Source organism: Bubalus bubalis, chromosome X (genome assembly GCF_019923935.1).
Source record: "Bubalus bubalis isolate 160015118507 breed Murrah chromosome X, NDDB_SH_1, whole genome shotgun sequence".
Lineage (NCBI taxonomy): Eukaryota > Metazoa > Chordata > Mammalia > Artiodactyla > Bovidae > Bubalus > Bubalus bubalis.
The window spans coordinates 43,011,960-43,084,048 of NC_059181.1; the positions used below are offsets into that span (position 1 = coordinate 43,011,960).

The following is a 72,089-nucleotide window of genomic DNA, read 5'->3' on the forward strand; positions in this document are numbered from 1 at the left end:
GAACAGTATGGAGGCTCCTTAAAAACTAAAAATAGAGCCACCATATGATCCAACAAGGGCTTCACAGGTGGCGCTAGTGGTAAAGAACCCATCTGCCAGTGCAGGAGACATAAGCTACACAGGTTCGATCCCTGGGTTGGGAAGATCCCCTGGAGGAGGACATGGTAACCCATTCCAGTATTCTTGCCTAGAGAATCCCATGGACAGAGGAGCCTGGTGGGTTATAGTCCATAGGGTCTCAAAAGGTCAGATACTACTGAAGTGACTTAGCATGCACGCACATTAGATCCAGCTATTCCACTCATGGGTATACAACTGGAGAAAATCATAAATGGAAAGTATGCATGCACCCCAAAGTTCATGGCAGCACTATTTACAATAGCCAGGACACAGAAGCAATGTAAATGGCCATCAACAGAGGAATGGATAAAGAAGATGTGGTACATATATGCAATGGAATATTACTCAACCATAAAAAGGGATGAAATAATGCCATTTGTAGGGACATGGATGGACCTAGAGACTGTCATACAGAGTGAAGTAAGTTAGACAGCTGCTGCTGCTGCTGCTGCTAAGTCGCTTCAGTTGTGTCTGACTCTGTGCGATCCCATAGACACCAGGCCACCAGGCTCCCCCGTCCCTGGGATTCTCCAGGCAAGAACATTGGAGTGGGTTGCCATTTCCTTCTCCATTGCGTGAAAGTGAAAAGTGAAAGTGAAGCCACTCAGTCGCATCCGACTCGTAGTGACCCCATGGACTGCAGCCTACCAGGCTCCTCCATCCATGGGATTTTCTAGGCAAGAGTACTGGAGTGGCTTGCCATTGCCTTCTCTGAAGTTAGACAGAGAAAGACAAATATCATATAATATCACTTAAATGTAGAATCTAGAAAAATGATACAGATGAATTTATTTGCAAAACAGAATTAGAGTCATAGATATAGAAAACAAACTTTTGGTTTATCATGGAGGGAAGGGGGTGGGATAAACAGGGAGATTGGGACTGACATATAAACACCACTGTGTATAAAACAGATGACTAATGAGAACCTACTGTATACCACTCAAGTAAGTGGAATTCTACTACTTGGTGCTCTGTGGTGACCTAAAGGGAAAGGAATCTTAAAAAGAGAGGATATATGTATATGTATAACTGATTCACTTTCCTGTACAGCAGAAACTAACACAACATTGTAAAGCAACTATACTTAAACAAAAATTAATAAAAAATTAGAAATATAGAGAATGGTCCCCCAAAAACCCTACAGCTGTAAAACCCCTATAGTTATTGACAGAAATTTACTTTTAAAATTATAAAAACAAATGGGCTCAATAGAAATAGCTAAAAGGAGAATGGTAAAAGTGAAAAAATATCAATAAAAATATGGAAATCCATTTCAAAGATGCCAGAGGCAAGATTTGGGTACTGAAAAATAATGGAAGTATGCAAACATATTACAGAACAACAAAGCTCTTGTCAGTTTCCTGACTCCTTATGGTAATTATCCTGAAAGGTCAGAGAAGAGTTCTCTTGACTATGCAAGCTAATTTAAGACAATAAATGCTGTATTAAAGGCAGTAGAGGGCGCTGGAGATCAATAGGTTTTTGTCAGCAGGTCCTGGATAGGGCAGAGTAGGCCACAGGAGCTCACCCCTCTGGACTCTTCCTCCCTCCCTGCCCAGGAAATCTGAAAAAAGCCTGGTGGATTTGCTTGCTAGCTTCATTTCTGCAGCCTTCAGTCCCCACCGTCCACCTCCTCTGGCAGTTGGGCCCCTTTCCTTTACACTTTGATGGCAAGTCTCTGACCAAGGTCACCAAAGATTTCCCAGAATGCCACTAAATCCTCTAGTCTTCACACAATCCTTGGCTGAAGGACGCACTGATGACTACCCCCGGGTCTTCACCAACTCCCACTTCCTCAACTCCTTCTTTCCTGATTTTGCCTCAGCATCTCTGACAGAAACCACTCAGATGTCTCCAGCAGGGCCTGTTTTCTACTTGCCCCTTAAATGTGGGTGGTTCTAGGGTCCCCTGAAAGGTTTGCTTGTTCTCATGGCTTCCACTGCCATATCTGTGCTGAATACTGCTATACCTGTGTCTGGTTTTGGCTTCCATCTTGCCCAGCCCAGCCAAGTGCTTCTAAGGATTTAGCACTCCACCTACTGCAGACTGTGCAGGGAAACTTACAAATAGCCCATTTTACCACCGCCTCCAGAATCTAAACACCTAACCTCATCTGCAAGTCACTTGTCCCTTCTTTCTCTATTCCTCCTCCCATTATGCCTTCATCTAACCCTTAGGAGATGACAGATGTCACCAATGGAAAAACAACCTTGGTCTTCAGATATGATCACATCTTTCTACTAGTAAATGTGAAGTGTTCACTCAGATGCTCCCTGTTCTGTGAGTACTACCTTGTCCAGCCAATTTCAAACCTCTTTCACTTCCCCACCAGCCTTCCCAAACCCCTTTACCTTGCTCTACTTTTTCTTTTTTCCATAATACTTACCACCTTCTGGCATACTGTACAATTAACTTATTGATTATATGCATTTTTGTCGTCTGTCTCCCAGCTAGAATGAAAGCTACAAAAAGGCAGAAATGTTTGTTTTATTCTCTGGTGTATCCCCAGTGCTTAGTGCTAAACGTTCAATAATTCATTTTTGCATGAATAAGTGAATAAAGCAATAACACAAGAGCAATTCACGAGGCATATGAGAATCAGAAAGAGATACAGGATGCAAATGAGTCCAGAGGATATGGTTCAAAATTCCATCCATTATAGTGTAATAAGCATTAGTAGGGTATTATTATGGGTTTCCCTGGTGGCTCCGAAGGAATCAACCTGCAATGAAGGAGACCCAGGTTTGATCCCTGGGTCCAGAAGAGGGTATTATCAGTGGCTATGCAAAAGAGAATAATCAGTGGGCCTAAAAATGGCCCCAGCTAATATATTATATATATATATATATATATATATAAAATATATACTTTCAAGTCAGAAATACTATGCTATATTGTATGTTTAGATCCTGAAATTTGTGTGGTTTGTTAAATCCCACATGTCAGGTAACATGGTAGACAAAAGCTGACCACAAGAAGGAGGCTTTCCCAATAGTCTCCTGCTTCACCTTAAGTGGGGTGTCCAGGGTATATTAGTCATGTTGTTTGTTTTTAATTTTCTGTATTTTATGATGCTTTGGCATCTTGGGACCTTGTGGACTTAGAGGAGGACTATTTCCTCCCCTGCTACTGCTACTAAGTCACTTCAGTCGTGTCCGACTCTGTGCAACCCCATAGACGGCAGCCCACCAGGCTCCATCCCTGGGATTCTCCAGGCAAGAACACTGGAGTGGGTTGCCATCTCCTTCTCCAATGCATGAAAGTGAAAAGTGAAAGTGAAGTCACTCAGTCGTGTCCGACTCTTAGCGACCCCATGAACTGCAGCCTACCAGGCTCCTCCATCCATGGGATTTTCCAGGCAAGAATACTGGAGTGAGGTGCCATTTCCTCCCCTAGGGTTAGTTAATTCCTAAAAATAGCAAACAACTTGCTGCAAACCAACCAATCCTAAGTCTATACCCTCCATCTACCTCCTTTTATCAGGATCCTGCCTCCCAAGACAATATCCCTCTGCCCTAAATCACTCCAGGGCTAGGTACCAGACAACCAGGGACCATCCTCATGGCCCAGAGCCTGTCAAAATTATTCACACTATTCAAGCCTGCTCTGTTTGCCTACTCTGCCTCACTCATTCCTTTTCACAAAAACTGCACTAAAGGCTCTTGCTTACATTTCCCCCTGACTCTTTTTGCCTCCTAACTGACTCTGGTGCTTCCCCATGTGGCCCTGAATTGTGTGGAGTGCTTCCTGATTCTAGGAATCTGTAAGAACTTATTCTTTCATGGCAGTCATTTCCATGTCTGTGTGTCTTACCATAATTTAATAAAAGAAATCCCAGGCATGTTTTAAAATACAGGGCCTTTGATGCTTCTGGTCAGACTTTTACAACCCAGAATTTCTGACTAAGAAACCTCAGCTAAACTGAACTGGCAAATGTATTCCATTTGCTTAACTGAGTAACACAAGGAAGGTATTAAAAACAAGAACACTTTGGGAACGTTCTGTTTGGACAAGTGTACTGACAAATGTTGAAGGCTTGTGTTGCTCCAAATGGGCTTCTCTTTTCTTTTTTTAAGATCTTTGAAACACTTAAGAGAATTTGATCCACTAAATGTTAGGAAAGTTTTTCACATTAGATTTGTAAATCTGCCTTTGTAGCTGTGAGAGAACCAAATGCATTAACTTTGTAAATATAGTTTGAAACACCTAAGATCATTCAATTAATTCAAGTTGAAACTGATGCTAAATACTGAGGAAATTTTGGGTTGTCAAATTTATGAAATAAGAGCATATTAATCAAATAACCAATTAAAGTGATGGGTTTTTTTTCTTACACAGAAATCACTTAGGTTATAAATATAGCTTATATGTTGAGCTTAAAAGCTGAAAAGTAATGGTTTTTATATTTATTATGTTGATAAATTAAATATTAAGACACAAGTAACTGTAAGACTATTTTTCTGTGCATGAAAGCTCTTTGCACAGAAAAGTCACTAACACTTAAAATTTTCCAAAGGCTTCACAAGGCACCTAAAATCAAGTCTAAAATCCTTAGCACAGTGCAAAGTACCAGAGGCAAGTCAGCCAGTGCATCCCTTTCCTTGTCATCCCTATGCTCCTTTACCCTCTGCCTCACTTCCCATACCCGGTCTCTGGGGCTGCCTATTGCTGGCTGTCAGCTTCCCTATCCCCATAGGTACTGGTGTCATCTTAACCTTCCTCTTCACCTGGCTCTTTTGTGCCCTTCCTTCAAGTCTCAGCTTGAATGTCTCTTCCAACCAAGCCCCCTCTGAAACAAACACGTATGGTATTCTGTATTTTGCAACTAAAATCCACATTAGAATTCCCACCTATGGGGACTTCCATGGAGGTCCAGTGGTTAAGACTCCAGCTTCCAATGCAGGCAGTGAGGGTCTGATCCCTGGTTGGTCAGGGAACTAAGATACCATGAGCTGTGCAGTGAGGCAAAAAATAAATAAATGAATAAGAATTCCCACCTGTGTGTTAATTTCTTTGTTCTCCCCTGGGCAGGAACAACTTCCCCAGAGTGGTACCATTTGGCCAGGTCCCTAATAGGTGTTTTTTAAAGCAATGAGCAAGTCTCTTGTCTTCTGAAATTCAACAAGAAGACCACAAGTGACCCTTCAGACCCCCAGGTCTAATCCCAACTACTGATGTTTGAGGCAAGACAATGCAAGCCCTCTGCCCCTCATATGACCACCCCCTCCCAATGTAATGTCCTCTCTGTCCAGTCTTTCATTTGAGTGCAACCTTTTGGCCAAATCCCTTCATCTATGAAAAATATGATGATTAGCATGATAATAATATTCTAAAGAAATGGAACTGGGCCAGTTGTATAGAAAACAAAGAGAACCTTGACTTCTACCTCACTCCATTCACACACACACAAAATTATTTTGGGGTGTATTATAAATTTAAAGGTAAAACCTAGAACTACAAAAGATTCCATAAGAAGGCCTAAGAGGATATTTTCACCACTTTGTAGCAGACAGATTTCATACACAGGACACAGAAAGCCTTAATCACAAAGGGTTGGGGTTGTAGAGTTTATTTAAATCTTTTATTCTGCCATACTGGTAAGCACAATAGGATATACTTGCCAAGCTGATATTTGAAAATTGATATTTGATACAGACCCTTTCACTTCCTAAAATCCAAAATCTTAAAAAGCTCATACTTGTTGGCATCACCAGAAATGTATCCTAGTGGATCCTGGAATCAGAGGGAAAAAATAGTTACAAAGCATACCATTCGAATAATTGCTGAAATTTGAGTATGGAGTGTATAATTTTACTCAACTTATGTAAAGTAGTGAAAGTGTTATTTCCTCAGTCATGTCTGACTCTTTGTGACCCTGTGGACTGTAGCCCACCAGGCTCCTCTGTCCATGGGATTTTCCAGGCAAGAATACTGGAGTGGGTTGCCATTCCCTTCTGCAGGAGATCTTCCCAACCCAGGGATCAAACCCAGGTATACCACATTGCAGGCAGATTCTTTATGTCTGAGCCACCAGGGAAGACCTGAGTTGTGTAAGAGAATGTCATTATTATGAAATTCATGATGAAATATTTAGGAATATAAGGATATTTACATGTCATTTACATTCAAATGAGTCAGGGGAAAACACATATGAGAAAGAGTGAGAAAGAGAGAGACAAGACAGAGATAGAGAGCAAGTGTGGCAAAATATTAACAACTGAGGAATCTAGATCAACAACATATGAGTGTTCTTTGTACTATTCTTGCAACTCTGGTAAGCTAGAGATTTTTTTTTAAACAAAAATATATCAAATTTATTTTAATATCTAGTTTCATTTTTAAATTAAAGCTATTGGACAGTTTTTTTGTAATTTAAAATTCATTTTCAGAGGTGAAGAAAGAATTAATAAGCTTTTAACTATTGATGACAACCAAAATTATTAACCATGCATTTTTAAAGCCATGTTAGAGTAAAAATTTCCAGTTATGCTACTTAATGAAGGAACTATCCTTTAACTCTTTATTTCTAATTATAGTCTCATTTTGACATAATGTACATCTTTTTCATCCAATCAATGCTATGCCAAACAAAAATTTTCCAAATGTTAAACCTTTCTTTACTATTTATAAAATATGACTTAACTGTTACTCTTTAAAAGTTCCTTAAAGGAAATTTGAAATTTTAATTTTCACCGTGAACCTGTTTGATCAAAAAGGTAAAGGATGTCACTACCACATTAATTAAAACAAAGAGTAGAATAAAAAGCAAAACTGGTATTTATATAATGACAAATTATCTGAAAAACATTTTAACTACTTCACATTTCTTCTTAGCACAAGTGAGAATAAATTGGTTCCAAGGTACTACAGGTTTGGCATTTTTACTACAAGCTTTAAATCATATTGTTACTATACTCAAATCATCTCTAAGAAAATGGTGGTGTTCACAAGTACAAAAATTATTATATCCAGTAAGTGGTGTTCTACACAGTCAAGATAATAAGAGAATTCTTTACAAAATTATATTTTGAAAAATGCAGAATGTTTGACAATTACCAGTATCACAAAAGCTAAAATGAGAAAAATACAGAAAATAGAAGTACTCATTAAATAATATTATTTTGCTTTGAGGAAGCCAGAAATGATTCTATTTGAGGAAATAAGTGATAATGATAAGAGATGTAATTAATACACCCTATCTCTTTTAAGCCAAAGCCTGCTTTTCACCTCAGGACAATTCTGATTTTTGCATTCTTAATCTCCTTTGTCCAGAGCAGGGCCCCATTTTAAGCCATTGTTTGAATAGAGTTCATAATCTAAAGCCATTTTCCTACACAGGATGTTTTCATTTTAGTATTAATACATAAGTTGCAAAAAGGCAAATGACTAAGTCAGTTACAAAGAATTTGTAGCATAATAAGAGCCAATTTATAGTAACTGTCAACCGACTTCTATACTGAAGCTGGAAAGTTGCTACAGTACAGGTGAGAACTAACATGATTCTTCCATATGCTCAGACTTTGTTTACTAAAAAATACCATCATAAGATCTGAAAAGAAACCTTACTGGGTCCTTCCAAAGCTGAATACTTTTCCAAACGATTTTCCTCTGGTTGCAGAGCCTGTTCATGCCTTCAATGTTTTTTTCAATCATTTAGCTTTTGCAATATTTTTTTGATATTTTTGTTTCTTCTTTTGCTCCTTTTCCCAATCATCTTAGCCAATTTCCAAGACAATATAGCACTTGCTAGAAACAATGACATTAAGGCCAAAATAACTGTGGAAAAGAAGTCATATGGGTCTTTTGAAGCCCATTCCACAACATACTCAGCCTAAGCCTTTATATCAACTCTTTGCAACTCCATGGACTATAACCCGCCAAGCTGTTCTGTCCATGGAATTCTCCAGGCAAGAATACTGGAGTGAGTTGCCACTTCCTACTCCAGGGGATCTTCCCAACCCAGGAATCAAACCTGAATCCCTTGCATCTCCTGGATTGGTAGGTGGATTCTTCACCACTAACACCACCTGGGATTATTAGCCAATCATAATTTCATATGATCCTTGGTTGGTTGTCTTCTTCTTTAGCTCTACCATGAACTCTGACTGAAGACTTAAATTCTATATACTCCAGGGTGGAAGCAGGAAGGCAGAAGCAGTGGCCTTCCCGAACCACCCATGGGCCAGTGCTCACCTGGATCCTACAGTTGTTGTTTTAATTTTAAGAACAACAACAACAAAAAAAAAGTTCTTGCTGAAACTGAGTTGAATCCTGTCTCCCAAAGATTTCCATCTCTTTGGATCTAATTCTGTCCCTTCTGTGATCTTTCTGGACAAACATGTTTTTCCACTATAATACCATTTCAGACATCAGAATGATGGTATCATGACTCTCCCAGGTTTTTCTCAGCAGATAATCTGGGTGGGAACTTCACCTCTTTCCTGATCTCTACCCTTCTTTGCTCCCTAGTTGTTCTTCCTCTTCCACTCAGGGCAGATATAAACACATGTACACCCACACAAACACACTCACAAGTGTATATATTAAGTGTGATGTCTTACTTTGGGAACCTCTGTCAGCTCCTGCATGTGCAGAGCTGTCCATGGGAATGCACAAGGAGTAATTTTCTTCCGTGCATAAAAATCTCAACAATGTCAAAGTCTTCTCAATGAGACTGTGACACAGCCTGTCACTCACTGCATTGGCAAAGAAAAACTAGAGAGCAAAGCATTGTCTCTTTTGGCAGGACTGTGAGACGAATGGAGTCTCAGGAACTCACAGTGTGTGGAAAAGAGAAGAAATAAGACATAAAAGCCCGCTGTAGAAAGGTTGCTATGGTGTGATGTGTTTCCCCCACCCCACCACTCTTTTCAGAGGCAGAAAAAAAATGAATGATGGTAGATTTCACCAATTCTTTCATAAGTGAAAGAATGAGGCTTTCCCGGAAGAAAACTGTCTCACAAAATAAATGGCTCCATTACACAAATCTGGTGACACAATCAGACATTAGGAACCAAGATAGCCACAAGTTCTACTCAGTGCACAAAGGCACAGATGGATCTGAATTCTGAGGATGTATATTCACATTTAAAGTATTGACTGATGGCATGGATTGCATGAGATCTACCAAGAGTGAAAAGTGAAAGCGAAATTGTTAGTCTATCAGTCGTGTCTGACTCTGTGACCACATGGACTGTAGCCCACCAGGCTCCTCTGTCCATGGAATTTCCCCAGGCAAGAATACTGGAGTGAGTAACCATTTCCTTCTCCAGGGAATTTTCCCAATCCGGGGATCAAGCTCAGGTCTCCTGCATTATAGGCAGATTCTTTACTGTCTGAGCCACCAGGGAAGCCCCAAGAACATGAGTGGCTAGCCATTCCCTTCTCCAGGGGAGCTTCCTGACCCACGAATGCAAACCTGGGTCTCCTGCATTGTAGGTGATTCTTTAATCTGAGCCACCTGGTAAGGTACATTTAGCATGACCAAAACCTAGCTATAGCAATGAACACCTGTGAAATGTATTTTTACCAAGATAGCTCCAAACCTGTTTGCTGGTGTGTTCCCAGGGCTTGGAACAGGAGGTTTGAAATATAGCTAGCTTCTCAAGGTCCTTTCTACCTCCTTGATGCTGAGCACAGAGTTCTTGCAGACTCCGTGTTAAAAGTAGAACATTAGCACCATCTAAAGGCTACATTCCAAATGTCTTGCCAGTGTAAATGTTGCCTGAAATAGTGTTTACTGTGGATTTTTTTGGGCTCCAAAATCACTGCAGATGGTGATTGCAGCCATGAAATTTAAAGACGCTTACTCCTCCTTGGAAGGAAAGTTATGACCAACCTAGATAGCATATTGAAAAGCAGAGACATTACTTTGCCAACAAAGGTCCGTCTAGTCAAGGCTATGGTTTTTCCAATGGTCTTGTATGGATGTGAGAGTTGGACTGTGAAGAAAGCTGAGCACTGAAGAATTGATGCTTTTGAACTGTGGCGTTGGAGAAGATTCTTGAGAATCCCCTGGACTGCAAGGAGTCCAACCAGTCCATCCTAAAGGAGATCAGTCCTGGGTGTTCATTGGAAGGACTGATGCTGAAGCTGAAACTCCAATACTTTGGCCACCTGATGCGAAGAGTTGACTCATTGGAAAAGACTCTGATGCTGGGAGGGATTGGGGGCAGGAGGAGAAGGGGACGACAGAGGATGAGATGGCTGGATGGCATCACCGACTCGATGGACATGAGTTTGAGTGAACTTCGGGAGTTGGTGATGGACAGGGAGGCCTGGCGTGCTGCGATTCATGGGGTTGCAAAGCGTCGGACACTACTGAGCGACTGAACTGAACTGAATGCTTTGGAGTATTGACGCTGAAAATTTTTGCCTACCAAGAATGAAGCAGTGGGCCAGTATCACATGCAATGTGTCTGAGATGGTTATATTTCTGGAGAGGTACATGTTATCTGTAGTGCTTGCCTGTTTGAAAGAGTAGGCCTTTTAAAAAAATTTTTTATAGAAATATTGATTTACAATGTTGTGTTTCAGGTGTACAACAAAGTGGTTCAGTTATACCTATATGTATAAACACATACATTAATTTTTTTTACATTCTCTTCCCTTATAGGTTATTATAAGATATTGAGTAGAGTTCTCCATGCTAAACAGTAGGTCTTTGTTGTTTATCTATTTTATATATAGCAGTGTGTATCTGCTAATCCCAAACTCCCAATTTATCCATCTCTCCCCTTCCCAAAAGTAGGTCATGTTTATCAAAAGCTGTACTGGCTTGCTGTGTTGTTCAAACTGCCAGTGGGTCTAGTCTGAACTTGGCCATTGGTGGGAGGGAGGCGGTTGAGGAGTGGGGGAAACTGGGCGGTCATGAAATAGCCATTAGCCTTGTAGGAGAGATGGGGGGCTCCAGGTCTGCTTTGCTCTTTGCTAGGTTTGTGGCTTTAACCTCTCTGATCCTCTTAGGCATAAAGCAAGTTTGCTCAACTAGATTATCCTTAGGGACCTCTCCTTTTCTACCATCATTGTGGCCCTGCATTTTGAGACGATGATGTATCCTGGTCCCATACCTCTATTTTATATCATTTTGGAAAGCAAAAGAAAATGATCCAGGAAACTTTCTGTTATGTTATACCCAGGTGAGTTGTACCCAAATCCTTTGGGTTCAAAGGCAAGGAAAGTCTGACTTAAAGTTTCTTTGGAAAGTTTCCAAGGCCCCAGTAGTAAGCTAGAGTCCCCAGATTCCCTAGAAGTTACTAAGGACCTATTAGAAATAGGAGCTTGTCTTTACAAGACTTGGGTGGTAGGAGGATTTTACAATAGATTGACCCTCTGATACAGTCATCCAATGGAAATGTGACTTCTGAGGGTCAAACCTTGGCAGGTGTGGGGACAGAGAGTGGATGCAGCAAAAAGAAAAAGAATTTTAAGCTTAGTAGATAGAGATCTAGGGCTTCCCAGGTGGCGTTAGTGGTAAAGAACCTGCCTGACAATGCAGGAGTCGAAAGAGACATAGACTCGATCCCTAAGTCAGGAAGATCCCGTGGACGCGGGCATGGCAACTGACTCCAGTATTCTTGCCTGGAGAATCCCATGGACAGAGGAGCCTGGTGGGCTACAGTCCATAGGGTCACACAGAGTCGGAGATGACTGAAGTGACTGAGCACACGCGCATGCAGACAGAGATCTGTGGTTAGTTTGCCTCCGCCCCTTACTGGTCGTGAGACTCAGGACAAATCACTCAACTGCTCTAAGCTTTGGTTTCCATGTCTGTAAAATGCACCTAACAACCAAGTTGTTGAGAGGATTAAATTAGACACTGTACTCATCTAGTCTAGCCCAATACTGAATGCAGCATAAATATCCCATGAATGATGCCACAAGCTTATTATTTTACAAGCAGACTCTCCCATTTAAGGCAACACAGTGAACAAAGAAAGGTTTGAGATTCTTGTGCATTAGCACAAGGCCCAGCAATAGATTTTGAGTCTCAGATCTAACAATGCTTGCCAGGTTCCTCTGACACACAGCCCGGGTTCTTGCTTTTGTCTTTCACAATGGCCTCTTAGCTCTGTGCCTCTTGAGTGTCTGCCATCGGTTGCACCTTTCCCCTGCACCATCTTGCTTCTGCTTTTAGCACAGGTGGCTTTGCTCTCAGGGTATTTGAAGTCTTCCTTTGATGGCCCTGCAACTAAGCAACTTAATTATGAATGAGCACTCTGCCTAAAAGCCTGTATCGCTCTGCTCTTGTTTTTGTTCAAGTACCTCTGGCATATAGCCAGGGACTCGATACACAAAAGCAAAGGGATAACCGACCCACCCACCCACCACTGAAGGACCCCACTCCCTTCCCATCCATCTGCTGCTTGCTGCCTTTGTTAGAAGCGAAGAGAGGAAGAGTGGGCTATGAGGAAAATATCATGAAAATATAATACATTTTTGTGAAATATATTGATAACATATTTAACCTTTAAAAAAAAAGTTCTCAAAATGAACGATGCATTGTCAGCAATTCATTCTGTTCCAAGATTGGTCAAAGCAATGAGCTTACTTCTATTTTTAATCACTTATATAAAATATCACCCATGTACAGCTCTTGGAAAGAAGAAAAGGAAACATGAGAAACTCAATAAGTAAAAATACAAGGTTTCTTTGTGGTGAAAGTACAGCAGAAACTTTATCTTAAGAATAGTTAAGTGTTAGGGCAGGGCTGTGTGTGGGGGTGTGTGTGTGTGTAGAATATTCATGATATGGGAAGAGATCTTCATAATCTGGTCTACAAAACTGAGTAGTAGAAAGCAAAGTGATGCTCTCTGGACCACACAGCCGGTTGGTGGTGGAGCCAGGAGGGCATTTGGATTTCCTGACTCCTAGATATTATTGAGAAAGGCCATGTGGACAGTGAAGTCTCCAAAAAGTCCAAGTAACTGTTGCTTGTGTTACTGTTGCTTTTGAACTGTTACTAAACCAGTTCAACTTCTTTTTTTGTTCCCTCAACCTCTTTGCTCTTGTTCTTAGACTTGTCCACTATATTTGCTCCCTTTTTACACAAAGATTTCAGTACATATGTTTCAAAAATAATATATGGTTGGAATTGACATGCACTGTGAATGTAAAAAAAGCACTAGATTTCAAAGACTTGATATGACAAAAAGAATGTGAACGATCTTAGTGATAACTTTTCTTATTGATTACATGTTGAAACAATATTTGGGATAGATTGGATTGAGTAAAATATGTTGTTAAAATTAATTTTACCTGTTTAAAAAAATTTTAGTGTTGCTACTATGGAGTTAAAAATGATTTATGTGGCTCACATTAAAGCTTCAATGATGTAGAATTATAATCTTCCAATTTGAATTAGATATCCTACTCTTTGTTCAAATTCAAGATTTGCAACAAAGGCTTCTGGCTAAGGGCACATGACTACTGTTTTGGCAAAATAGAATTTAATGTAAGAAATAATTGACTTAGGTATATTAAGCTGTGCTAATCAATAATTGCACTGTTTGGGGCAGATTATATAAATTATACTAATCCATAGTTGTACTATTCTGGTAAAGTAGAAATTAATGTAAGGCACAAATGATTTAAATGCATTAATTTGTACTATTTACTATAATCCTCCCTTCCTTGTGGTGGAACATATAGTCCCCGACTCTCTGGTGTCTTTAAATTTAAATGTAACCAAAAATGTTGCCTTCATAAAGTTCTTCCAGCAGGCCACTACTCAGAATATACCTCAGAAGAGGCTCATTAACTCACAGCTGTAAGCTGTTATTAAAGGGTGGGGTGTGAAGCAGAGGGAGAGAAGACAGGGCTTTTGAGAATAACTGAATGATGTGAGGAAGAAAAGGCTATACATTACTTCAGAATAAATTAATTTCCCAGAAAAATATTAAAAAGCTTACACATTGTTTTCATCTAAGCCTGATTCATGCATGGAGGAGGGCAAATAAAATGATCTAATAAGTGTCTTCTGCCACTAGAGTGAATGTAATTTTAAAGCAGAATACAGAAGCTAAAAATTAAGCTATAAAATAGAAACCAACTTTGATTTATTTCTACCAATTTAGTACTATAACTTTAAAAATGAAAACTTTTTATTGTATAGTAATATAACAGAAAATCTTAGGAATGCATAAATTTTTCTGGGGAAACATATGGATAAGAATACCATTCAGCTTAGGCAAAGCTCTATTTGAGAAGTTGCAACTTGTTCTAACTCTGAATGCATAATGCAAATGGTTGCTAATACTCATGAGTGCTACTCAGTGCCAGGCATTGTTCTGGGTTTCTACACATCATGTATTAACGTATTTAATTGTCATAATAGAATAATGAATTCTATTCATAGACTCATCCTACCTTACAGATATGAAATCCAAGGCACAGAAAAACGGAAAGGCTTGCCCAGAAGTCACATGGCTAGTAAACAGCAGAACAGGGGTGTAAGGCAGTCTGGCCTCAGAGTTCATGATCTTAACATACAACAAGCACTCTGAGTGAGTAAAAGTGGCCAAACGGTTAACCAAAGTCTTAGAATATTGGTTTCAACAACAATAATGAAGAATTCATTTGCATGGATCATGGGAAACTGCCATGCAAGAAGAATCAAGGATTTAGCATTGGCCAATGGCGTGAGCCTTGGTTGAAAAGTCAGGAGACACAGGATCAGAAACCTCTATAAATAACAGTGGTCCCCAACCTTTTGGCACCAGGGACTGATTTCATGGAAGACAATTTTTCCATGGATCAGGGGGTTGGGGGGAATGGTAGGAGGGTGGTTTCTGAAAGATTCTCATAAGGAGTATGCAACCTAGATTCCTCACATGCACAGTTCACTGTAGGGTTTGAGCTCCTATGAGAATAGGAGATGGAGCTCAAGCAATAAGAGCCATAGGGAGCAGCTATAAATACAAATGAAGCTTCACTCCTTGGCCCATGGCTCACCTGCTATGTGGCCAGAGCGAGGGGTGTGGGGAGGAAGGATGGGGAGTTGAAGAACCCTGTTCTATAGAGTGAGACAGTGGGATGACGTGCCCTCCGTGTACCTTTATCAGACCAATTATTCTGTTAGTATTATGGTTTCTGAGAGCTTCTTCCAATGACAATTACCTAAAAAGTCATGAATCGCAAATGAAGTTGTGGAATTTAATAAGGGCAGGTGAAGGAGACTGCCCCAATGCGAAGAGGCAATAATTGGACGCTAGGATTATGGGAAAAACACTGCTGGTGTCGACCAAAATTGAAGAGGACACACTGTTAAGAATTTAGTTATTTAAAACCAAACGCAGGGTTTAGAATATCAGTTCTTACCAGGAAAGATCTTTACCTCTTTAAATTTTTTTCCACTGCACATATGCATGAACAGTTACTTTAATACACTTTGTGATGATGATGGCAATATTAGGTTTAGTGATTGTTTTGAAGATAATGAAGAATTCTGGGATACCAAAGAAAGTCTGAATGATTAGAAACCATAAGAACTTACTCGTACTATCTGTAAAGTGAGGGTAATATTAACCTCACAGTCTGTTGGAAGGATTAAATGAGATAAAGCAGAGAAAGTGCTAAGCTCAATGTCTGCTTCATTATGCTGTTAATCAAGTTTAAAAATGATGACAGCAACAGTGATGATGACAATGACGAGCCACACAAGTCAAACTGCACGAAGGGAGCCATGCCTAACTCTCAACAATTTTAAAATAAAACATTCCTTTTAACATGTATACATAACATGAAAATATTGAAGCTATTCAAAAGACTACAGCCAAATATGACAGGATTTTAAACTCACAAGCTCAGCTTTGGTTTCATATATAATTTGAAATATATTTATTTTCTGCAGAAGCTTATATTCAAATAGCATATTCTCTAAAGTTCTGTTGAGTCAAACCCCTCATGCTTTGTGTCAACAAGCTCTTTACATTCTGGGATAGTAGTTTGCAAATGAGAACTGAGAGATGCCAACACAAGATGGTTTGGTGGTCATTGTCTTCTGTTTTCAAGTTTAAGGGAAAAAAAAGAAGTTGTTACAGAGTTGCAAAGAACCTCTGGTTTCTTATCCAGGAGATTTTTGTAGTAATTAATTTACCTCATAAGGATGAGATACCATCTGTGTAAGTACTGTATCATTATAATGTTATTATTGAAAGTCATAGCCCCTTGGTTTAAAAATGGCCTCCTTAAAACCAAGCACCCAAGAACATCTGCTTGTGGATTATCTCTATGTGTCACCAGTGAACTTATTATAGTCATCTCTCACCCTCTCTAGGTTGTACACGTATGAAAATCAAGGCTATGGCTTTTTCACCTCAGTATCTCCAGCACTTAGATATTGGTACATATGTTGAAGCCGTGCATTTAGAGGAAGCAGAAATATTGATTTGAACCCTAAATATTATGGGCCACTTCAGAAGACAAGATGGCTTAGATGCACTTGCTTCCTTTTCCAGGCCAATAAAATATGTAGAAGTTATTGTTGCAGGTTTGGTTCCCAAGACTCAGAGGCTGAGATGGAGCTTGTGATGCAAGGTATTTATTAGGGATCATCACAAACACAAAGAAAGAAGCACGCCTGGCCAGAAAGAGAAGTAGAACTGACATGCCTCAGCCAACCCAGTTGGACAGCTCTGGCTAGAGTTGTCTTTCATCAGAGTAATATAGATAGGCTCTGATGACTCCACCTGCATTAGTCACTGGATGTGAAAGCCACCCCTGGAAGAGCATACCCCTGGGCAAGGTGACTCTGCAGCTGAGGCAGTCTTGGAGAAGACTGACAGCTGAGGCAACAAATCCTTCCTTGATGCATGCATGTCCATGTCCACCCTGGTCACCAAATTTTAAATGTCCTGTCTACCATGTGATAAGATGGCATTAACATGTCTTTAATCAATAAGATTAGACCACTAGACCATTCAGGTATGACCTAAATCAATCCCTTATGATTATACAGTGGAAGTGAGAAATAGATTTAAGGGACTAGATCTGATAGATAGAGTGCCTGATGAACTATGGACTGAAGTTCATGACACTGTACAGGAGACAGGGATCAAGACCATCCCTATGGAAAAGAAATGCAAAAAACCAAAATGGCTGTCTGGGGAGGCCTTACAAATAGCTGTGAAAAGAAGAGAAGTGAAAAGCAAAGGAGAAAAGGAAAGATATAAGCATATGAATGCAGAGTTCCAAAGAATAGCAAAAAGAGGTAAGAAAGCCTTCCTCAGCGATCAATGCAAAGAAATAGAGGAAAACAACAGAATGGGAAAGACTAGAGATCTCTTCAAGAAAATTAGAGATACCAAGGGAACATTTCATGCAAAGATGGGCTCGATAAAGGACAGAAATGGTATGGACCTAACAGAAGCAAAAAATATTAAGAAGAGGTGGCAAGAATACACAGAAAGTGAAGTCACTCAGTTGTGTCTGACTCTTTGCGACCCCATGGACTGTAGCCTACCAGGCTCCTCCGTCCATGGGAGTTTCCAGGCAATAGTCCTGGAGTGGGCTGCCATTTCCTTCTCCAGGGGATCTTCCCAACCCAGGGATCGAACCCAGGTCTCCTGCATTGTAGACAGATGCTTTACCATCTGAGCCACGAGGGAAGCTCCAAGAATACACAAAAGAACTGTACAAAAAAGATCTTCATGACCCAGATAATCACGATGGTGTGATCACTCACCTAGAGTCATATATTCTGGAATGTGAAGTCAAGTGGGCCTTAGAAACATCACGACTAACAAAGCTAGTGGAGGTGATGGAATTCCAGTGGAGCTATTTCAAAACCTGAAAGATGATGCTGTGAAAGTGCTGCACTCAATATGCCAGCAAATTTGGAAAACTCAGCAGTGGCCACAGGACCGGAAAAGGTCAGTTTTCATTCCAATCCCAAAGAAAGGCAATGCCAAAGAATGCTCAAACTACCACACAATTGCACTCATCTCACACGCTAGTAAAGTAATGCTCAAAATTCTCCAAGCCAGGCTTCAGCAATATGTGAACCGTGAACTTCCTGATGTTCAAGCTGGTTTTAGAAAAGGCAGAGGAATCAGAGATCAAATTGCCAACATCCACTGGATCGTCGAAAAAGCAAAAGAGTTCCAGAAAAACATCTATTTCTGCTTTATTGACTATGCCTAAGCCTTTGACTGTGTGGCTCACAATAAACTGTGGAAAATTCTGAAAGAGATGGGAATACCAGACCACCTGATCTGCCTCTTGAGAAATTTGTATGCAGGTCAGGAAGCCACAGTTAGAACTGGACATGGAACAACAGACTGGTTCCAAATAGGAAAAGGAGTACGTCAAGGCTGTATATTGTCACCCTGCTTATTTAACTTATATGCAGAGTACATCATGAGAAATGCTGGACTGGAAGAAGCACAAGTTGGAATCAAGACTGCCAGGAGAAATATCAATAACCTCAGATATGCAGATGACACCACCCTTATGGCAGAAAGTGACGAGGAACTAAAAAGCCTCTTGATGAAGGTGAAAGAGGAGTGAAAAAGTTGGCTTAAAATTCAACATTCAGAAAACTAAGATCATGGCATCTGGTCCCATCACTTCATGGAAAATAGATGGGGAAACAGTGGAAACAGTGTCAGACTTTATTTTTTGGGGCTCCAAAATCACTGCAGATGGTGATTGCAGCCATGAAATTAAAAGATGCTTACTCCTTGGAAGAAAAGTTATGACCAATCTAGATAGCATATTGAAAAGCAGAGACATTACTTTGCCAACAAAGGTCCGTCTAGTCAAGGCTATGGTTTTTCCTGTGGTCATGTATGAATGTGAAAGTTGGACTGTGAAGAAGGCTGAGCGCCGAAGAATTGATGCTTTTGAACTGTGGTGTTGGAGAAGACTCTTGAGAGTGCCTTGGACTGCAAGGAGATCCAACCAGTCCATTCTGAAGGAGATCAGCCCTGGGATTTCTTTGGAAGGAATGATGCTAAAGCTGAAACTCCAGTACTTTGGCCACCTCATGCGAAGAGTTGACTCATTGGAAAAGACTCTGATGCTGGGAGGGATTGGGGGCAGGAGGAGAAGAGGACAACAGAGGATGAGATGGCTGGATGGCATCACCGACTCGATGGACGTGAGTCTGAGTGAACTCCGGGAGTTGGTGATGGACAGGAAGGCCTGGCGTGCTTCGATTCATGGGGTCGCAAAGAGTCGGACATGACTGAGCGGCTGAACTGAACTGGAATCAATGAGAAATTTGTAATTACATTCATAATTGAGTTAAATAATTTACCCATGTTTTCATAGATTTCCAGTAGAATCTACCAAAATATTTCATAAATATAATGAAGAATTCAGGGAAAACTTTGATTTGTTGGCATATGATGTCATTTTCACATGAACTATTGTCCTTCAGCAAGTGGTGGCTGGGTACTTGTTTGTACATTAAAACAGATGTTACTAAGGTGTTTCAATGGGCAGTCTTTCTGGGATGTAACAATATACCTATGGCAGAGCTTGGGTAGAACCTTTCTGCCCAGATCCAAGCCTTTCCATTATTCTAGTTCCTGAAGGGAATGGGCTTGTCTGTCTACCCAGATGTGACTGTGTCCTGGGGTCATGAATCAGCATCAGCAGGATATGGCTTCCATTTCTGATCTAAGCCCTCCCAACTACCCATGCATTTGGTGTTTCATCTTGTGTAGCTGTCTTATTCAAGTGTGTATGTTTCAATGGGGCCTGAAAAAGTAACCAAAAGTAAATCTGTATCTTAACTTCTCCAAGGTCACAAGAAAGAAATCAACTTACCTAAACAGTTCCCCAGTCATAACATGTAGGCATCACATTCTACCTAATACAAAATCATGGGTTGAGTGGATTAGCAAACACTTGAGTTTAGAAGAAAACCAATTGTTATTTCCTCAAGACCCAAACCAGTTGAATTGTTCTTCATTCTAAGTTTCTGAGGAAAATTCAGGTGGTTACATGAAGAAAACTAAAGTGATTGGTCTGGGAAATTGAGAACTCAAGAAAATCAGTTCAGTCCATAAACCTCTCCATTTTCTACTGCACTATTAACACATTATTATTAAATGCTTATAAATTATGAGGGTAAGATCAACTTACCCTAAAGGAAATCCTTATCCTTATCCTAAAGGAAATCAGCCCTGAATATTCATTGGAAGGACTGATGCTGAAGCTGAAACTCCAATAATTTGGCCACCTGATGTGAAGAACTGACTCATTGGAAAAGACCCAGATGCTGGGAAAGATTGAAGGCAGGAGGAGAAGGGGACGACAGAGGATGAGATTGTTGGATGGCATCATTGACTCAATGGACATGAGTTCGAGTAAGCTCCGGGAGTTGGTGATGGACAGGGAAGACTGGAGTGCTGCAGTCCATGGGGTTGCAAAAAGTAGGACACGACTGAGTTACTGAACTGAACTGAAGATCAGCTTATAAGAGGCTTGCCCTTCACAATTGTGGATTATCACACATATCTTAAAGATGTAAGTTGCTAAAAGTATAACATAATTTCCCTTTATTCATTCAGAGCAAATGGGGAAGACATTCCTTCGGCATTTCAAGAATGCAGTGTTTTTAACTGATCAATGTTTTCATTTAGTTATCTCTCAGTCCTTAGGGGTAGACATTAACATATGGCTAAATATGTTTAATTTTTTAAAGATATAGTGAAAATTCCATAGTAACTTACTATCCAATAATGTCTAAATTCTCTCCATTCCCAGGGCTATTTTTAGGTCTTTTGGAAAATTATAACTCTTTTTCCTCTGTCTCAGCCTTGATATGCCCCATTAAATTTTACTGTGTCTCGCTATGCTCTTTTCCAGCCCATTCACCATAGTCAACATCCAAGATCCTGAGAAAAGCAGGACTCCTTTCAGGGGCAATGGGAAGGGAAGAACTCATGGTTGTGGAGAACAGGAAGTCTGGGTTCTAGTCTGAAATCCAGGACTAAGTGTATGACTTTGGGCAAATTCCAGGGTTTCTGCAGGTCTCCATTTGCTCAGAGAGAGGAGGACGGAAGCTTTTTAATGGCTCTCCCAATGCCACTGTTCTCTAACGTTCCAAGCATATTCTACTTTTTTCCATGGGGGAAACTTTGACAATAGACCATGTAATAGAATTGGGAGGAAACACTTTCTATGGCTTTCAGAGAATTTGGAAAATATGAGTCATAAAACTGCCCCCCTCCAGTCCCACATTGGTAGCAAGGAAATAAAGATTTAGTTTAGGGCATATGACTCTCAAAGCAAATTGTTTTCCAAGCCAGGAAGAGATATTTTAAGACTAGAAGCACTATTTTCACTTTTTGATTACTGACATGAAAGAATAGCTATAAATGTGACCAGCAGTTAATACTTTCGTTATCAGTTATGAATTATAACAATTCAACTTTAGGTGTTAAATTTAATTCTTTTTTTTATGACCAAATTTCTCTTCTATAATGATTCAAATTACCACTACACATTTGCCTTCAGAATGAGGAGAACCTCCAATTTAGTGGACTGGCTGGCTCTGTCACCATGAAGGTTAGATCAAGGTCAAGGTTTAATATATTAGTCTCATTCTGTTCCAAAGCCACAAATATAAATTTAATCCTGCTGGCTTTCTTAAAAACGTGTGAAAGTTATGCCAAAGAATGTATAAAACCATCATCACTACAGGAAATGTAATTCTTGTGTTAACTACAGTGGGATGCACCATCATCTCTGGTGAACCAAGACAGCAAGGTGTCACAGTTGCCTTGGAAGCTGAGTTGCCAGCCTGGGTTAGTGTTGAGATGCTTAAAGTGGACACAGCACTATGCCAGCACCATGAGTATTCTTGCAATGCTCCTAAGTACCATTGGCCCTGGATCAATGGGCACAGAATGGCACAGAAACCATTGTCTATGAACCATTTGTTTTCCTTCTGGTTCTTCAGACTTCATTTATGGATACTTATTTTCTTCTGAGAATAGTGCCTAAGAGATGCACCAGATTTTGTGCCCATTCAATAAGCTAGATTCTGAGACTAAAAGCCACATTTCATAAGCCCCCACTACCCTAGTACATTGATTTTCAAACAAATGTCCCCACCCAGTATCTTCTGAAACCTTACCTCCCTCTATTTCTGGATCCCCCTCACACACCATAGGGGATGCGTCCTAGCGTTGAGTAGGAAAAAACAATCCTTACACCATCAAGATTTTGAAGATACTCTCTTTTTATTTCAAAACATGGGAATAACTCCAATTTTGAGCCTCAAGGACCAAAATCTATTTGAACCAAATATTAAGAAGATGAGCCAGGCCACCATTTTTGGCAGCAAGAGTCCCATGGACAAGTGGATATGAGAGAATGACGCCCACGACATGGCTAAAGCTATAGCACACCCACAAAGATATTTGTACTTGGTTGTCTAATTTGCATGCATGAGTATAGAGCATTTTCCATGCCACTAGTACATATATGCCTTTTTCAAAGTCAGTGCAGGATCCATATTTGTGCAGGTCTTTAAAAGTCTGCTCTCTTACTATACATTACCATAATTTATCTGAGAGAGCTTCAAGGTGACAAATTCTTTATGCCACTTTTACTTTCCCAAAGTCACTTCTGAATAATAATGATGGCTATCAGAGTTCCAGCATCACATAGGAGAATCTGCTTGTTAGTGATTTTAACATCAGTTAGCTGGCTGTGAATGAACCTGGCTAAACATATCCACATGCTTGGTGCCCGGAATTTGAAATTGGTAATATTTAGCAGCAAGGGCAACCTTAGACCCAGTCACAAGACTTAAAAAAAAAAAAGCCAGAGGATGTCCCAGAAAGAATTCAGCTTTCCTGCTTTCCAAAGCAAATGCTTCCGTCATCAATACTAAAACTGTGACAGCCTGATCCACTCTTGCCTGGGAGCCCGCTTTTCCCACTAATGCTGAATGGTTGGAAGCCCAGATGGCATTCAGCACTAAAGGGGGAAATGCCCGAATCTGAAAAGGAACCAAAAGAAATTGTACCAAGGAAAGGAGATGGGAATGGAAAACAAGTTCCCAGAGTATCTCTGTCAACAAGCATGTAGACTCTTTATTACTAGAATATGCAGAATCCCGTGGGAATTGCTACATACATACATACATATATATATATATATATTTTTATTTTTTTTTTGCCTTAACTCTTCCCTTGCCAGTCCTTCCCTGGCTGGTTGAACTGCCTCAGCAAGGGGGAGGGTCTGTCCCATCCAGAAGCCACTCAACAGCAGGCCTCAGGAGCTGCACTCCTCACAGTGACAGGAGAGGATGTACCGGTAGGTGGCCGTGAGTCGCATGCCCCCGGAGCAGCGCAGCCGCAGTGCCTTCAGCTTGGACGTCTGGGGCCGGCAGCAGTGACAGGAGGAGCGGAAGGGCTGCTTGAGGACAGTGCTGAAGGAGACCAAGGGCTCAGACCGTGACGCCTGGCTGCAGTGTCCCTCACACCGGGCCAGGAGTACCATCTGGGGAGAGAAAAGAAATGGTTACCCCACGTGCGTGCGTGGTAAGTCGTTTCCATTGTGACTCGATGGGACTGTAGCCCGCCAGGCTCCTCTGTCCATGGGATTCTCCAGGCAAGAATACTAGAGTGGATTGCCATGCCCTCCTCCAGGAGATCTTTCGGACCCAGGGATCGAACCTACATCTCTTATGTCTCCTGCATTGGCAGGCGGGTTCTTTACTACTAGTGCCACCTGGGAAGCCCAGTTACCCACGGGGAAGCCAAAACCTTAGCCAAGTTCCAAAGTATCCTTTAAAAGGCCCTAACACTCCTGGCTGGATGAGTTCCTGCTGGAAGAGACCAGTGTAAAAATATTTACACATCTACTTTTAAGTCCACAGTTTAGCACTCTTATCGTTATGGCTTTAAAAGTTATAACACAAGATCTTTACATTAAGGACTGGGGGAAAAGATTCATTCAAAACAAAGCCTGATATGTACATGCTTTTTGCTTAAAAGTTCCTCATTTTTTTTCATCTGGTGGTAAAATGCTAGTGCAACGTTTCATCAAAATAAAGTTTGCCACAGACATAAATGAATTTTCCCAATTGAAACTGGCCTTTCAGCTGCTATTCAATGAAATTTCCCAACCTAAGTGAAAAAGAATCTGTATCTGTCATTATACACGAAAATATGAAGTATGATAGCATCACCCGTGGTTGTTGTTCAATTGCTAAGTCATGTCCGACTCTGTGAGACCCCATGGACTGCATCACACCAGGCCTCCCTGTCCCTCACTATCTCCCAGCGTTTGCCCAGGTTCATGTCCATTGGATCAGTGATGCTATCCAACCATCTCTACATTGCTGCAAATTTGCTTCTAAAATGTCAACACTCAGGCCCCATCTCAGGCCAAGTGAATTTATATCCTCTGGAGTCGAGCCCAGACTTTCATGGTTTTCCAAGCTCTTTAGGTGATTCTGAAGGTGCGCTGGGGATTTAGTACCACTGAACACAGCCCACCACCATGATGTGCAAATGAAAACCAAAGAATAAAAGAAATTTTTACTGACAGGTGGTAGTTTACCATTGGCTCCATGCCAGTTCCATCAGTCTCAAAATGTAGAACGTCATTCCAAACTGCAATCGGGGGTAAATAAAGAATGACTAAAGAAAAGAAATTTGCTATCTACAGGAAATTACTAAAGAGAAAAGAATATGTTTTCTGAAGAAGAAAAAGAGAATAACCTAATGATGCTTAGGAAGAACTATTCGGGGCACTACAACTTGAAACAAGAGAGTGAAATAGAAACGGGATGTTTTGAGACCTGGAATCACACTTCTGGGCATATATGTTGCAGAAGACTAAGATTACGTGCAATTGCATTTTCAGAGTCGTTTAAGGCAAATATTAGGATGCATTCATTCTGACCATCTCCATTTCCAATGATAGGCTAGGACGATAATAAAGCTTAGGTTTAAGTAGCAGAGGCTGTGTGTTCTTTATGAAAGTGAAACTGTTAGTCACTCGGTTGTGTCTGACTCTTTGTTGACTCCATGGAGCCACCAGGCTCCTCTGTCCATGGAATTCCCTAGGCAAGGATACTGGAGTGGGTTGCCATGCCCTTCTCCAAGGGATCTTCCCTACCCAGGGATCGAACCTGGATCTCCCACATCGCAGGCAGATTCTTTACCACTTGAGCTACCTGGGAAGATTCTTTATAGGGGCTCTTAATGTGTCTTTAGTAAACAGACCCTTTAAGAATCTGATGCAAGCTACCGAAGTTTTCCAGCAAACAATGGATATAAGCACAAACCTTATATTTTGCATACAGATTAAAAGGATGGAGCAGAGACTCATTTATGTGTACCATACATAAATGATATCCTGGGAGTGGTAGTCATAGTGGGAGAAGGGTGGGTAGCTTGATTCATTAAGCTATGGAACATTATATATTGGGGCACAGAAGGTGGTGGAAACCTGAGATTATTGGTCTGTTTATGTGGGAGGGTCTTGCTTGGTGAATTTCACATTAAGTGATGGAAAAAAAGTTGCCCTATTCTTCCAGAACCCACAAGAACATAAAAAGTGGAACTATTCAAATAAAAGATTAAACAGTCCATAAATATGCATGAAGCTGTTTGACATTTATCTCATGGTATTTTAAGAATTAGCAATTATTATTAAAACTCACCAGCTATTATCATCTCTAATATCATCCTATAGGACAGAATTTAATGCCCAAGAATTAAAAGAAGTAAATGGACTGCCCATCTTTCCAAAAGGCAAAGATGACTTCTGGTAATTAGAACTCATTAACATCAATATCTGAAAAGATGCTGGGTGAATTCAATAATCTCTTAGCAACCAACAAGAGAATATGAGACTAGCAGGGCTTGGTGAAGGATACGTTGGACTAGACCTACTGATTTATTTTCTCTGAAAGGTCACAGAGGCAGGGAAAAAATGGCAGCTGTAAGTCATTTTGATTGTATTAAAGGTTTGAATCTACCCTGCATGCTCTTCACATTGACAGAGAAAGCAGACATGATCTGAAACTGGTTTTGAGAGACTATGCCACAAGTCTATATCACACATGCCAGTTATTGGTGCCCGCTCCATCCATCTAATGAGAGAAAAAGTTCAAGGTCTTCCCAGTCTCTTCTCACCCTTGATAGTACATGGAAATTGTTCCTTCACATCTCACTTTGGAGTAATGTTAAAATTGCTCATCTCTAATGTGGATCATCTATTAGGCAGATGAATAGTTCTTCAAAGGATCACCTCTACAAATGGAGTCTTTCGAGATTCAGTTTCAGTCTGGATAGATAGAGCTAAGCTGTGGCAGCAGACTTCATTCAGAAGGGCAAAGACATATGGTGTGTCATATCCAAATGAGACATGGAGATGTAAGAGAGGCGGGTTCCATCCCTGGATCAGGAAATGGCAATTCGTTCCAGTTTTTTTGACTGGAAAATCCCATGGACAGAAGAACCGATGGGGTCTCAAGGAATTGGACACTACTGAGCATGCACACACCACCAGTGATGGAAGCTAACATTTATCGAGTGCTTACAACATGTTATTTCATTTAATTCTCATAACAATCTTCTGTGAAAGATACTATTATTATCTGTATCATTATTACAGATGAGGAGACTGGGGCTTTAGAGAGTTTAAATAAATTCCCCAGACTCACCTATCTGGTAAAAGGCAGAGCTGAAATCAAATCCAGGTCTGTCTAAAACCAAAGCCCTAGTCTAAGGCACTGTAATATCATGCCTCCTAATATTAAGATGCTTTCCTGAGGCATGAGCCAACTCACCCCTTTCTGTTACCTGCTTTGACCTGCCTACGATATGGAGTCCTAACCATATAACAAGTCTGACCTTTTTCTTATGTATGGGCTTCTTGGGACCCATCATCACTATCTCTAAACTTAAGCACAGCTGAATCTTCTAAGAGCGATGGCAGTCCTAAATAATATCTCCTCCACTGTCAAGTCTCTTGCCCAACTCCATTCCCCAGTGATTGAAAGACTCCCACAACCTCCCAGCAATTCACTGGATGATACCACACACCCTCTAACTGGTCACCAATCCATCCTTCAATTCAATAGACCTTTGACACCTTCAAGCATCAGTTTACCTGCCAAAACACACTGGCCCCCAGCTTATGCTCAAGCACATTCCTCATACATGGGTGACCTGGCTGTATTTTATTAATTCCTCTGCATTTTGCAGTGCACTTAACTACTCTTAATGGAGACCATACACACTGCTCCATTATCAAATCAAGAAATGAACATTTTTGGACAAAGAACCCACATGGAGCTGCACCCCTACAGGAGTGGGTTCAATAGGTGGTTATTGCTCATACAAACTTCTATTGATTTCTCACAGCTTGCACTGAGGGGGGGGTGGTAATGTGTGTGTGTGTGTGTGTGTGTGTGTGACAGATACATAGTATCTGCTTTGGGTCAGGTTCAATTTTTGCTATCTTATGGCTTGATGCTAGGAAGTTAGGCAACTTCTCCAGCAGCCTCATTGTATCTCCCCAACCTTGGAATCGCTTGGCTCTGGCTGGATGTGAAATCTAGTTCTTTTTAACATAAACAGAGCTGCCGGGTTCAGAGTATTTGCTCAAGGATAGACTTTTTTCATTTTCTAATCTGATTTCCATGTGCTGAGGCTAAGAGCAACAGAAGGTCCTTGGGTAGTAATAAAAGAATAATGATGATGATATATAACATGTATTGAGCATTTACTAGGCTCCAGGCACTGTGCCAAGACCTTCACAGGCAACTTAATACTTAACAACCATTTCAAAAGGTAAACTCTCCCCACTTTACAAATTAAGAAATTCAAAGGCAGAGGATAAGTTATCTGCCTGAAGTCACACAGCTGTACAATGGAGGGCCAAGTTTCTGAACCAAGACCCCACGATTCCTGAGCTCTCTCTCCTAACTGTGGTGCTATACTGTCAGGGCATAAAAGTCAGCCTTTCAAGCTCTCAAGTTTCTAGCATAAGATGCTAGTTGGTCATAAACAAGTTCAGGCTACATTGTGAGGGTTGTAGCCAGCTGTGATTCCTGGGGCCAGCCCAAGGATTGTAGCCAGATACCTCAGGCTCCCACTCTCTCTGGTGACCTACCACAGTTCTTAGATAGTTATGTCTTTTGCTGCAATACACAAGCGTCTTCCAAGAGGGAGAAAACCCAAACACAGATGGTTTTCATCACCCCTGTTGAAAGACTCACCCTCTCCAAAGCCACTTTCTTTTCCTGTCATGTGGAGACCCCATGAATTCCTGGTGCAGGTCATGGTCTCCATCACTATCAGAATAAAGACCCACCTGTTCCATCCTTCACTATCAGAACAGAGTTTTGGCTATTTTAGCTCAATCGAGTGAGAAAAATTTTTTGCGTTTTCTTAGCAGTGAGCATCCCTTATTCCATGGCACCCCTTGAAGCACCCCGCTTTCTCCTCAGGAACGTGACTTACCTCTGTTTCTCCCCTTCCTCACCTCACCAGCATCATTGATAAATGACGGTTTAGCTCATCCCCAGAGACCCAGGTCAACCTCTGAAGGGTCCATGTCAGGCTTAGGGCATCCACAAAATGGCACCCAGGAGGAGGAAGTAGTTGTGGGTGGTGGGGTGAGCTCTCATAGGGCGGGTGGAAACTTGGTGGATTCCAGCTAGAACCTGGTCCCTTTACTCCGGTTACAACTCAAACTGACATGAAGAGACTTCTGCACACCGAATGCTTCCCTTTCCTCTCTCCCCGCTTTACTTGTAAGCATGATGAGGGCAAAAATGTAGCCTGTGTTTTCTTTTAACTTTTGTGCCTCAACTACCCACCACAGTATAAATTTGTTCCTTTTTAAAAAAAAATCAAGTCATATCCATCCAGTAGGCAATTGTGTTATAAACTCAATATTCCCGATTCCCCTCATTTCTCCATGAGCTTCATGGGCAGCACTAGGAAATGGCTCAGGGATCCTAATCCCCTCTTCTCAACCTTGAGGCTCAGCCTGGGCATCAAAGGTCCCCTTTCCTTAGGGAATTTCCCCAGGCTTTGTCCCCTGAATCCTCCTCCTTCTTCTCCTTTGGCCGCTGCCTGCTTGCTCCTGTGGCCCTTCAGAGTTCACACAACCATATGCCCTTCTTCCCCACTCCTGGCTTGGTGCCGCCATCTCCTGTTCCTCACCCAGCTCAGACTTCACAGCCCTGTCCTGTGGACTCGCTTTCCCAGCCTCGATTCCTGAACACCTCTCCTTGCCCTGAATCCAGAACACACCCTACCAAGCCCTCCTTCCTCCGCTCACCTGAGAAGGGAGGTCAGACGGCTCGATCTGTTCCCTTTTGACTTGGATCCTCCCTTTCAGCACCCAGTACAGTGGCTTACATTTACTTTGCCCCTCTGTGCGCTTCCCCACCCCCACCAGGTCTCTGTGTTTAACAAGAACTGCAGTGAGCTTCATTTTCCTAATCCTTTAAGGCTGTAGGAGATCCCAATACTTATTGAAGTTTCAGTGGTGACTGAAATAGAAGAGTGAGTCTAAACACCTGTCCAGTTTAAAACTTCATCAAGATCACACTATCATTTATTAATGTCTATTAGATGCCAGATACTAAGCTGGATGCGTTACAGATATTACCACCAATACCCAGACCCATACCTTTTGGAAGACAGCGTTAGCTTCACATAGGAAGAAACTGAGGCACCAAAGAATGCTTTCACTTGCCCCTAAGTCACCCTTAGTCGGTGTGAAGCTGGAATTTCACAAACTGGGGAACTGGAATTTAAAACCAGGTCTCTCTCACTTCAAAGCCTGGGATGCCTCAGTTCCCTTGAAGATTCCCCAGATACCTCATTTCCACTAACCTCTGACCCCTTACTTGTTTGCTCTACCACCTTTACTAAAAATTCCAGGGAAGACTGTCAATGAAGCTGCCACTCCCTGAATCTTTTGCACCAAATCCTAGAAGCTGTTGCTGAAAGTCAGCAGGCACATCGTAACCTGTGGCCACACTGACCTCCTTCGTGGACCATGGTGGCTGGTCCTTTCTGCTTGACTCTGTCAGCCCTTTCCAAAATTGCTAGGAGATAGGAGACAGGCCCCCAGGGCTGACCAGCTGCAAGTTCAGAGTGAGGGGAAACAGTCTCATGGGAGGGTCCCAGAAAAGCTTTCCCTACTATTTTAATTTTTCTACAGATATTGTTGAGTGTAAATCATTATTTTAAGCAGACCAGAAGTTGAGCCTAGACTTCTAAATACCAGCTCCCATTTGCAGCAACATGGATGGATCTAGAGATTACCATACTAAGTGAAGTAAATCAGAAAGATAAAGACAAATACCATATGATATCATTTGTATGTGGAATCTAAAATATGGTATCAATCAGCATATCTACAAAATAGAAACAGACTCAGACATAGAGAACAGATTTGTGATTGCCAAGGGGGAGAAGGGGTGGGGAGAGAAAGAATGGGAGTTTGGCATTAGCAGAGGCAAACTATTATATATAGAACGGATAAACAACAAGGTCCTACTGTATAGCATAGGGAACTATATTCAATATCCTGTGACAAACCATAATGGAAAAGAATATGAACAAGAACATATATATATACACACATATATATATCTATATGTATGTGAAACTGAGTCACTTTTCTGTACAGAGGAAATTAACACAGCAATGTAAATCAGCTATACTTCAATAATTTTTTTAAAATAATAAAAAATAAATAGTGGCTCTTGCATTGTATTTGCATATCTCCAAAATAGGAAGAGCCAGATGAAAGACGAATGAATTGAATGAAAGATGAATTGATAGATGAACACTCCAAGGCAGACATTGCCAATCCTGAGCTAACTGACATTGACCAATCCACTTAACACTTCTTTCAGGTTTCAGCTTTCCTTACTTGTAAAATGGGGATGATAAAGCCTTCCATCATAGGTTTGTCAGCAATGATTAGATCATAGAGTATGAGGTGCCGGACACATTTTAAAATTTTAAGCAAATGCTCTTTCTTCCTTGAGCATGCGTCAAAAACCTCCCCTTTATCTGTCTTCCAAAGACCAGACACCAGATAAACTAGCCTGAGTCTGTGAGAATTAAGATTTATAGAACATCTCAAAATGAAAAGCAATTTTTATTCCTGAATACATAGAGAAAATTTAATCCAGAGAAGGTCTGGGTAGTTGAGATTCTGCCAGGCATATTTTATGGACAAGGAAGCAAGGTTTATAATTGCAAGCACCATTTACATAAAACTATTGCTATATTAGGGATAGTTTGTTATGTTTGAAAACAGATTGTTCCCATGAAATTACAAACATTTTTCTACAATCACGATTTTGCGCTGTTTATCATGGTATTCTGGAAGAAACAGAGGTGACCAAAGGTGGACTAAAGTCTGTTTCTAGGACTCATGCTCAAGCACCATGAGTTTGTTGGGTTCGAGTTAAGGCTATCTCTCCTTTGACCTTTCCTTAACTAATGTGATAATTGCTAAGCCGCTCCACCATCATTTCATCAAATCTCAGCTTGTTCTTTAGTTTTTAGAAATGTTTCAATTTTCCTGTTCTTTCCTATCATCAAGTGAACACTTTCTTTGAAATAATTTTATTTCCTTTCTTTTTAACTTATTTTTGGCCTCATCTTGCAGCATGTGGGATATTTTAGTGCCCCCCACCAGGGATCGAACCTGTGCCCCTTGCAGTCAGAGTGCAGAGTCTTAACCACTGGACCATCAAGGAAGTCCCTGAATTTTTTTTTCTTTTTTAAAAAGAATCATGATTATAGAGGACAACTCAGTAGAGGGAGAAATCATCCATGGAATAAGAAACACGAAGTACTAGTGGTCTCTGTAGGGGGAGTGGAGGAGAAATGAGTAATTGCTCTAGTCCATCTCACCTCAGGCCTACAGCTTCTCAGCAATCACAGCTGTGAGAACATGTCCTGATTGTTTTTTCTTAATTTGTTTTATAATCTTTCCTAAGAAGGAATTGCAGGTTTGCACAATTTCAAGTTTATGTAGTTACTGCTTTTTTTTTTTTTTTAGTTCAACAAGTACAAATAAGAAGTTTTGGTTAAAGTGAGTTAATCCAAATTCTGATCTCCCTAAACTAAAACAAACCATCATCACTGAGCTATACTCAAAGACGCTATGGAAATTTTAACAGGAGACAGAGTTGTAATGTTTTTAAATGGAGAGGAGAGCCATTAATTTATATGGTCTCAGTTTTAGTGGTTGATATTACCAAAACTTCTTAATTATACTGGTAATTAAAAAAATGCATGCCATATGAGAATATTTAAGTGGTTTTAGTCTCAGGGTTGGAAATGAAAATCTCTGAGGTTGAGCTAAACAAATTCTTATTTACCAAATGTGGGCAAATTTCATTCATGTGACTGGGAGCAGTGACAGTCGTGAGAAGTCTCCTTCTGAGTCTATTTTTCCCTACTGTGTGCCTCCCTTCTGGGTGGTCCATGTGGCTGGCCACTCTTGGTGATGTTTAAGCATGGTATTACTTCATACGCTCCATTTCAACACTGAGACATCATTTTTGCCTGTGCAAAAAATATATATATAACCTGCACCAAACAAGAATGACTTGTATAATCAAGGTAAAATAATAACTTATCAAAAGGCCATTTTTCTTTTGAATTCATTTTAACATAAACACGGCAGTAAGAGAAAGGTATGGACCAGAAAACTATTTGAAGAGCCCACCAAGAAGTATGTTCCAATGCACAATCATATTGCTTGTATCCCCTTCCTCTTCATTGCTGGTGGAGATAGAAGGAATTATGATAACATGTAGACACCATTTTTCTTTCTTGAACAAGGATACCACTGCTCATCAATTTCACAGCCAAGGATAAAACATACTCCTCCCACCTTGAGCCTAGCATCAACTTTATTGTGGAAGCTTTCAGCCTTTCTTATTGACTTTGAGCAGTTTGAATAGAATGAAGGTAGCTAGGTATGTACATGGTCAGTTAGGCAGCTTTATTGACAACAGTTGAAAGCATGGTGGGAAACCCTAAAAGCGTGATTCTGTGGCAGTCCCTATGGGTCAGCCATATAGTTCCCCATCTCTTGTTATAAGAATAGGCCTTCTCTCCTGTTTCTGGGAGTAAGGATATCTCACAGAGATCTTGGTCTTACCTTGGAGCTACACTTGTATAGCGGGTGACTGATAGAATCAACATAGTGGTGCCTCATGCAGCGTCGAGGATCCGAGTCCATCATGAATGAGCTCTCTGTTTTGCTGTCTGTATCTCCCATTAGCGCCAGCAGGGAGAGCATAGAAAAGGATGCAGCTAGTACATGATTTCTCATTGTTGTAAGGGAAAACTTCTCAAGAAGAACAGCAGAGGGAGGCAGAGGACTAAAAATTGGAAATGCCTTCACCTCCTAGGCTCCAGTTCCTTTCAAAGAAAGGGCAGGATCTGGTTGGAGCTTTCTGCTTGTCATTGTCCTTTGTATGCCGGAGTTTCGTCTTACTCTTTGCACTCGTGGTCCGTCATCACTGTATCTGCTGCACAACTGGAATGAAAGCAGAAATTATTTTCCCCAGAAACATTTATCCAGAAAAACTAATGGAACCCTGGAGGTATTGAGTAGAATTTTTCCATGTCATTTATGAGTTGAAAATATTGGTTTCTAGAGTGTCATTCTCATAAGCTGTCAGCCATTTCGTACCTCTTCCCCCATAGCTTATGGTATATATTTAAAATCATTTAAAGGTGGACATAATGGTTTAATGAAAGTACATGTTGACTCTGATCGCTGGAGTCCATGTTCCAAGTAACAAGGATAGTTTGAACCCATAGTCAAGATTAACCATGTGGTTCTGGCCTTAGCATAACTCAATTGGGTGGTCTCATTCTTACTCCTGGCTGGTGGGGGCAAGAGGGTCTATTTAGTGTCTCAGTAAGCTTTGATGTCCATGTCAGCTTCCAGGGCTTGAGAGGAGGCAGGTCAGCAGTAACAAACACAGGGCATGTCCCACGGGAAGGAAGCACATTTTCCATGTCCAAGTCTAACCCACCCATCCACCTAGTTTTCCACTTCTGCACTCTGGGCTCATCCTGTTTTTGTGTGAAACTCCGTGCCACCCAGCATCAATGATAAGCTGCATCGGAAATACACATTATGCTAACCGCTCTCCAGTGTGATTAAGGCAACACATGTATAGTTGCCAACAGACTCACACATTTCTGAAGAGCCTTTGTAGCCCAAGCACATGGTATAATTTGAAAAAGTAAGTGGTTGTTGGAGCAGAGACTTGTCATTAAAGTGGGATCATGCCATACCTGAAATTTGCCTCGTTTTTTTAAAGCGTATACCTCTTGAACAAAGGACTCAGGTCCATAGTCAGCTCAAATCACTTCAGTAACCCCACCCCCAAGGCATGGCCAGCATTATCACACCAGAAGACAGAGAGCATCAAAAATATTTTCAACCATTTAGGAAAATTGGAGGACTTGACATTACATCAAAAACAAAAGGAACATAATAATTAAAGCTTCAGAGAAGCTTTCAAAGGTATTTCAGATAATAGTTTGAATATTTTGCTTCATAGTACAACATTTTTTTAAGCTTCCTACTCACGGTCTGAATAAACATGGCAAAGTATTGATAAGATGAAGTTCTAGTCCATATAAGTTGGTTACTCTTGCTCTAACAGAGTGGCCCCAGACTCCCTTAACCTCAGTTTAGCTGTCTTGCTAGTGTGGGATGGTGGAATCCCAGGTGGAAAAAGGTATGTAACACAGGGCTTTTTCAGAGTGGAGCATCCCTGGCAATGGCAAAACTTGAGTATGTGTGTTTCAGAGAAGCCCTGTAAATTGCAGGAAGGGTTGGAAACAGTAATGAGGGGACTCACCTGGATTCTAGCACTGCCATTCATTAGCTGGGGATCATGTACAGGATCATTTGAACTGTTTCAGCCCCGGTTTCCTCATCTGTAGGGGAGTTGAGGAAAAATGGCATCTGCAGCCCCCTCTTGATCAAAAATGCCAACATTTTAGATACTTATGGATTCATTTACCCCCATCTTCATATGTAGAGAATAATCCTAAAGTTCAAGACACCATATTTGCATGCAACTTTGCACCACTTTCCTTTATGTGCATGCTAATGGTAACATCTCACTAAAATTGATCAAACCTGAACCTGAAGCTCCAAATCAGCAAAAGATGCAAAAGAGCATTTTTGCTTTCTTTTCAGCTGCATATTCTAGATTTTCCTCTGCATGTTACACTGAAAGTCAGCAAGACTTTAGCTCAAAGAGCCAGAGCTTTCTTCAGTTCCATGTCAAGAGGCTGAGGTATTACTGACCATTTCCTGAGTTTCAATATGACTATATTTTCCCAAGTGGTTATCTGTCTCTTTGAAGCCTTAATTAGTCTCAGAAAGAGAATTTATTGAACTTCTCCTTTCACCACTCTGGTCTACAGATATTTCCCCCAGGAATCAATGGCAAGGGGATGAAGGGGAAAAGCAGACATTCCAGTCCTGGCCTTCCCTTTCCACTGCCAACTTCTTTTCAGAGCCATGGCCAAGAGGTATGGTTAAATGAGCAAAGCAAATGAAAGAAAAGCATGCATAGCATGATGGTAAAAACAAGCGACGACATCGACAACAAAATCCTATAAAAGTGTGTGTATGTATGGTGGTATGTGTTGGCATTTACATTTATTCCACAGAAAACGAAATATAACAGGCCCTTAAATATAGAAGATGGCCCTTAAATATATAAGTCCCTCACTTATATAAGAGAAATGAAAATTAAAGTACTTTGAGATACTTTGTTCAGCCAGTCAGATTTATAAAAATCCCAAAGTCTAATTATGTACTCTGTTGGCAAGGCTATGGGAAAACAAGCTTATTTTGGAGACAGTACAGTAAAAATTGGTACAAATTCTATAGAAGCCAATTTGGCAATATTTATTAAGCCAAAAATGTATATAACTTAGACCAGCAATTTCACTTTGGAGAACTCTCCTACATGTGAGATCACACAAGCATATGGTTATTCACTACAGCATTGGTTGTCATAGCATAAAACTGGAAACAGCACAAAATTTCCATTAGCAGGGGGCTGGTTAAATATATTATACAACATTCATACAATCAAATAATGTGTACCTCCATAAAGAGGAATGCAGAAACTCTACTGATTTGTGTTAAAACAAAGAGGGATAAGAATATATATTTATGTTAATTTGTATTTACATAGAGAAGCTCTGAAAGGATACTCGAGAAACTATACAGTTAGTTATGTGTGGGAGTTGGAGGACAGGCATGGGAAAAAGACTTTTTGCTATATATCTTTTCTTAAATTTGTAGATATCTGAACTTGCAAATGTATTACCTAACCAGAATTTCATTAAAAAAATAATACTTTCTCTTTTCAAATCAAATCTTGGCTTAGAAATAGTAATGAAGTTAATGGATGTTTGATGTTTGTGCCACTTTGAGTGTTTTAATACTATTAAGCTTTTGTTCCTTAGAAGTATGGGAAGACATGTTGGTCTCAGTCAAATAGTTTTCCCCGTGGGCCAGTTTGTTCTTGTGCACTACTGCCACCTAGTAGTAATACTCTGAATTGCAAGCACAGTTAAAAAATTTTTTTTTCCCAAAAGATGAATAAAATAATTTTGTAAGCAAATGTTATGACGTTTATACTGATAAAGAGCTAGTTAATGTCATACAAAATGTAACTCTATTATTTGATTTTCTCTTTAAAGATAATAAGCTGAGCCGAAAAGTAGTAATAAAAAGTGTAAAAGAATGACAGAAAAAATATTGCTTCACCATTAATAAGAAATAGATGTTTTCATTTCAACACTCTCATAAAGCATGATACTTTTTGTTCAGTTGTTATATTAAACTCTGACATGAGAATGCAAGCAACTGTGTAAATATGCCACAGAACTCACAGAACCCTTGGAGCGTGAAAGTCTAATCCTTGCAACAGAACGCTGGGATTTTTGCCTTGTGCTCGAATTGAATGAACTAACACTACTGTGTTGAAGAAAAAGTAAGCAGAATGCTCAAGAAAAGAGTGATTCTCATTAAGCCAAGTTGCCTTAACATTGTGTTGGTCTGGATGTGCACAGGTGAGGGTGTATAGAGTGCCCTGGGAAGCACTTGCAAAGAGGAAAATCAGGAATGAAGGAGATTTACATCACTCGAGATGAGATCCCCCTTTGATAGCAGCCTAGGAGTATCTATGTCTGTCTTGTAGGAGCTTCTGTTATTTTTCTCAAAATTAAATTAATTCTAACTTGCTTTAATTTTATTAAAGCCATGTAGCATAAAAATCAAATGCTGCCAATGAAGACTTAGAACCTCAGCCCAGCTAGTGATGGATTAAGTGAGAAAGTAACTGTCTCATTGAACTCGGTAGACCTGGGTTGCTCAGTGCTCCGGATACAGTCTCTGAGACATGAACTTGGCCGATATACAGAGCCCACATTCTAATAGCTCCAATGTGGAGCCTCTGCCGGCAGGAGAGGCACGTAGGCTGGCGTGCCCGACTTTGGAGCTACCCTCCAAATGATACCAGTGGAAAAGAACAACTGGTGCCCAGATTTCCCCACCTGTCACCCTCAGCGAAATAATATAGCAGAGCTTACAGTGGGCCCAGCCTCCTGGGTGAGAGATGGTGTTGTATCCACAGATCAACTCACTCTTGGGCTGACCTTCTCCCTGGCAAAGGATAAAGTGCTGGTTTCACACAAGTTATTCCAGCAATCGGCTAAGACAAGTGACATGTGCCGAGTGGCCTTATTCTTGCCCTGCTTGCCAGACAAGGGAGGGTGGTACTCAGCATCCATATTTCCCCCCTGGACTGTTTTTCAATATAATACATGCAGGTTTTACCTCCTGAAGCTTATTTCTACAAATACATATTTAACACATATTCCCACTGAACAGCTACTATGAGTCTCCTTTTGCTCTAGCAGATGAGACTTAAGGGTCAGGAAGAAAAATAGGTCCTATTCTAGTTCCTTCTTCCAGCTCACTGCATCCACAAGCAAAGAGTCTTGGCCTGTTGTCTTTCTGGGTAATCTTTTCGGACATGCCGATGAACTCACTTAACATCTAATTCATATGCAACATCCATTGCATCATTCCTAAGAAGATCAAGTTAAGCAGATGAAATCTAATGACTTTGGAATGACGTCAGTGTGCCAGACTGAATTATTCGATGTTTACTATCATTTAAAACAATCATCTCAGGCATGAGTAAGGTAAAGATGGCAGAACATAGAGCCTCTCTCAAAGGAATTGCACACACACAAAATCAGAGATTTAAAAGTGGAAGAAAGCTTGCCACTAGATAATACTTCACACTAGAATTAGAAAAACAAAAAATTAAAGTCTCATCAGAGAGTGTGAAGTGCTAAGTAGCCCCTTCCCAGGAACTCAAAGAATTCCAATTGGATCTAGTCAACGAGATGCCTTGGAGAATAAGTCAGATGCTCTTCCCAAGGCACTTAATTTATAAACTGTAAACAGCATGCTGGATTTTATAAAGCATCCCATGTGCTCAATGAATGGTTTTTTATATTATTCCTATCTGATAGCACATCAGTAGCAACAAAGAGGTCAAGCCTGGGCTCACCCAAAGGCAGCCCTCCAGCCTGCCCATCCCAGGTATCTCCAAGGAGGGGCAGCCCCAAGGTCAGTGGGGAGGGAGCAGCTCCTACCCCTGGCATCTCAAGTATGGTGTCTGTTCTACACTTAGAGGTGGCAGAGCATGGGAGGCAATGCTTGCCCCCACAGAGTCATCTTAGGAGAAAGATGACATCCTTGGGATTAAACAACAGCTCTCTAGTCTCGGAGAGCCTCTTTTCTCCCAGCCTGCATTACAAGGCGTGCTCAGTCGCTCAGTCACGTTCAACTCTTTGTGACCCCTGCACCGCATCCCGCCATGCTCCTCTGTCCATGGGATTTCCCAGGCAAGAGTACTGGAGTGGGTTGCCATTTCCTTCTCCTGGCAGACATGGCCAAACTCAGGGGTGATGGTGAGAAGAGATGGAAACAAGCAAAGAGATGGAACAAGCAAAAGGGAACAAGAAATAGAGCCCCAGAAGGAAGCAATAAATCAAAGGCTAGGACAAAGAGGGATGTGAAAAAGGAGGACTGGGAATAGAAGTAATTTCTGACCAACTGTCAAGTGGCGCCACCTGTGTGTGTGTCCTTGGATGAATAGTTTTACTGTCTGGGGCAGGACTGGTGTAGGAGGACTGGACCTAGAACCTGACTGAAACTTCAAATCCTGATTTTTCAGGAAATCCAGAGAAACCACTCACTGTGATCCAAACTCCCACCTATCTACAGTTTTCATCTCTTCCTCCCCAAACCTATTTCTAGCCTGTGTCCTGCAACCCGCAGTCTTACATTCATTTATCAGAAATATTAGATAACTATTCTACAACCTTCTGAAACTCAAAGGGCATTCTACTGTTGTCTGCTCTGGCAGAAGGAAGGCCACATTGAGGAGCTGAAAACTCTACCTACTTTCCTGTCACTGGCTGTGTGATCTTGAGCAAGTCAGTTGCCTTCTCTGGGACTCAGTTTTCTCATCCACAAAAAGAACAGATTGGTCTAGATATTTCTATGGTTCTATCTGTTTCTAACATTCTCTAACTCTATCCAAGCTTATCAGAGTATATGTTTGCTTTGGGGCTACATGGTCCCCAAAGAAATACTACAGAAAAAGTTCTTTTCTTACTCAAGAAGTTAATGATCACAGAAAAGTCCAAACAAGTTCTAATGTGGGGCCTAAGCCAAAATTTGAAAGTCAAACTATGAGAATTTGACACTTGATGAGGCCATATTGGTGCCCAGAAATAAAAATAGCCCTTAATAATCAGTTGACTTGGTGTTTGAATGTACTATGGTTTATAAATTAATAACATGTCATTAATAATAGGAAGCAGTTAATGAATATACTTAACCAGTTCTTATTTCTCTTAAAGCTGTCCTAAAATTTGAAGTGTTTCTTTCCAGTCTTCACCAAATGAGGAGAAGAGAAAGACTAATAGTAGTCAGTCATGGTAAAATTAAACTTCTTTCAATTGAGGATGTTGATGATACAGGCTGAGTTCAACCTTCTTGCACCTTTCCTGTGAATGACCCTTATTCCTAATGGGTTGAGTCACAGATCTTCATGCCCTAGTGGGGCCATTTGTGATGCTCTGGTTTAGGATAGAAGAGGAAGACTGGTTAGAAGAACTTTCTTCTCTGCAAATGTGGTCAAGAGCAAGGCACTCTGTTTGGTAAAGCATCTATGGAAACATTGTGTTAGGGTTCCTGAAGCTCTAGGTTGGGCATTAGTTAGTGTTAGTCACTGAGTCCTGTCCAGCTCTTTGCAACCTCATGGACTGTAGCCTGCCAGGCTCCTCTGTGCATGGGATTCTCCAGGCAAGAATACTGGAGTGGGTAGCCATTCCCTTCTCTAGGAGATCTTCCCCACCCAGCGATCAAACCCTGGTCTCCTGGATGGCAGGCAGATTCTTTTACCATCTGAGCCACCAGAGAAGCCCTTCTAGGCTGGGAGTTGGACTAAAAGAGTTGTCCGTTGGGTATGGGTTTTGGATCCTACGCTGGGCTTCTGTAGGCTTCTATAGTTTCTATACAAAGACTCATTCTGAATTCTTAACAGTTGACATAACTGACTTTTAGAGGACAAAGCTTGCATAAATTGGAAATGACCAAGTCTGATTACCCATGTGTCAAGAAGTAGGATACAGTTGAAGGCTTCTCCTCTAGAGGTTTGGATTATTTCTGTAAATCCACTCCACTAAAAGCTGTGACTGATATGTTGATGAGCTATCAGAAAATGTATAGGGGTGGCCTTTTTGCAGTGCTAAAAATCAACAATAGCCCTAAACATGGAGCCCGCTTCCATTTTTTCATCAATAATAGGGAGAGAGGAAGCCGCAAAAGAAGTAACAGGAGAGATGGAGGAAGCATGATTTTTATGTTTCAAACCTTTCACTGCCCTTTCAGTGATTTCAGATAGCAAAATTCTACAAGGGGATGGTTTCCTTCATTTCACCCACTCTTTCCCAGGAAGGGGCTTTCACATGAAGACTGAGACATGCTCCACCACTCACCTTGCGTAAGACCCTTTGGAAGGAAAGCAGGGGAGTTCTGAGATACCCAGCACAGGGCACTCTGTCTCGTCAAAACGTGAATGTGCACTCTCCCTGTAGAAAAGAAAAGGTTCCCAGGTGTTCTGGGGACCCTCTGTGCTGATGTAATTTCATACTTGCTCTGCCACTGGACCACTGGCTGTGCTATGGCCTCAGGAGAAGAGGGATAACCAATGTTAGCTCAGGGTACAAGCTCCTGTTCACCCTGGAGCCAAATGAGTATGTTGGCGTTTCTTCAAAGTGTCCAGCAAAGCATTTCCAAAGCTGCATTTGCATCTCCTCACCCACAACAGCGTTCTGGAATGGTGGGTAGTGATCTCACCTAACAGCTGTAGAGCCCTTAGTTAGAAATTGGGCATAAACAATAGAGCAACTCAGTATTTCCACTCCCCATCCAATTTGCCTTTTCTGCCTAGTGATGGGACTTGGATACTGAATCCCCTCCTGTGGCAATCCGGAAGCAACACTTGCAGACAAAGATTCATGTCAAAGGGGCAAGGTTAAAGCCCAGGGAACTCTACTCAGTATTCTGTAATAAACTATATGAGAAAAGAATCTGAAAAAGAATACACACACACACACACACACATATGTGAAAGTGAAAGTGCAGTCACTCAGTCGTGTCCAAATCTTTGGTACCCCATGGACTGTAGCCCGCCAGGCTCCTCTTCCATGGGATTCTCCAGGCAAGAATACTGGAGTGGGTAGCCATTCCCTTCTCCAGGGGATCTTTCTAACCCAGGGATCAAACCTGGGTCTCCTGCAATGCCAACAGATTCTTTACCATCTGAGCCACCAGGGAAGCCTGCCCCCACCACATCCACACATGTAAGTAATTCACTTTGCTGTACACCTGAAACTAACAATCATTGTAAATCAACTATACTCCAATACCATTTTTTTCAAAGTGAAAAAAAAAAGCCAATCACATAAAAATGTGTTTCCCAGGACTTCCCTGATGGTCCAGTGACTAAGACTCTGCACTCCCAATGCAGGGGGCCAGGGTTCAATCCCTGGTCAGGGAACTAGATCCCACATCCTGCAAGTAAAGATCCTGCACGCCACAACTAAGACTCCTGTGCAGCCAAATCAATAAATATTAAAAATGTGTTTCCCTCTATCGCTAATCGCTCTGAACTTATTGGCCTTTAGGTTTTCTGTTTGTATTTTGCTTTGCTTAAAACACACACACTTTGGTTATGTCTCTTGATTGCCAGCCCCCATATGACACTTCTATTCTGCTGCCTTTAGATTTCAAACTTCAAAAGAAAAATTCTAATTCTGAAAAGAAGTCATTTCCTGTAACTGGGAGGAAGTCACAGAAATGTATTAAGCCCTTAAATACTGCCTTGAGCTTTAAAGAAAAATTGACCTTGATTAAGAATTGAATTTCTTTGACTCGTCATATCCATATCAGGAATGTGTGTGCCTACATCATTTTACTTAGATTTAAGCAAGGGGAATTTTTTTTTCACCTGAAGAGTTGATTTTTTTTCTAATGACAAGTAAAGAAGGCAACTTCAGAGTTCAAGTCCCTCTTCCTGGCAAGGAATAGGTGAAATTAAGGGAAGCTTCCCTTTCTGAAATTATGCTATTTGAAAATCTCCAGTAGCAGATTTTGAGCATCAGAAATAATCCTTTCTCCTTTTTTTTTTTTTTTACTTCTCCCGTGGCCTACTCTTTTCCTATCTTTATTCCCTATTGATGAAAGGATGGGAGGAGACTCCATCTTTAGGGCTATTGTTGGTGGGTGGCACCACAGAAGGGTCACCCCTGAGCATTTTCTGACAACTCATCAACTTTCTTGAATGTATTAACCTGTTGCCCTTTCATTTTTAAAGGATATGGCAATCGGTTGGATCACAGCTTAAAAGAAAAAGTTGGGATTGAGCCAGGCTTTGGAAGAGAGAACATGGTATGAAAAGATTTTAGCTTTTGTAGAAAAAACAAAAAGAAAAACATATCTACTGGAAATCTTAAAGAACTGAGTTTAAAGCTATAGACCATGTTCATGTACAGATTAGGACATGAGGGAGAAATGCACTCTAATTGGATGAATTCCTGATTCTAAGCATGAGGGATATATTGCCTCCTAAAGCTACCCATTCTTTGCATTTCTGAATCAGCAGTCTTTCTAACAAGAAAGTGGTTGTCCCAGACGGTGAACCCCCATCCAGGGAGTTACATTCTAACGACTAAAAATGGCTTTGGTAAGGCGGGGGGTGTGATTCTCAGCAGTATAGTCTCACCCACCAGACTCTGAGACCCTCTGATGAGGCAGACAGGAAGGATGGATGGTACCAAGCAAATTATTGCCAGACACACAACAGAAAAGCTTTGCAGATGTGAGAGCAGCTTGCATCAGAAAGCATGCTATGGAACAATCTTCCTTAAAAACTCCAGTGGGTGGGTGTGTGAATTTGCCACATGCAACCTGCGTGGCCAAGTCAGCACTCGCTGAAGTACCAGCTACTCCCACCCAGCTGCATATGCACTGGGCTTTCAGCAGGATTCCCCACCCTTTGTTTTTTTCCTGGATGCCAAAATAGAAGTTTATGGTTGCTGATCTGAAGGGTGAGGAGTGGGTACTACCAGCTGGAATGTTGCCACTGGTAGGGGCAGACAGGAAAATAGGAAGGCTCTTAATGTCCTCCCAAAGAAAACCTTTGATGGACAAAAGAGTGGTTGTATTTTTACCCTCTCTCTTCACGCTGCCAGGCATCTTTAAATAGATTCTCTAGCCTAGGGACTTGTATGGAATAATTCATATTAAAACCCAAGAAGTGGCAACAGAGGGGAGTTGGTTCTTTCTTCGCTTTCTTTTCTTTTCCTTCTTGTCAAGCTAACAGGAAAAAAAAAGGCTCATTTTAATTCAGCTGTGTTCAGTTTTTCCTTTTGGGTCTTTTAATGAACTTTAGCTAATTCGGAAAAGACTACCAAAGCCCCCAGGAAAAGAAAAGGAATAGGAAGCTGCGTTGTAGAGTGCTCCTTAATACCTTTTGGACCCGAGGACATTAGTAGCATCTTTTAAGGATGCTGCACCTAGAGGGTTACACAGGCTCTTAAATGGGATGTCTAATTGAGAAGTCCAGTCGTTCCATTTGCAGCTCATAAACTGATCTGTTGTTCTGCTGTTTAAAGACAGAAAAAGAGAAGAAGTCCTCCCCACCTCCCTAACCCCATGCATTTTTAGTTCGGCTCAACCCAGGAACCATTTCTCCCCTCTCTCTTTCACAAAACGGGTTTCCTAAAGACGTTCAGCCCCACACTAGCCAAATTAAAAGTCCTGTCTGTCCTTCTTTTTCCTTGGTAAGGGAAGGATGTGGGAAGGACAGAGCAAGGGGGCGGGTCCAGGTCCAAGGATCCAGGGAGCTTTGTTTCAAGTCACTTGTCTCTCTCCCTGAAACAGAGAATAACCACATTTCTCTTAATGTAGGCTGAAGTGCATTCAGGCGTTCCCATAGCACTCCCACCCCCGGCCCTTTGCTGGAGATGTGCGGGTCACTGTGATGGTATGCCGGTCCCTGCCAGCCCGGGTCACTCCAGCCCTTCTCTCAGAAGCCTAAAGGGCAGCCTGAGCCATGAGGCTGCTCCTCTCTGCAAATGGGCTCAGGCTCGGGGTGCTCCAAAAAGACCCCCGATCGCATCAGCCCGGCAGAGCTCCTGCCAAGAATGACATCCTGGGAATACTATGGATATGGGGAGACCTCATGGGCTGTTGGCCTCGGATGGGACAGGACCCAGGCTGTCTGCAAAACAGACTGAGCAAAAAGCGAGCTCACAATGGAAGGAGCTCAGGCGAGGGGAATAGGGGGCGGGGTGGGAGTGGTGGAGAGCAAAATCGAAGAAAAGCCACATGCCACCCAGGAAGATTCCAGGGAGGGCGGGAGGAGGTGGTGGAGGAAGGACTTGCAGGAAACTAGTACCCAGACATGGCACTGCCAGTCTAGCTGGATTCTTTTCTGAACTAGATTATGCGAAAGAAAGAGGAGAAATATATAGCCTGCCAGCTGTTCAAAGGCTTACAACCTTGCTTTTATTGTCCGGGTAAGTTGGTGAGGTGGGGCATCAGAGGAATTCCAAACATACCATCCCAGAGAAATTTTAATATGTTCCACAGTGTCATACACGAAGAGGAAATGACAGCTGATCACAGCCAGGGCAGGCTGCAGCAATCTGGGCCTTGGGGCTCACCCACCCTCACATGGCCCAGCTTCCCTCCTCTCTCTGTCCTGCCACCTGCCGCCCCATCCCTCCTGCTCCCACTGGCTCAGCCAGGGGGCCTGGACAAAGTTGCCTTAGTTGACTGTCATGGGAAGAGGTGAGGATGAGCTTGAAGGCTGCTGGCCAAGAAGTTGAGGGCTGGCTAGGGTGAGTCAGCCCCCCTCCCCCCACAACCCCAGGGAGTCAGAGGCATCTTAATCCAACCACAGGGGATTATCTGCTGATAAGGAGCAAATCAAGGACTCTGGTGATGCTGCCTTCAGGGTTTCCCCCACCCCACCCCCAGTAACCTACTGGTGTCAGAAACAAAAGATCAGATTATTTGAAAGCAACATTGTTAGTGGCTCTGATGGAGACCTGGGTTTAGGCAAGGACTTCCAGCAAGTTCTTCCCAGGGGCCTGTGGAATTTAGGCCAGGCCCAGAGGTCATTGGTTTCGATCCTGGGGGTGGGACAACTAAGTGGGGGGAGATACTGGCTACATCTTCCTCCGGGTGTGTTTCTAATTCAATGATTCATCAAGCAGCCCTGGTGTAAGCCACTGAGTAGGTGACTCATAGCTGTCCCTGATACAGACAGCACGTGGTCCTTTCCAAAGGGGGCTCAAGAGAGCAGAGAGAGGATAAACTGCCCTTTTGCCAGGCTTCTCCTAGCCAGGAGGGAAAGATCTGGGTTGTGCTAGCTGTGAGTGACGTGTCCCTAGGATCCGATGATAAAAGCCTAAGGGGAACCCCGTTATCATAAATGGAAAGAAAACCGACTGATATACAACCATCATTTCTAGTAAATCTGGGTACCGGCAGATATGTGAAATGGTTCTTTCTAACAAGGAACTCATTGACCAGTTTGCCCACTGGCCAAGTCCATGTCAGTTACAAAATCTAACTGGAAATAGCATAGAGACTGAGAATTAGGGCATGAGACAGTGTCTCATTCACCTTTGCATCCATCAGGACTGGCATAACATTAAAAGAATAATGGCATGAATAATTAACCAATAAGAAAAATAGGCCTTGAATTGTAAGTTCTCAAAATACAGTAAAAATTGCCAGCCACAACTGGTGGCTATAATTTCAAGAAACTCACCACATTTTTCAAGGGCCGAGGAAAATAAATGAGTTGGAAATTGTTAAATGTATTGAAAAATGATTTATTTTCCCCTTGACAGTGTCATTGGAGCTTGAATTAAGATTGAAAACTCCACAGACGTGTTTCCATCTGTGGCTGTCAGCTGATGGTACATGGTCATCTAGAAGGCTTCAGCCAGCTCTCCTTCTACCTGAATCCAATGTATGCTAAAGTAAACAATGCAAAACATTGCGTTTTGTGCTCAGACACTCACATATCGTGGTCTGAATAATAGTTTAAAAAATTGTTTTGATTTGGCTAAATGCTTTGTTAACAGCAGTAGTTTAAAGTTGTATAGCAATAGAATCCATGGTATTTTCTCAGACTTTCTCGAATAAATAATGACTCTCTCAAAGCTGTAAATTAGCTCATTCAAAAGCCAGATTTTCATTCAACAATGCTTGTTCGCTTAGTTATTAGAGAAAATCACACGAGTTTCCCCAGAAAGCACGTTCCTGCTCCACGATAAAAATTGGCCACTCGGATGCTAAAGTTTACTTTCAGAAGCCAGACGGATGAGAAGAAAATAGGCAGATATTTGCATTTGATCTAAACACACAACTGAGAAGCATCTGGCAGTCCCCATGGTAGGTATTTGGTAGACCCCTATAGCCAACTCTGCATTTTAGGCATCTCTACATTTGCAAATGCACCTGGCATTTAATTTAGGTGTTGAAGCAGTTTGCCAATGCCAGCTCCTTGTAATTAAAATACACTAGTATAAATGAAAAGAAACAAGCTTCACAGCATTCAGATCTGCTATTCATGACAGTTTCCAAGCATAGAATGAGGGATCCCCTCTTGCCAAAGAGTTTCCTTTCCTGCACCTGAATCTCAGCAGAGAAGGGAGGCTACCTTTTTTCAAGCAGGTTTATCTCAGCTCCTCCCTGACAATGAGCCTCAGTTACAGGGCGTTCAGAGTCATTAACATTCTGTACACAGTCAAACTTCCCGTCTCCCAATAAAGAGTTATGCCCAGGCCTCCTACAGCCCAATTGTTCATTCAGAGAGAGAACTTGTATTCAGGAGCTTGAAAGAACCCTCTGAATATTCCTCAGGTGTTTGTAGGAGTCATCCCTACATGTCCTGGTCCCCAGGCTGGTGGGAGCATCCTTTCCCGGTTACTTCTTGGGCAAGGTAGCATAAGTGGAGCTGTAGAGACAAGCTGATTTACTAAAAATAATCCTTTGCAATAAGGCCAAGGCAAACAACATGCATTTCCCCGGACTTTTTGCGGAATGCAAATACTATAGTAAACCCATCCTCCTTTCTCCCTGGCGCTCCTGACCGCATCTATGGAAGTGAAGATCTTGCAAGTTGGCAGAAAGGTGCAAAGGAACAGGATTCCTGCAAAGCGTGACACAGAAAGGTAGAAATAAATGTTGCCTATTGTTTGAAGTCATTCTAAGCACTCCGGCAGAGCCCTGGCAGGAGATCAGCAGCATACATAAGTAGTAATAAAAGTAAACAGTGCGCTTTTAAACTCGCGGGCTTGCCCGCGTTCACAGTACCCCATTGTAAGAGGGATGAGGGCGGCGGGGAAGATAACCGGGGCTTCAGGAATCCATGTCGGCGAGTAGCTGCTTCTCAGTCTCCTTTCACGGGGACAAATAGAAGAATCATTACAAAGTTCCATCTAACTACGCAGAGTCTGAAAATCCAATCCCTTTCAGTCCAACCAAAGGAGATTTTCCAGCCTCTCTTGGAGGCTCCCCTGCTCTGTCACTGACTTCAAAGACCCGTTCATTTACAAAACACAATGCTAGCGCTCTACAGATTAATGCAAATTCAATTAATGCAAATTTAAGTGGTATTTAAAGGTTGTCTCTTTGTCTGAGAGGAGGATGAAACGCTCGCTTTGGAAAGAAGTAATTTCCTAGGGAAGCCGTCAGCGCTGTTTTCCTGCTTACCTTGGGGGAAACGCAGGGCTCCTTTCTCCCCAGACTTTTCTGAGAGCTAGAAAGAGGTCGTGCTACTTCCAATTGCTTTTGTTCTTCTGTCCCTCTGTCACATGGCTTGCCTTTTATATTTGCAACACACAAAAGTTAGGACTGTTGTTTAAGCGACACAGGGAGAGAGAGAGAGGGAGAGAGAGAGAGGGAGAGAGAGAGAGAGAGAGAGAGAATGTCAAATGGAAAAGAGCCATTGAAGTCATATATCAATCAGGCGTGCGGCCGCAGCAGCGCACTAGCAAATGGGAATGCCAGGGAAATGTGAGGCGCCCGGTATCGGGGACTCGCCGCCTCTGCCCACCGCTCGGCTCCCTTCCGCCGAGCATCTTACGATGGGAACCGCATAGGACTAACAAGGGCAAGGAAGTCCCCACCCACCCCCCTCCACTTCTTCTTCTTCTTTTTTTTTTTGGTGTTTTGGAAATATTTAATAAGGGGCTACATAATATTCGGGATTTAATTCTTTGGCAAGCATGCGGCTGCCCTAAAGAGGTGGCGTCCGCAAGAAAGACACAGAAATACAGAGTGGCACTCTGCTTAACGATTCAGCAGCTGACCAGGATGAAGTTGAAATTCTCAGAAAGAGAGGAGAAACATGGGAATCCGAACTCCTTCTCAGGAGATGCTGTGGTAGCAAGTGCAAAAGGCTGCCCTGTTTGTTCACGCTGTGGGTGGGTGGTGAGAGTTCTTCTTTTCTGACTTGTTTATCCAGTAAATGATTTTTAGCAGCAGATCCATGATTAAATTCACAATAGTACTTAAATCAGCGCCTTCTCAGCGTCATTTGAATAAAACTCTAGATCTGATTTAGATACAATGTCAAAGTGGGAGTCCTTGACTCCTGGAGTTCTCTGAGGGTGAGAATAATAACAGGTAAAGCCAACCCACTGCACCACGACTAGTAGAAAAATGACAAAGGTAACTATGTGTGTGGGCTAAATGCCTGCTAGCTGGATAATACTGTTATGAGCTGTGGGAATACAAAGGGAAATATTTCATAATTCTTGCCCTTAAAAGCTGAAAATTAAGACAGAAAACCATCAGCAATTTTTTGTGGAAAACACAAAGATCCATTTATAAATTTTTTTATGTCAGATGAACCCAGCTCCAGAATGTTTTTTTTTTTTTTTAGAAACGAACACTGATGAAGAATTAAACTGAGACTTTAAAAACGTGATAAATATGTCATAGAATTTCAGAAGAAATTTCTTGCGAGAACTCCATATAATTGTTGATGCTGAAACTGTTATGTTCAACTAGATCACATCATTTATTATTCATTCATAAATAGGCGATCACATTATTACTTTCCCACAGAACCTTTACTTCAGTCACTGAAGTTTATAAGAGGTGTCTTATGTTTTTCAGTTTGATCTCCACACTTTTCTTTTGCTTTACCAGGAAAACCTAGTCTACCTGGGACCAGCCAGTCACAAAACAGAATCTACTTTCAAGGATAAAGGACAAATGACAAGCTCAAAGCTTTGAAAGGAAATCTGGCACTTGGCCAATGATGATATTGGCCGAAATGTCTTAAAAGCAGAAGATCAAAAAGCAAATGGAAATTGGACCTTAAAAATGGAAATAATCTGAAAGGGGAAATGACTTGTAGCTGAGTAAGAGCCATGGAAAGAGTCATGAACACATTTTCTGGCTCAATTTTGTGGGTCAGATCGAGAGGGTGGATAAATCCTTTGGCCACCAACATTTTCAAATATCAGAGCTTGACGTCCATCCACCTTTTCACTTCTCCTAATAATTTGTGGATTTTTTCCTCAACATGTGTTCATCACTCCACCCTGCTATCTTTTGAGGGTTTTCAGAGTTACTCTATCTGCTCTGAAGTAACATGAAAAGGTGTGGTTCTTCCTGGTTGGAATTTTCCAGCCTCCTACAAGCAATAGCACCACAGAAAGTGTAAAAATTGCAAACACATTGATTGCTTGGCCACAGAAGACAGGCTGTCTCCCAGATGGAGCCCCACTGCTTCCTCCAGGAGTTATTCTGTTAGGGATAGCAAAGAATACCATCTGCTGCCCCTTTCAAGAGGGAGATTTGCCTCCGCCCCTTGAGCTCCAGAGGACCCGTTTCTCAGTAGGTATCTGGCAACATGACTCTTTTCATCACATCACCATGCTTTTCAGAAAGGTCACTGTGCCACCCATGGTTACTTTACCAGCCATCATTAACATTCCTGAGAAAGGAGGACTCTCTTTACATTTCTATCTATGCCAAAGTGGGTGAAAACAGTCCTGCTGTTATTTCATATGTGCTCAGGATTGGAAGAGTTTTGGAGAAGGTGCTGTCTATAAGCTGGATGGGAAATTCTTCAGGGGACCCTCCTGACCCTTTTTTTTCTGTTTCTGTTTTCAGCTTGCCTCTTTCTTGTTAGCTCTAGTGGATATTTACAGGAATTTCCCATCATCCAATTACCCCTGAAGGACAGGAAATCCCTAGGCTGCCTTCTCCCATCAGAACCTGTTCTCTCTTCTGAACAGCTGGAGAGTCAGGTGTGACCAAGCTTACCAGATGCACCATTCAGGAGGCATGGTTAAGAAAGACCTGCAGGCATTCAGAGGTTATTCCCTATGGGTGCACTGGAGGTCCCAGAGGATACAGCAGCCAATGTCAAGGGCAACAGAGCCCAGCATGTGACAAAGGGTGTTCTGCGGACAAAATCCATGATGGCATTCTGAGCAGTCTGGTCTTTTGGGCTGCATCCATGTTTGTCACCATTTTATGAGGCTGAATCTCCAGCTTTCCTGGGGATTCTGTGAACTGCCTCCCTCATCACCACACCCACAGAGATCCTGCCAATAAATTCTTTTCTGCTTTAATTAGCTAGAGAAGTTTTTGAGGTTGGCAACCAAGAGTCCTGACCTGAACATTCCATTTTTCAAGTTTAGGTAACTAACATCATTAACATACAAATGGGAATGTAGCCTCTTCTTCTTCCTAACTACTTTTCCAAACAAATAAATGGTTTCAGATTAATTGCCAGTCTGCTATAGCTACATTTTGAAAGTAGAAAATTTCTAGGTGGATGTATAATAAGATACACATATATACTGTGTGGACTTCCCAGGTGGCATTAGTGGTAAAGAACCTGCCTGCCAGTGCAGGAGACATAGAGATGTGGGTTTGATCCCTGGGTCAGGAAGATCCCCTGGAGGAGGGCAGGGCAACCCACTCTAGTATTCTTGCCTGGGAAATCCCATGGACAGAGGAACCTGGCAGGCTATAGTCCATGGGGTTGCAAAGAGTCAGACATGACTGAACTGACTCAGCATGCATGCATGAGTATACTATGTACTTATTAAGACGCTCACCAAAAACCAACAACATTTGACATCATGCCTACATGGATATAGATAGGTGTGTGTTTGTGTGTAAAATCCCAACATACCAGCATAGTCTGCCAAGCATGATTTATAATTATCTATGAGAATACTAGTCTTTACCATGCTCATGAATATAATTGTATTTATTCAAACATATCTATTAATAATAATAGCAACTATTTAATGAGTGTATACTCTCTACTGGGCTTTGTGAAAAATATTCTATATGGATTATCTCTTTTAGAGAAATACACAGTAATCCTATAAGGTAGATATTATTCTCTATTTTGTAAGTAGGGAAACTGGAGTTCTGAGTTGACAGGTGATTTCCCTGAGGTTGACCAAGTAAACAAATAGCAGATACGAGTCCTGGCTTTACTGTCTTTTTTCAAAAAATAATAACGAATGTTTATTGAAAGATTGCTCTGTGCCAGGTACAAAGTGCTTTACTTACAGTAACTTGTTAAATCCAAATAACCACTTAATGACATGTGCTTAGTTGCTCAGTTGTGTCCAGCCCTTTGCAACCTCATAGACTGTAGCCTGGCAGGCTCCTTGTCTATCGGGATTCTCCAGGCAAGAACACTGGAGTGGGTTGCCAATGCCCACCTCCAGGGCATCTTCCCAACCCAGGGATCAAAACCAGATCTCCCGCATTGCAGACGGATTCTTTACTGTCTGAGCCACCAGAGAAGCCCAAGAATACTGGAGTGGGTAGCCCATCCCTTCTCCAGGGGAATTTCCTGACTCAGGAATTGAACTGGGGTCTCCTGCATTGGCAGGTGGATTCTTTACCACTTGAGCCACCTAGGAAGCCTAAGCAACTACTGTTTCTTTAATATTTGTTCCAGCATATGTAAATTTTTTAAATCTTAAATATGTCTTTGCTTTGGGTATACTTGGATGGTTAAGCTTTGTTTTGTTTTCTTAACTGGTGACTTTTTAAAAACATCAGTCCTTGGATTTTCTATGAAGCTAGTCCTACTATATGATAGCATACATACTCATTGGAGTATAATTGCTTTACAAAGTTGTATTAGTTTCTGCTGTACAGCAAAGTGAATCAACTATATGTATACATATATCCCCTCCCTCTGGAGCCTCCCTCCCAGTCCCTACTCCAGCCCTCTAGGTTGTCACTGAATGCCAGGTTGGGTTCCCTGTGTTATATAGCAACTTTCCACTAGCTACCTCTCTTACATATGGAAGTGTATATATGTCAATGCTATTCTCCCAGTTCATCCCACCCTCCCTTTCCCCCACTGTGTCCACAGTTTTTTCTCTACGTCCGCATCTCTATTCCTGGATGGACCTAGAGTATGTCATACAGAATGAAAAAAGTCACAAAGAGAAAAGCAAATATCTTATATTAATGCATATATATATACACACACACACATATGAAATCTAGAAAAAAGTACTACAAGCTAAGTCACTTCAGTCATGTCTGACTCTTTGCAACACTTTCAAGGCAAGAAATAAAAACCTTAAAGATCAATGGCTTAAAACATAAGGACATTTATGGTGCTCAATCAGACAGTAATAACTTGACAGTTGGTACAGTAGTCCTGGTATCATCAAAATCTCAAGCTCCTCCCACTTTCATCATGCTCAATACTGTTGGGTTCTGTTCTCCTGTGGAAGATCAATTTATGCACACAAGATGGCTGGTGGAACTCTAGAAATCATACTGAATTTCAGGAGTCAAGAGGGAAGGAGAGAAGAGCTTGTTTTGTTTTTTCTCTGCTTCTTCAATCAGGAGGAAAGTCTTTCCAGAAACCCCAAGGACTTCCCATTGCATCCTATTGACCAGAACCTGGCCACATTCCCACTCCAACAGTAATCTCTGCAATGTTGTTGCTGTTGTTGTTGTTTAGTCACTAAGTCATGTCCGACTCTTTGCAACCCCTTGGACTGTAGCCACCAGGCACCTTTGTCCATGGAATTTCCCAGGCAAGAATATGGGAATGGGTTGCCATTTCCTTCTCCAGGGGATCTTCCTGACCCAGGGATTGAACCTGTGTCTCTGAGTCTCCTGCATTGGCAGGTGGATTCTTTACTGCTGAGCCACCCAGGGAAGCCCCAATCTCTGCAAAGAAAAGCACAATTGCCATGACTGATGTGGCCCAATCATGATCCATGCCCTGGGGCTGGATGCATGGCAGACTAGACATAGATTCTTTGTGATGAAAGAGGATCTGCTGCCGTGAGAAAGACAATATAAACACCAGGTGACTGGAGAGTGTGACAAATGCTATGAGGAAAATGAAATAGTAATGAACTAGACAGTAACTGAAGTAGTACAGAAAGAGGAGTGAGTTAATAGTGTGCCTGACCAGAGTTGGTTTCTCTGTAGACATGACATTTGAATTTAAATGCTAAGAGCAAAGTGGGCAAGCAGAACTGCCTGGAACAGAGTGAGAGGGGCAAGTGGTAGGAGACGTGATCAGAGATGAAAGCAGGGGGCATATATACAAGCTTTATTACATAAAGCTTGATTGGTCAGTGTAGGGAGTTTGGGGTTTTGTTCTTGGTTGAATTGTGTCTCCTCCAAATAAGATATATTGAAATCCTAACCCCCAGTAGCTTAGAATGCCACCTTATTTCAAAATTGAGTTATTATAAAGATAAATAGTGAAGTCATTAAGATGGGTCCTAATCCAATATGACCAGTGTTCTTATAAAAAGGAGAATTTTAGACAAAGAAACATACATACACAGAGGGAAGAAAATGTAAAGACACAAACAGCGAGAAGATGGCTGTGTGACTTTAGTGAAGCATCAGTAAGCTGAGGAAGATCAAGGGTTTCCAACAAAGACCAGAAGCTAGAAGAGACAAGGAAGGATGCTCCCCTGAAGCCATCAGAGAAAACATGGCCCTGCTGACAACTTGATTTCAGACTTCTGGCCCCCAGAACTGTGGGACAATATATTTCTGTAGTTTCTTTTTTTTTTTTTCTCTCTCACAAAGACGGCTCTCTTTATTCTTTGACTCCAATATTTATCACTCACCACCCGAACATCACTTTTGTGTTTTCCAAGCAGCAAACATAGCCTGTTTCAAATAACCCATATTTTGATACCTATTATACTCTTAAGAATTATTATGTAGTATTTTAACAGTTAACCACACATCTGTTCTCATTACAAAGCACATTATCAAATCAATGCCCTATAGTAGCAGTCACCATACCTGTCCTCAGCAGTGAAAGGTAAGGGCAGCAGCACGCACTTAATAACATCTTTCCCAATACTAGTTCATCTGGTCTATTATTTTATTTCTTATCATAATCTTCTCTAATAACTCAGTTGAGGCACAAAATTATAAAGAGACAATTTTCATGTTGAAATGAAATGAAATCATTTCAGAGATAATATGTATTATCTCTGTGTAAAAGTTTGAGACACTTCTTGAATATATACACATACCTGGATTTTTTTTATTTTTCCTGAAAGAGGGTTGGATAACCATGGTGACTAGACTAGAACTTTTAATTGTGAGTCAATCTTCTAATGGCAGAAACTCCATTCTGAAAAGTAATTAAAATATGATCACACACAGGTAGATGGACTCACACTCTATGTGGACTTGCATCATAACTTGGTTATTGATCTCTGTGTTACTTTAAAGTTGTTTTCCAAAGATAAAAACTTTTAATTGGCTATTTAATTGCCTATTTTTGATCATTTTAGCTTATTCCAAAAGGGTACGTGCTGCTGCTGCTGCTAAGTCGCTTCAGTCGTGTCCGACTCTGTGCGACCCCATAGACGGCAGCCCACCAGGCTCCGCCATCCCTGGGATTCTCAAGGCAAGAACACTGGAGTGGGTTGCCATTTCCTTCTCCAATTTCTGTAGTTTTAAACCACCTAGGTTTTGGTACATTGATATGGCAGCCCTTGGAAACAAACAAACAGTTTTGCTTGCAAAAGGATGGGAATTCACTGGTGGGTTTAAAGAAATGATTTACATTTTTTAGAAACTTGCTCTGGTTCATATGTAGAGATGGATCATGGGCAGATGAGGAAATGGGAAGTGACAAAGAGTGGAAGGAGAGAGGTCACTGAAGTCTCCCAGGAAAGAGAAAGCGGTGGTTTGCACTGTGGTTGAAGTAGTCCAAGTGGAGTGGAGTGGACAGACTTTGGATGTATTTGAGGGGTGTAGAATATACATGACTTGCCTCTGAATTGTATGTGGAGAGGCCAAAAAGAGAAAACATCAGTCTTATGCTTGCCCCATGGTGGACTGAGGGAAGTACCGGTTGGTTTGATGATGTGTGGAGCTGGAATCATTCAATTCAATTTGGAACAGGTTCAGTTTAGCATTCTTATAAGACATCCAAACTGAAACTCAGAAAAGATAATGTGATATACTAGTTTGGATTTCAGGGGCAATTTCAGAGCTGGAGGAAAAAACATGTGGACATTGTCAACCTATGGAGGGTAGTTACAATATGTGGGTGATGAAGATCACTGAGGAAGAGAATGTAGCTAGAGAAGAGATGAGGAAGGACTTCCCAGGCAGTCCAGTGGTTAAGAATTTGCCTTTCAATGCAAAGGGTGCGGGTTTGATCCCTGGTCAGGGCACTAATATCCCACATACCTCCAGGGCCAAAAACCAAAACATAAAACAGGAACAATATTGTAACAAATTCAATAAAGACGAGTCTTTATTAATAAAATAAAAATGGTCCACATCAGAAAAAAAAGAGAAAGAGAGATGGAGAACTAGGATAAAGCCCCAGAGCTCACCTACATTAAGTGAGATTGAAAAGATCAGAAAGGTAAGAGGAAAATCAGGATATTGAGCCATCACCAGAAAAACAAATAATAAGTTTTTTTGTTTGTTTTTTAGTTATATAAAGTTGTTGCCTAAAAGTAGAGAAAGGGAACTATGGCATTAGGCTTCTGTTCCTCCAATTTAGAATTAACTAGAGAGTGTTACTAAGCAACTAACACACACACACAGTGTTAAAATGCTGTTGCCCAGGCCTCACTCAGATTAACCAAAACAGACTCTTTAGGGGTGAAGAGCTGGGCATTTGATATCTTTAAATGCTCTCCTTTCTTCCTCAAAAAATTAAACATAGGGCTACCATATGATCCAGCAACACCACTCCTGGGTATTTATCCAAAGGAAATAAAAACAAGATTTCAAAGAGATATGTGTACCCTCGTGGTCACTGTCAGATTACTCACAATAGCCTAGATATGGAAGCAACTTAGGTGTCTATCAACAGATGAATGGATAAAGAAGATGTGATATATGTGTGCACGTGTCTGTGTGTGTACCTGTGTGTATACACAATGGAATACTACTCAGCCGTGAGTAAGAAAGAAATTTTGCCATTTGGGACAACATGGACGAAATGTGAGGACATTATGCTAGGTGAAGTAAGTCTGATATAGAAAGACAAATAGTGTATGGTCTCATGTATATGTGGAATCTAAGAAAACTAAACTCTTAGATAGTAGAATAGTGGTTATCAGGAGCTACGGATTTGGGGAAATAAGAAGATATTGGTCAAACAGTACAAACTTCCAGTTATAAAATGAATAAGTTCTGGGGATCTAATGCACAGCATGGTGATTATAGTTAATCATCAGTTCAGTTGCTCAGTCGAGTCCAGCTCTTTGTGACCCCATGGACTGCAGCACACCAGGCCTCCCTGTCCATCATTAACTCCCGGAGTTTACTCAAACTCATGTCCATTGAGTCAGTGATGCCATCTAACCATTTCATCCTCTGTTGTCCCTTTCTCCTCCTGCCCTCAATCTTTCCCAGCATCAGTCTTTTCAAATGAGTCAGCTCTCTGCATCAGGTGGCCAAAGTATTGGAGTTTCAGCTTCAACATCAGTCCCTCCAATGAACACCCGGGACTGATTTCCTTTAGGATGGACTGGTTGGATCTCCTTGCAGTCCAAGGGACTCTCAAGAGTCTTCTCCAACACCACAGTTCAAAAGCATCAATTCTTCGACACTCAGCTTTCTTCACAGTCCAACTCTCACATGCATACATGACCACAGGAAAAACCATAGCCTTGACTAGACAGACCTTTGTTGGCAAAGTAATGTCTCTACTTTTTAATATGCTATGTTGGTCAAAACTTTCCTTCCAAGGAGTAAGCGTCTTTTAATTTCATGGCTGCAGTCACCATCTGCAGTGATTTTGGAGCCCCCCAAAATAAAGTCAACCACTGTTTCCACTGTTTCCCCATCTATTTGCCATGAAGTGATAGGACCTGATGCCATGATCTCAGTTTTCTGAATGTTGAGCTTTAAGCCAACTTTTTCACTCTCCTCTTTCACTTTTATCGAGGCTTTTTAGTTCCTCTTCACTTTCTGCCATAAGGGTGGTGTCATCTGCATACCTGAGGTTATTGATATTTCTCCCAGCAATCTTGATTCCAGCTTGTGCTTCCTCCAGCCCAGTGTTTCTCATAATGTACACTGCATATAAGTTAAATAAACAGGGTGACAATATACAGCCTTGACATACTCCTTTTCCTATTTGGAACCAGTCTGTTGTTCCATGTCCAGTTCTAACTGTTGCTTCCTGACCTGCATACAGGTTTCTCAAGAGGCAGGTCAGGTGGTCTGGTATTCCCATCTCTTTCAGAATTTTCCACAGTTTATTGATAGGGATTACACTGAATCTGTAGATGCCTTGAATAGCATGGTCATTTTAACAGTATTAATTCTTTTAATCCATTAATACAGTATATCTTTCTACTTGTTTATGTCGCCTTCAATTTTTTTTTATCGGTGTCTTTACGTCACTTACTTCCTTAGTTAGATTTACTACTAGGTATTTTATTCTTTTTGATGTGATTATAATTGGGATTGTTTCTTTAATTTCTCTTTTTGATATTTCATTGTGATTGTATAGAAATGCAACTGATTTCTATGTATTAATTTAGTATCCTGCAACTTTACCAAATTCATTGATGAGCTTTAATAGTTTTTTTGGTGGTGTCTTTAGGGTGCTGTATGTCATGTCATCTACAAACAGTAAATGTTTTATTTCTTCCTTTCCAAATTGGAATAAAATTTTCCAATTTGCAACAACATGGATGGGTCTGGAGGGTATTATGCTTAGTGAAATAAGTCAGACAGAGAAAGACAAATACTGTGTGTTATCACTTTTATGTGGAATCTAAAAAGTAAAGCAAATGAATGAATATAATAAAACAGAAATAGACCCACACATACAGAGAACAAACCAGTGGTTTCCATGGGGAGAGGGAACAGGAGGGGGGCCAGATAAGGGTACAGGATTAACAGACATAAACTAGCATGTATAAAATTAATAAACTACAAGGATATATTGTACAACACAAAGTATATAGCCAATATTTTATAATATCTATCAATGGAGTATATTCTATTAAAATGTCGACTGATTACTTTGTAAACCTGAAACTAAAACAATACTATAAATCAATGTTCAGTTCAGTTCAGTCACTCAGTTGTGTTGGACTCTTTCTGACCCCATGAACTGCAGCATGCTAGGCTTCCCTGTCCATCGCCAACTCCCAGAGCTTACTCAAACTCATATCCATTCAGTCGGTGATGCCGTACAACCATCTCATCCTCTGCCATCCCTTTCTCCTCCTGCCTTCAATCTTTCCCAGCATCAGGGTCTTTTCCAAAGAGTCAGTTCTTCATATCAGGTGGCCAAAGTATTGGAGTTTCAGCTTCAGCATCAGTCCTTTCAATGAATATTCAGGACTTCCTTTAGGATGGATTGATTTGATCTTCTTGCAGTCCAAGGGACTCTCAAGAGTCTTCTCCAACCCCACAGTTCAAAAGCATCAGTTCTTCAGCACTCAGCTTTCTTTATAGTCCAACTCTCACATCTGTACATGACCACAGGAAAAACCATAGCTTTGACTAGATGGACTTTTGTTGGCAAAATAATGTCTCTGCTTTTTAATATGCTGTCTAGGTTGCTGATAGCTTTTCTTTCAAAGAGTAAGTGTCTTTTAATTTCATGGCTGCAGTCACCATCTGCAGTAATTTTGAAGCCAAAAATAAATAAATAAATAAAGTCTGTCACTGTTTCCGTTGCTTCCCCATCTATTTGCCATGAATTTATGGGACCAGACGCCATGATCTTCGTTTTCTGAATGTTGAGTTTTAAGCCAGCTTTTTCATTCTCCTCTTTCACTTTCATCAAGAGGCTCTTTAGTTCTTCTTCGCTTTCTGCTGTAAGGGTGGTGTCATCTGCATATCTGAGGTTATTGATATTTCTCCTGGCAATCTTGATTCCAGCTTGTACTTCATCCAGCCCAGCGTTTCTCATGATGTACTCTGCATGTAAGTTAAATAAGCAGGGTGACAATATACAGCCTTGACATACTCTTTCCTATTTGGAACCAGTCTGTTGTTCCATGTCCAGTTCTGTTGCTTCCTGACCTGCATACAGATTTCTCAAGAGGCAGGTCAGATGGTCTGGTATTTCCATCTCTTCAGAATTTTCCACAGTTTATTGTGATCCACATGGTCAAAGGCTTTGGTATAGTCAATAAAGCAGAAATAGATGTTTTTCTGGAATTTTCTTGCTTTTTTTGATGATCCAGCAGATGTTGGCAATTTGATCTATATTGTACTATATACTGGAAAGTTGCAAGGAAAGTAGCTCTTAAACATTCTCACATAAAAAAAGAAACAGTAATTATGTGACGGGATGGAGGTGTTAATGTTATGGTGATAATCATTTTGAAAAATATGAGTATATCATATCAAATCAACATATTGTACATCTTAAACTTACACAATGCTATACATGAATTATATTTCAGTAAAGCCCAGGAAAAAACAAAAGGAAGATGAAGAATGTAAATAAATACATAAATAAAGCTCCCCTTACAACGTCAAAGGCACAATTCGTTAAATAATTGAGCTGGACTTCATTAAAATTAAAACTTCTGCTCCACAACAATGTTAAGAGAATGAAAAAGAAAAAAAAGCCATGGACTGAGAGAAAAATATTTGCAAAAGACACATCAGATAAAGGACTATTACCTAGACTATACAAAGAAATCTTAAACTTAACAATAAGAAAACAAACAACCTAATTAAAAAATGGGGAAAAGATCTGAACAGATACCTAATCAAAGACGATACACAGATGGAGAATAAATATATGAAAAGATTCTCCATGTTATATGTCATCGGGGAAATGGAAGTTAAAATAGTAATAAGATACCACTACATGTCTATTAGAATAGCCACAATCCAGAAACTGACACCACTAAATATTGGTGAGAGTAATAGAAATTGATTTATGATGAGTAGGAATGCAAAATAGTAAAGCCACCTTGGAAGACAGTTTGGCAGTTTCTTACAAAACTATACATACTCTAACCATATGATCCAGCAATTGTGATCCTTGGTGTTTACCCAAAGAAGTTGAAAACTTATGCCCATGCAGATATTCATAGCAGCTTTATTCATAATTGCCAAAACTTGCAATGAACCAAGATGTCCTTCAGTAGGTGAATAGATAAACTGTGGTGCATCCAAACAATGGAATATTATTTAGTGCTAAAAAGAAATGAGCTATCAATCATGAAAAGACATGGAGGAAGCTTAAAGGTGAATTTTTAAATAATTTTTATGTCAATTATATCTCAACAGAGCTGGATTTTTTAAATGCATCTAACTAAGTGAAAGAAGTCAAACCTAAAATGTTATATACTCTATGATTCCAACTAAATTATATTCTTGAAAAGGCAAAACTACTGGAGACAGTAAAAGATAAGTAGTTTCCAGGGATTGAGAAGGGGAAGGGATGAATAGATGGAGTACAGATATTGTAATGATAGATACACGTCATTATACATGCATCTAAATCCATAGAATGTACAACTCCAGAGGTGAACCCTAATATACACTATAGACTTTGAGTGATGATGATGTCCAAGTTGGTTCATCAGTGGTAACTTATGTACCCTGCAGTGCTGGATGTTGATGTTGGGGGAGGCTACGCATGTGCAGGGACAGGGGAATATAGGGACTCTGTACTTCCCACTCAATTTTGCTGTGAACTTAAAACTGCTCTAAAAAATAAATTGTGAAAAAAAAATATGGCAGGCTCCCTTCTCCCTGCAAAAATATTACCCAATTAGAGGAGACAGCCTCAGGAAAGAAAAAAAATTCCCCAGGCAATTTTAAAGCACAGTTAGAGTCAAGAACCAGTCTTTAGCCATTATAAAAGTACCCAGTCAATCAACTCAATAAACAATTTTATAATGTAAATTCAAGCTAATGAACCCCTAGACATGTGCTAATTGTAGTGAATAATCTTTTTTGGCATCCTTTCCACCATTTTATGAGCATCTTCAAAGAGTTGAGAGGACATCTTTTCCTTACAACATACTGTACATTTCATCAAAGGCATAACTCAGTACAATCTTTGGTTTATAAAAAGATGACGAAAGAAAGACTCTCAACTCTAAATCTAAGCACCTTTTGAACTTTATAAAAATCACTTAAAGAGCGACATAGTCAGTGTAATAGAAAAACTAAGATCTTTATCTAGCCCCTTTTAAAATAATACATCTTACTGTCCATGAGTTACTCCATAAGGATAATGAAAAATTATTTTATACTTCAAATTAAAAATGCAAGGATTCAAAAAGTCCAAAAAGCATTTGAGAAAAGAAAGGACTTATATTTAAGGAGGAAACAAATCCTCTAAGAAAATGTAGTGTCTTACTTCATTATGGTTCTAAAATAAGCCTTTCTTTAGTTTGGTGAGGAATAGGTCTATTAAAATCATCAGTACTCTGCCAAATCACTGAGGGGGTGGGGGCTCCTTGCTAGAAGTAAGGATCTCAATGTTTATTTTAATTCAAAGATCTTATTCCTCACCCCATAGAACTCAATAGTATCTAACACGAATGAGTGAGCAACTCTTCCTTAAAATTCATCCTTCTCTTTGTCTTCATCATGTTATAGCAGGGGTCCCTAGCCTCCGGGCTCTAATGCCTGATGATCTGAAGTGGAGCTGATGCAATAATAATAGAAATAGATTGCACAATAAATGAAATGTGCCTAAATCATCCTGAAACCATTCCCCCACCCATTTTCATTGTCTTCCATGAAACCAGTCCCTAGTGCCAAAACCACTGGGGACTGCTTGTATAGGAACCACTCCTATCCTGCCATCCTTTCCTTCATGGCCTCAATTCTTTTCTCCACAAACCCACCTGAGTGATTTATCTAGTTCATGGCTCAAATGTTACCTCCAGGTCCATTTCAGTTCTCAGTCTACTTTCTGAACTTCAAAACAAGAACTGCCACTTATTCCCAAGGACTCACCATTTAAATAATTCATTGGCACCTCTCACTGGGCCACCAAGTTGGCTCCTTTCATGCTACTCCAGTATTTTGCATTCTTAAATCAGGTGTACCACAGTTGCCCCAGCCTGAAAAATCTTATTAGTTCTGTAATTTAGGAAAAGTTGTTAACTTCTTACAACCTCAGTTACTTCATCTGTTTTATGGGTAAAGAAAAATAATCTAAGAGGCTCAGTGTGAAGGTTACTTGAGACATTGCTTTAAATTGCGAAGATTATTGCTCTGTGTTGTTGTTAGATGAGGCCCCGCTGGAGAACACCTAAGGAAACAGTGAACTCAGTCTCAAGCTATAAACAGAGCCAAGGTCTTTGACTCCCATATTATGATGCCTATAAAACTACTGGCTGGCTAGGAAATAATAACGTTCTCCATAGTGAAACAAAATGGTTTCAGTCATATTTGAACTTCAATTTCTTACATTCTAGCTATAAAATAATGCAGTCTACTGTCAAATCCTATTTTCTCAAAATCTTAAATTTCACAGGACTGAAAAATATCCCCTCCATTTAGTTTCAAAATGTGAAATTCATTTAAAAATGAAGGATTTTGGAGGTGGGAGGGGGCTTTAGGATGGTGGGACACATATACATCCATGGCTGATTCATGTCAATGTATGGCAAAAACCACCACAATATTGTAATTAGCCTCCAATTAAAATAAATAAAAAATTTAAAAAAAGAAAAAGAATGAAGGATTTGAAGGGAGGTCAGAGCGAGGTTCAAGAGGGAGGGATCATAGATATACCTATGGCTGATTAATGTTGGTGTTTGGCAGAAATCAACACAATATTGTAAAGTAATTATCCTTCAATTAAAAATAAATTAAAAAATTGAAAGCAAATAACAGCCTAAAATAAATTAATGAAAAAAATAAGGGATTTTTCATTAACTTCACATGTCTCAGAGATCATAGACAAACTATAGTCACTAGAAGCTCAACAAATTCATGTTAGGTCAGTTTTAATCCTACCTGAGGTCAATTTCACACGGAAAGAATTATTGTAAGAGTTCATACTGACAGCTTGTAATTAATGTATGCTTTTGAAAGGATGAATAGTCATTGACTGGATGCTCAAAGAAAGATTATATTTTTTGATCTTCCCCCACACAGCAAAAAAAAAAAGATACCACCCATCATATTTGACACTTTGTTATCTTTCCCAGAAGAATCTTCTCACATATTGAAAAGTTTGTCTTCTTCAAATTTATGATTTTTTTTCCAATTAAAACTTAATTAAAAAAACATATTTTGTGGTTTGAGTCAAGAAATAAATAACAGGCTTAGAGGCATTCTGTAGTTGTTCTATGTGATGAATAAAAGCAGCTTTATTTTATATATTTACTTATTCAATCTGTATTTATTAAACATTTACTAAGCCCAGAAATTTCTAGATGTACAAGCTGGATTTAGAAAAGGCAGAGGAACCAGAGATCAAATTGCCAACATCTGCTGAATCATAGAAAAGGCAAGGGAATTCTAAAAAAAAAGTCTACTTCTGTTTCATTGACTACACTAAAGCCTTTGACTGTGTGGATCACAACAAAATGTGGAAAATTCTTAAAGAGATGGGAATACCACACCACCTTACCTGTCTCCTGAGAAATCTGTGTGTAGGAGAAGAAGCAACATTTAGAATTGGACATGGAACAATGGACTGGTTCAAAAGTGGGAAAGGAGTATGACAAGGCTGTATATTGTCACCCTGCTTATTTAACTTACATGCAGAGTACATCATGTGAAATGCTGGGCTGGATGACTCACAAGCCGGAATCAAGATTACCAGGAGAAATATCAACAACCTTAGATATGCAGATGATACCACCTTAAGGGCAGAAAGTGAAGAAGAACTAAAGAGCCTCTTGATGAAGGTAAAAGAGAAGAGTGAAAAATATGGTTTAAAACTCAACATTCAAAAATGAAGATCATGGCATCTGGTCCCATAAATTCATGGCAAATAGATGGGGGAAAATGGAAACAGTGACAGATTTTCTTTTCTTTTCTTTTTTTTTTTTTTTGGCCTCCAAAATCACTGTGGATGGTGACTGCATCCATGAAATTAAAAGAGTCTTGTTCCCTGGAAGAAAGGCTATGACAAACCTAGATACCATATTAAAAAGCAGAGACATCACTTTGCTGACAAAGGTCTGTATAGTCAAAGGAATGGCTTTTCTGGTAGTCATATACAGACGTAAAAGCTGTACCATGAAGAAGGCTGAGCACCAAAAAATTGATGCTTTTGAACTGTGGTGCTGGAGAAGACTCCTGAGAATCCCTTGGACAGCAAGGAGATGAAACCAGTTACTCCAAAAGGAAATCAACCCTGAATATTCACTGGAAAGACTGATGCTTAAGGCTGAAGCTCCAATACTTTGGCCACCTGATACGAAGAGCAGACTCATTGGAAAAGATCCTGATGCTGGAAAAGATTGAGGGCAAGAGGAGAAGGGGGCAACAGAGGGTGAGATGGTTGGATGACATCACTGACTCAATGGGCATGAGTTTGAGCAAACTCCAGGAGATAGTAAAGGACAGGGAAGCCTGGCATGCTTCCATGGGGTCACAAAGAGTTGGATGGCACTTAGTGAATGAACGGCAACCACAAAGTGTAGAAAACCCTGCCTTTCCTTGTCTAATTGATGAATAATTATATTTTCAGAAAGTTCCTCTGATTTTCCCAGGTTTCTGAGAAGTGATTTTCAGAACTTTTTAGTCCCTCTCATTAGTTTTTCAAGAAATAAATTTTGAGCAGTGCCAAGCCCTGTTTTAGGCCTTGCACAAAGAGTAGCAAATTAGACCGAAAGGTCCCAGCTCTCATGAAGCTGAAAATGTATCAGGGAGACAAACAGTCTCATGAGGAAATATGTAATACACTTTCAGGTGATAAGTACAATGAGAAAAAAAAAAGGATAAGGTGATCTAGAGTGAAGGAGAGTGCTACTTTAGATTGGATGGTTAAGAAACACATGAAGGAGAAATTAGTATGCGAACTCCAGGATATGAGTGAAGTAAAAGTCATGCAAGGGCTGGCAGAAGACCATTCCAGGCAGAGGGAACAGCTTTGGGATGAAACCAAGCTTAGCATGTTCATGATGAAGAAAGGAGGCCACTGTGGCTGGAGCAGAGTGAATAAGAGCAAGAGTAGAAGAAAATGAGATAAAGACCAAATCATGTAGTACCTTATACCCATGACTGGGCATTTAGAGTGTATTCTAAGTGGAATGGGAGGCTGCTGGGGATATTAGAACCAGATGGTGACATGAGCTGATTCATGTTTATCAAAGATGACCGTGGGTCTTTTGTGGAAATAAAAAGTGTGGTTAGGAGGCCATTGCAGTGAAACATGGTTGAATTCTGACTATATTCTGAAAGTAGAGCTCTTGCAGAACTTGATAATGGATTGGATTTATGGTTCAGATATAAAAGAGGAATTGACAGTGACATTTAGTTTCTTGATATGAACTGGTGATTCATTTAATTGAAATAGGGAAGATTAGAGGGTGAATACAGTGGATGGAGGAAGCAGAATCAGGAGTTCTTACTTAAACATAATAGAGAACCTGTTGTGCAACAAGTACAAATGATCTGCTGTCAAGTAGACCAGACCTGTAGGAACATCATTCATAGGAAAAATTTCAGGAAGACAGGACAAGGGAAGCTATGTGGATTCCTTGCTGCCCCTCACATTCTGGGGTAGCTTTGCCACAGATGCCAGATATGGGAGAGGGACATGATTTTTGGAATGTGGGGCTTTTAATTTGAATGGTTAGGGAAGAATCAGGTTCTTCCCTGATATAATGAGGGGCTGGGATATAATAGCAATGTAACACAGTAAACTGTGCTCCATCCCCATCCTGCCAGTCCCTCCTTTGGGGTGATCAGGGACCAAGATATAATGGCAATAGGATACAGCAGAAATTTGTTCAATCCCTATTTAACTTTGTATCCATCCCTCTTCTTCTGCTGTTGTGAAACCAAGAGAAGGATCCAAGGTACCTGTTGCAGCTGTATGACAGAGAAAGTTAACAGCACAATTTGCCACATCAGTGCTCATGATTGGAGAAGTACCAGCCTCTTTTGGGGGCATGCTGGGAGGGCTGTGGTCCAAGCCTTGTGGTTGACCAAGATTGATTGCCTTAAGCACTAGACTTAGCCAGTTTCTATGGAGATTTTCAGGAGGCCAATTCCTTCTCTACAGGGGATAATTCATGAACAAATTAACACTTACCTCTTCATAAAAACTTGGATTGAGTTGGTAGTAGTGGACTGGTGAAATGTGATTGGATTCTAGAAATACTCTCAATGTAGATTTCCAAAAGAACTTGCTGGTGGATTGACTTTTCAAAGGGAAAGGAAGCAATCAAGAAGTATGTATAGGTTTTTATCCTGACCAACTGATTTAATCATGTTGTCATTGACAGAAATAAGGAAGACTGAAGGAAGGTATAGTGGGGGTGGAGATGAAATCAAGGGTTATGATTTGGAAATGACTAAAAGACAGTCAAGTAAGGAGGTGGACAGCACCTGGAGTTCAGGGAAAAGATCTGTATGAAGGATATAAATTTTGGAGTCATTAGGATATAGGTGCCTTTTAAAGCTGTTACTGAGTCCAAGTTCATTGCTCACCACATTACAGGCCAATAATTCAAGAGATGAGTTGTTGGGACAAGTAATAGTGACTTTATTCAGAAAGTCAGCAGATTGAGAAGATGGTGAACTTGAGTCCCAAAGTCAGAATTCAGGTTTCTTTTGTACCAAAAGGGGAAAGAATGTGGCTGGTTGTCGGAAACTTCTTGTTGCAGGAATCCTTTGTTCTTGCAGCTGTCCATGTAGGTGTGGTTACAATGTTCCTATAAACCTCCAACAAGACAATAGTTATTTTCTGTTTTGCAAATTTTTATGTCTATACAAATGAAAAAGTGCTATACCTTTAAAGGTCAGAGCCCCAAGAATGGCCTATCCTGTACATTTCAGGCTCCAGGCAACATTCTTCTATGAAGGTGCAGAGCCAGCACAAGTGACAGAACACAAGAGTTAGAGCTAAGGAATAGATTCAATATGGAGTCAGTTTTGTTCTCTGCTACAAAGCCGTGGAACTGGTTCACTTTAGGAGCAAATATAAGAGAAAAAAGGACCTCACACTGGCAAACTGAATCCTGCCCAGGTTATGTTAATATTTAGAAGCTTGAAGCAGGCCTAATATTTAGAAGCCTACTTGGCCAGGCAGACTCTTGGTTGCCTACATCAAAAAATAAATAAATAAATAAAAATAAAAAAGAAGGTACATTCAAGCACAATGTAATCTCAAAACAATATCTGTGATTTACCACATAAGGCAAAACTGAGATAGATCTAAATTGTCATTTTCAAGATAAAGGGGGAATATTTCTAAGGAGATATAAAACATAATAAACATAAAATTTGAAAAGCATGGCTTTCCCCTCACTCTGCTAAAGAGAATTACCCACCAGTTAAATATAAAATTCACAATATTCCATACTTTACACTTTCAGAGACTTCAATCAAAATTATAAAATTATTCCAAAGCTTTTTGAGCAAGATTTGTTTTTCTTTTGATTTTTTTTAATTTAATTTTATTTTTTAAATTTTACATAATTGTATTAGTGAAGTAAGCCAGAAAGAAAAACACCAATACAGTATACTAACACATATATATGGAATTTAGAAAGATGGTAACAATAACCCTGTGTTTTTCTTTTGAATGCAACATTTTACTCTCTCCTCCCTGCAAAGTATAGAACTATTAAATTATAGGACATTCTTCACATGTGATATGTGTATTTTCTTTTTTGAGTCTAGGTTTTAAGACAACTGTTTCAATTACAGGGCAATGATGCTTCAGATATTGTTACTCCACTGCATATCATTCTTATTTTCATTCTTACTCTGAAGAGAAACCATTAAGGAAATTTGGAAATGCCATTGACTTTTCTTCAACCTTTGGATCTGGTACCCTGAGCTAAATGAACTAGACATTCAGTCATAATTAGGAATACTTAATTAAGAACCAAAAGAGGGCTGATTGGTAGGAAGGGAGCAACAAGTGTCCAATAATAAAAATAGGGAACTGTTCTTGTCCCTCTTTGTTTTAGCTTATTTCTTTCCACTAAAATAGATTTAAAAAATTGTAACATATAGTGGGACTATATATAACTTTGTTCTGTCTCTTGTAAATGTGTTACCATACTTTCATAATTTAAGAAATAAAAAATTAAAAAGGAAAAAAAATGCATATGAGATTCTCAAGGTCCCATAAAATTTTCAAAATTAAATTAATTAAATTCACTCTCAAAAAAAAAAATAGAAAGCTGAGTTTTTTAAAATAAAAACAATTAAAATAGCATATTGGATTCTAATATTTGTCAGGAACTATATATGTGTGAAAATAGCCAAGAAATTTCTGGAAAAATTAACAATGAATAATAAAGAGTACAGCAAAACATCTACCTCTCATCCAATATTTATATCTTTTCCAGATTTCTCAGCCCCCTTGTTGTGGATGGGACTATGTGGCTAGTTTTGGCCAATAGGCAGGAAAGGAATCACTTCTGGGTCAAACCATTTAAGATCTTGGGCACAAGCTCTTCAGTTCTCTCTTCCCATGCTTCAGTGACCTAGAGAGCATCTATTGAGGTTGTGGCATCACAACAGGGAAGCAGCCTGTGCCACTGAATCTCCAGATGGAGGACAACTGGCCTAGAACGTTGCCTGACCCATGGTGGAATCCACGTGAATGAGAAATGAGTGCTTCTTGTACTAAACCACAGAGATTTGGGGGGTTCTATTTCATCATAGCATTATCTAATACAAAAAAAGAAAAAGAAAAGAAAGATAATCACAGGCAAAACAATGACAACAACAACTCGCCCACTATGTTGTGAGGATGTCTAGGTTTTGCATTACTAATTACTAATTAGCATTACTAATATAAAAAGAAACTTTCTTCAATGAATACGACTAAACAGATCAATGAACTATAAAAACGTTCATAAATAGACTCATGCCTATTTGGAAGTTTAATATGTGACAATGAGGTCTTAAATCAGTGCAGAAGGATGGGTTACTGGTGCATATCTCAGTCAACAAAATTAACTCAAAATTTAGCAGTTTAAATGACAATAATCATTTGTTTTATTTTGTAGGTTTGGTGGGTCAGGAATTCTGACAGAACATCACAGAAAAAGTTTGTCTCCCCATCATGCATGATGTCTAGGGCCTCAGTTGGACAACTCAAAGGCTGAGGGCTGGAGTACTCTGAAAGTTCATTCACTTGCATGTTTGAGGCTGATGATGCCGGCTATGGACCAGAGGCCTAGCTGGGTCTCTCAGCTGGAACATCCACATGGGGCCTCTTGCAAAACTTAGACTTTCTCACAACATAGTGGGCGGGTTGTTGTTGTTGTTGTTTGCCTGTGATTATCTTTCTTTTCTTTTTTTTTAATTATGAAAATATGATAACACGTTTACAGGAGACTTGGAAAATACAGAACAAAGTTACATGCAGTTCTAGTGTATATTACAATTATTTTTAAATTAGATAAAATTAAGATTTTTAGTTGGAATTTCAATATCAAGCTTTCAAAAATTAATAGAATGACTGAACAGAAATGTAGAAGGATACAGTAGACCTGAAAAGAGCACTATGAACCAATTCAACATAATTAAGATTTATACAAACTTTTCATACAATCAGATCAGATCAGTCGCTCAGTCGTGTCCGACTCTTTGCGACCCCATGAATCGCAGCGTGCCAGGCCTCCCTGTCAATCACCAACTCCCAGAGTTCACTGAGACTCACATCCATCGAGCCAGTGGTGCCATCCAGCCATCTCATCCTCTGTCGTCCCCTTCTCCTCTTGCCCCCAATCCCTCCCAGCATCAGAGTCTTTCCAATGAGTCAACTCTTCGCATGAGGTGGCCAAAGTATTGGAGTTTCAGCTTTAGCATCATTCCTTCCAAAGAAATCCCAGGGCTGATCTCCTTCAGAATGGACTGGTTGGATCTCCTTGCAGTCCAAGGGACTCTCAAGAGTCTTCTCCAACACCACAGTTCAAAAGCATCAATTCTTTGGCGCTCAGCCTTCTTCACAGTCCAACTCTCGCAACCATACATGACCACTGGAAAAACCATAGCCTGACTAGACTGACCTTTGTTGGCAAAGTAATGTCTCTGCTTTTGAATATGCTATCTAGGTTGGTCATAACTTTCCTTCCAAGGAGTAAACGTCTTTTAATTTCATGGCTGCAGTCACCATCTGAAGTGATTTTGGAGCCCAGAAAAACAAAGTCTGACACTGTTTCCACCGTTTCCCCATCTATTTCCCATGAAGAGATGGGACCAGATGCCATGATCTTAGTTTTCTGAATGTTGAGCTTTAAGCCAACTTTTTCACTCTCCATTTTCACTTTCATCAAGAGGCTTTTTAGTTCCTCTTCACTTTCTGCCATAAGGGTGGTGTCATCTGCATATCTGAGGTTACTGATATTTCTCCCGGCAATCTTGGTTCCAGCTTGTGTTTCTTCCAGTCCAGCGTTTCTCATGATGTACTCTGCATATAAGTTCAATAAGCAGGGTGACAATATACAGCCTTGACGTACTCCTTTTCCTATTGGAAACCAGTCTGTTGTTCCATGTCCAGTTCTAACTGTTGCTTCCTGACCTGCATACAGATTTCTCAAGAGGCAGGTCAGGTGGTCTGGTATTCCCATCTCTTTCAGAATTTTCCACAGTTTATTGTGATCCACACAGTCAAAGGCTTTGGCATAGTCAATAAAGCAGAAAGAGATGTTTTTCTG

General features: G+C 40.6%; 1 protein-coding gene, 1 non-coding gene and 1 pseudogene across 5 annotated transcripts; 1 reads left to right on the forward strand and 2 right to left on the reverse strand.

The window, feature by feature from the left end:
- Positions 1–7,748: 7,748 nt before the first annotated feature.
- Positions 7,749–7,987, reverse strand: LOC102409477 (annotated as a pseudogene).
- A 14,313-nt stretch (positions 7,988–22,300) lies between these two features.
- On the reverse strand, positions 22,301–48,899 carry LOC102405929 (norrin cystine knot growth factor NDP). Of its 4 annotated transcripts, XM_025276250.3 has the most exons (5): positions 48,529–48,899; positions 44,264–44,667; positions 34,979–35,057; positions 33,256–33,636; positions 22,301–23,586 (listed from the first exon to the last, which is right to left on the reverse strand). In XM_025276250.3, the coding sequence occupies exons 4-5, from the start codon at positions 33,427–33,429 to the stop codon at positions 23,359–23,361; spliced, it is 402 nt and encodes a 133-aa protein (XP_025132035.1). In that variant the 5' UTR covers positions 33,430–33,636; positions 34,979–35,057; positions 44,264–44,667; positions 48,529–48,899; the 3' UTR covers positions 22,301–23,358. The 4 variants fall into 4 exon arrangements, with proteins under 4 accessions (XP_025132035.1, XP_025132036.1, XP_044792587.1 ...); XM_025276251.3 differs by lacking the exon at positions 44,264–44,667; XM_044936652.2 differs by lacking the exon at positions 44,264–44,667 and having other exon boundaries at positions 34,979–35,097.
- TRNAG-CCC lies at positions 42,220–42,292 on the forward strand. The gene has a single exon. It is a non-coding gene; the product is annotated as a tRNA-Gly (tRNA).
- Positions 48,900–72,089: the final 23,190 nt, after the last annotated feature.

What these genes read in the sequence shown, in the direction of transcription:
- LOC102405929 (XM_006075330.4), bottom strand. Translation starts at nt 33,429, where the DNA reads ATGAGAAATCATGTACTAGCTGCATCCTTTTCTATGCTCTCCCTGCTG. An exon ending in TATACAAGTGTAGCTCCAAG is followed by an intron (nt 23,587 to 33,255) that starts GTAAGACCAAGA and finishes TTCTCTCCCCAG; the next exon opens with ATGGTACTCCTGGCCCGGTG.